This window comes from Nuphar pumila, chromosome 14, assembly GCF_984573655.1.
Source record: "Nuphar pumila chromosome 14, dmNupPumi1.hap1.1, whole genome shotgun sequence".
In the NCBI taxonomy this organism is placed as follows: Eukaryota; Viridiplantae; Streptophyta; class Magnoliopsida; order Nymphaeales; family Nymphaeaceae; genus Nuphar; species Nuphar pumila.
This window is the reverse complement of record NC_143262.1, coordinates 13,490,805-13,562,893: the sequence shown is the minus strand read 5'-3', so window position 1 is coordinate 13,562,893 and position 72,089 is coordinate 13,490,805. Positions and strand designations below refer to the sequence as shown.

Below are 72,089 nucleotides of genomic sequence, written 5' to 3'. Positions count from 1 at the left end.
GCCGCTTCTCCGCCGATGTCTTCGTCTGCAATGCCCTCATCCATATGTACTGCAGTGCTCACCAGGTCGAGGCCGGGCGACAACTGTTCGACAGAATGCCTGTCCGGGACTCCGTCTCTTGGAACACCATCATCGATGGCTTCGTCAAGAACGGCAGGATGGACGTCGCTCGCCACTTGTTCGATGCCATACCCCAGGGCAGCAGGAGGAGTCTGATCGCTTGCAACACCATGATCAACGGGTACGCCAAATCCGGGGAAATCGAGGCGGCCCGCCGATTGTTCGACGCGATGCCGGAGAGAGACTCCGTGACTTGGAACTCGATGATCGATGGGTACGCCAAGTGGGGAAGGGTCGAGCTTGCACGCCAACTGTTCGACCGGATGCCGGAAAGGGATGCGGTGTCCTGGTCTCATATGATCGGTGGGTATGCCAGGGTTGGGAGGACGGACCTCGCCCGCTGCTTGTTCGACGAAATGCCTCAGAGAGACGTGATCTCCTGGAACGTTATGATAGCCGGATACGTGGAGAACGGCTGCTGCAAGGACGCCTTGGAGGTCTTCCACGAGATGAGGTCGTCGAGCGCCGCCCCTGACCGTGCCACCTTGGCGACTGCCCTCTCTGCGGTTGCTGATTTGGGCTCCTTGGATGAAGGAAGATGGATACATGGATACATCGACAGGAACGGTCTGCCGTTGGACGGCATACTCGGCGCTGCCCTTATAGACATGTACTCCAAATGCGGAGATCTGGAGGTTGCCATCCGTGTCTTCAGGAGGGTGCAGCAGAAGAGCCTCGACCATTGGAATGCCATGATCGGGGGGCTCGCGATGCACGGCCACGCCGATGCTGCTCTTGCCCTCTTCTCGCAAATGGATAAGCTGTCGTTGGCGCCCAACGACATCACCTTCATCGCGGTTCTAAGTGCGTGCAGCCATGCGGGCCTGGTGCGCGAGGGCAGGCTGTATTTTGAGATTATGAGGACTGCCCACCGTATAACGCCCAAGGTCCAACACTACGGATGCATGGTCGACATTCTGGGGCGGGCTGGCCATTTGGAAGAGGCACTGCAACTGGTAGAGGAGATGCCGGGGGAACCGAATGACGTGGTTTGGAGGTCTCTGCTGGGAGCGTGCAGGAACCATGGGAACTTGGAAATTGGCGTGCTGGCTGCCAACAGACTCATCGAGCTGGACCCTCACGACTCTAGCTCCTACATTCTCTTGTCAAACTTGTACGCTTCCATGGGAATGTGGGATGATGCCAGCAGCATCAGGAAGATGATGAGAGCAAAGGAAATAAGGAAGGTCCCGGGTTGCAGCTCAATCGAAGTTGATGGTGGTGTTTACCATTTCTTGGTGGCTGACAAATCCCATCCGCGGTCCGATGAGATGTATCTCACGCTGGACGTTATGAGCTACAATTTGAGATCCGCGGGATACGTAGCAGATGCGACGGAGGTTATCTTTTGTACATGACCTCCCACTTGTTCAAGACCGTCATGTTTTTCACCTTTTGTTCTAATGTAATACCTCTTTGGCACTCTCGAGTGCCCCACAAGGTCTTACAATTTAAGAACTCCGTGTATCCGGACCCTCTCTTTTCCTCTTGATGTACTTTGCTTTCAGGTATTTATAAAGAAGCTTTTTGCATCCTTTTCTCTTTGCTCTCTTTGGGTCATGCACTTACTCTTGCTTTCACTCGTGCATGTGTGTTGTGTATTGCTTGTGCGTTTAAAAGGCCTGCCTTTAGTATTTGCGATTACCTGAAGTTATATTGCGGGGGACTTCACTTTTAAGCCCATGACAAGTTGGTACCAGAGCTTTGTCGACATTGGGATTGACAATGACACTGAAGAAGAATGTCATGATTCCTTGAGGCAGTATTATTTTTGCTGAAGAAGATTTCATGGCCGATGATTGAGTGCCAACCATCTCGTGTGATGTTGCCGAACTGACTGAGACAGTAGCCAACATGGAGAAGTTGGTTAATCGGACTTGTATTGCTTTTAAGGATCTCAATGCAGAGATCAAAACATTTGTAGAGGGAGTGGAAGAGTCGGTAGAAAGTCTTGCTACTAAACTTAACTACTCGATGGATGACTTTTTCACCAGATTTGATGATTTGTTGGGTCGGTTCAACATCATGGCTACTGAATTTGATGTTGTCTGACGGAAGAATGAACAGTTGGAGTGGCAGTTTAGGACTGCCCTAGCTGACGGCATTACGACATCCATAGATAGACCACGTTACAAGCTACCTGAGTCCGCAAAGTATAAAGGCATGTGGGACTCAAAGGATCTCGAGAACTTTACCTACGAGATGGACCAGTTTTTAAAAGCTGCGAGAATAGAGAAAGATGTAGATAGGCTACAGACCACAACAATATACTTTGCAAATAAAGTGACTCTTTGGTGGAGACGTTGTTTAGGTGATGTTCGACGGGGGTTGGTTGCTATAGTCTCGTGGAAGGACCTCCAAAAGAAATTGCGAGACTACTTTCTACCTAAAAATCAAGAGAAAATGACCCGCAAATGGTTGTTGGTACTGAAACAAACATGGTTAGTGTAAGACTATGTTGGGGCATTCTCTTCAATAATGTTGGAAGTCGAGAGAATGAATGATCAAGATCGACTGTTCTTTTTCACTAACGCTTTGCAAGGGTGGGCAAACACAAAACTCATTCAGCATGACCCTGCAATGCTAGCTGAGACACTTGTGGTTGCAGGAAAACTTGCCAAGCTTGACAAGAATGACACAGTATTTCAAGGCAGACAACAAGGAAATGACTACAACAATCGAAGGGACAACTGAAGGAATGACCATGGCCAGAATGCCGGTTGGGAACCTATAGAATCAGGGCCGACAAGATGGCCAAAATAATAATCAGAATTGAAATAACTTTCAGGATGACAACTATCATCATCGTGACTGTCGTATCTGCCACGGTGATCATTAGCAAGATACTTGTCCCAACAAAAATCACGGTCAAGGGAATGGAAATAACCGTGTACCCCGAGTTGCGAATGTTGTTATCAACTTGACGAGGCACCAACGGTTGGCACAATGAAGATGATGAATGCAGTGAAGGTGAGCATATGTAAAGAACTGATGTATTTAGAACTTCTGCTCAATGTAAGACCCACCAAGGCATTGGTAGACACAAGGGCCACACATAATTTCATTTCGTGTGAGAAAGAAGAATGGTTAAGATTACAGTGAGAACGGAAAGAGCGCCACATAAAAGCGGTTAATTCGGAGGCCAAGGCCATTTACGGTGTTGTTCGTGATGCACCAGTGGAGATCCACAACTAGTCGGGAAGGATCATGCTATCAGTTGCGCTTATGGATGATTTCAAAGTCATCATCGGGATGAAATTCTTGAGAAGCAACAAGGCAGTGTCGATGCCCCACCTCAACGTTGTTAGCTTTGAGAGTGAGAATCAACCCTGCATGGTTATTACGATATCAGGGAAGCCCTGCGAGCGCTTGGTGTCTGCGCTCCACTTAAAAAAAGGCATAAAAAAGCAGTGACGAAACTTTTCTTGTCACCATCCATGCTACGGGCGGGGAAAAGAAGCCACAGATGTCCTAGAGGCTTTAGCGCCAGTATTGATGGAGTTTGTTGATGTTATGCCCACCGAAATACTGAAGAAGCTACCTCTGAGACGTGAGGTGGACCATCAGATTGAACTAGTGCCGGGTGAACGACCACCCACAATGGCTCTCTATCGCGTGACAATTCCTGAGCTATAGGAATTACACAAACAATTGGATGATATGCTCAAATCAGGGATCATCCAAACATCCAAACCTCCCTTTGGAGCGCCCGTGCTATTTCAAGCGAAGCACGATGAGTCAAAGCGGTTGTGCGTCGACTATAGGGCACTGAACAAAATAACTATAAAGAACAAGTATTTGCTTCCTTTGATCGTGGATCTGTTTGATCAACTTGGAAAGACGTGTTGAGAAACTCGGTTTTGATGTCACATAATATGATACACTGTCTTATTTAATTTTGTATGATATGATAATATGTTCTCTTGAAATAATGTTATATTATGACTAAATATGTTTTGCCTTAAATCTAACGAGTATTTGATGCAAGGATATCTCACCCAATAAGGATGGAGACTTCCTGTTCAAGTACAACTATGGTGCAATCATACTCCTTGAAGAAAAAGCTTGATGAGCCATGCTTTCCTAAAGTTCAAATGAAGAAATCGGCTACCTCAAGTTGAAGATTTTTTCTTCTTTAGAGTCATATGTAACAGAACCTTCAGGAACTTGCATATTGCATATTACATACTCATTCATACATACTATATCATAAAAGTATACGATAGTTTCAAAAAGGTTCTTTTTTGAAAACCAACAATTGTACCTTCTTACAACCTTTTATGAAAAAGATATTTTGTCATATAATAATTGTACCTTCTTACAACCTTTTATGAAAAAGACATTTTGTCATTATACCTTACACTATATACAAGACAACATAAAATCGGCTACATAAGAAAAACAAATAAAATATGTTTTTGAAAAGACTTAAGTTATCTTCTTTAATGAAATGTTTCTTAATACAAGAAGAAGACAAAAACATAAATCGGCTACACAAAAGAAAAACAAATAAAATATGTTTTTAAAGGACTCTAGTTACTTTTTCTCATAACCATAGAATGTCGACTTACTTGAAGTCATCATTCTCTTTACAAAGCATTAAATGCCTTCTGTAACAAATCCCTTCTAAATATCCTTCCCAAAGAATGTCGACCTTCTTTTTGGGTCCTCATTCTCTCTGGAGACTTTAAAATACACTACATAAAGAACATACTTGACATGACTATGTACAAATAAATATCTCAAAGCACTCATAGTACTTACACTCATTTAAAGTAAAGAAGTACTAATGTACCTCAAATCATTAATTAGAATAAAGACAAAACTACAACCCAACGTTCAAATGTACTATTGTAAGAAATAGACTTTCTTACATAAAATATGTATTACCTAAAACACTACAACGACTAGTGTACCCTCTATCCTACTCTTCTGGAAAAAGGCATTCTCGATCTTCTCTAAAAGATATTTTTGAAAAGACATAACATTTCATATTTCAAAAAGTTACAATTCCAAAATGTAACGACTACTTTTTATAAGCTATATAAACACACACACATAAACTATTCAAACAAGAGGAATGAAATAGACGTGTGAGCTTACAAAGAGAAAAATATTTTATTCGTGATTTGAAAAGAGAGCCTTGAAAAAGAAAGAGAAAAAGAAAAAGAAAGAAAAGAGAAAAAGTCAAGTCCAGCTCTTTGACAAAGAGTATCTTCTGAGTGACAAACAGAACATTCTTAGAATCCTTCATTTGTGCATTCATATCATTCTGAAGGTTCTATAGGAAGTATTGTAACTCTGTTTATTCACTGTACTCCTTCTTTGTTTAAAGAAGTAGACCTCTGTGAAAGAGGGTGTTGCCCTTCTCTGTTGAGAGAAGAAGACCTCTTGGGAAGAGGGTGTGCCCCTTCTCTATTGAGAGAAGAAGACCTCTTGGGAAGAGGGTGTTGTACTATTTATCCGGTAACTCGGATGTTATAGTGGAATCTCAAGTGGTTTGCTTGGGGACTGGATGTAGGTCTGGAAATTGACCGAACCAGTATAACTTCTGTGTTTTATGTGTTATGCCTTATTGCTTAATTATTTTATTTTATCGATCATTATCATATTTCACTATTCACCCCCCTCTAGTGGAATTTCATTTGGTATCAGAGCAGGTTTGCTGGTTTCGACGTAACAAGTCTTCCAGCACAAATGGCATCTACCTCTTATGCTCGTGATATTGAAGGTCAACACGCATCTCGTCCTCCCTTCTTCAATGGCTCCAACTATGGATATTGGAAGTGCAGAATGGCTATCTTTCTCAAATCCATAGACTTTGCTGTATGGAAAATTGTTGAGCATCCATACACATCTCCATCCGCAGACTATAACTTATGGTCTGATGAAGAAAAGAAAATGGCAAACTTAAATGCAAAGGCTATGAATGCCTTATATTGTGCCATTGATCAAAATGAATTCAACAGAATATCTATATGTGAATCTGCATATGACATTTGACATTCTTTGGAGGTGATTCATGAAGGAACCAACAAAGTTAAAGAAGCCAAAATATCATCTCTTGTTAGAAAATATGAGTTGTTCAAAATGAACAAAGATGAACTCATCACAGAGATGTTTACCAGATTCACCAACATCACCAACGATCTGAAATCTCTGGGTGTAACATATTCCCAGACTGAAAAGGTGAAGAAAATCTTGAGATCTCTCACAACTGATTGGGAGAGAAAGACCACTGCTATTGAAGAAGCTCAAGATTTATCTAAGCTTACATTGGACGACTTAATAGGCAATCTTATGGCCTATGAAGTCCACATGAAAGAAAGAAGGAAAGAAGAGCAACCAGTAAAGAAAACTCTAGCTTTCCCAGCCCTATCTGAGAATGAAGACTCAGATAAAGAATCAGAAATTGCGCTACTTACCAGAAAATTTCAGCGCTTCATGAGAAGGAACCGGCTTTCAAACAAGCACAAGGAAAGAAAAGATCTTAAAGAAGATCCCATGTGCTTTCAGTGTAATAAGCCAGGGCACTTAAAACGTGACTGTCCCCTTCTCAAAAGAAAGTCCAAGACTGAGGAACCAAAGAAGAGGTTCTTCAAGAAAAAGGCTCTGCATGCTCAATGGGATGATTCAGAACCATCCACTAGTGAAGAGTCAAGTGATGATGAAACCGAAACTGCAAATATGTGCTTCATGGCAAACGAAAGTTCGGTAAGTGAAATCTCTGATTTTTCCTTTGAAGAACTTCTAGATGCTTTTCAAGAACTATTTGAAGAATCTAGAAAATTGAGTTTAAAAAATAAAGCTTTAAAATCTGAAAATTTAGAGCTTTCTCAAGAGAATGAAAAACTCAGCAGTGAAAATTCTGAGTTGAAAAAAAAAAATCTTTTGCTTATATCTGAAATTTCTTCTACTAGCTCCAAAACTAAAGATATGCAAGTAGAAGTTTCAGAGCTAAAAAGTAAAACTGAGAACCTCATGAAAACGGTTTTCAAGTTTACTAAAGGTAAAGAGAACTTGGATAAACTCTTATCCTCTCAGAAGGTCTCCTTTTACAAGAATGGGATTGGCTATTCTCATTTCAAAAAACCTTCTTGTATAAATCAAAAGACCACATTTGTGAAAAGTTCATCTGAACCAAATAAGGAGTATTATATTGATAATCTTTTTAACTCCTCTAAAGAGATAGACAAACCCAAATCCAAATGGATATGGGTTCCAAAGTCTAACAAAAAAGGACCCGATTGGGTACCAAAAAGAAGATTTACTTAATGTTTTGCAGGCTTCAAAGAAGAACAGATGGATACTAGATAGTGGATGTTCAAAGCACATGACAGGACATCCAGACCTTTTTGCTGTTCTTCATCATAAAGAAGGAGGAACCGTCACCTTTGGAGATAACAACAAAGGTTTGATAATTGGTATTGGAAATATTGGTAACATAGACAAACCTCTTATCAAAGACGTTCTCCTTGTTAAAGGCTTAAAACATAACCTACTAAGTATCAGTCAAATGTGTGACACAGGTTATAATGTTAGCTTTAATCATGATGCATGCCTCATAGCTGACACAAATGAAAACATCATCTTAAAAGGTATAAGAAAGAATAATATATACGAACTATACCTAGAAAACATCACAGAACATTGTCTTATAGCTAATAATGACACTCAACATCTATGGCACATGAGAATGGGCCATGTCAATTCAAAATACATGTCCAAACTAGCTAAAAATAAATTAGTACGTGGGTTACCCAACATATCTTTTAAAAAGGATTATTTTTGTGATGCACGTCAATTAGGAAAATTGTCAAAATCTCCTTTCAAATCAAAAAATGTCATCTCAAGTAAAAGACCTTTAGAGCTTCTCCACCTGGACCTTTTTGGTCCTTCTAGGGTAGCTAGCCTTAATCATAATAGATATGTTTTTGTCATTGTAGATGATTACTCAAGATTTACTTGGGTAATATTTTTGAAAAACAAAAGTGACACGTTTTGTCAGTTTGAAATCTTATGTAAAAAATTACAAAACGAAAAATCATGTTCTATTGTTAAAATCCGTAGTGACCATGGAGGAGAATTTGAAAATGAACTCTTTGAAAATTTTTGTAACTTGCATGGTATTTCTCATAACTTTGCCTTCCCTAGAGCTGCACCTCAAAATGGTGTAGTAGAAAGAAAGAATAGAACCCTTCAGGAATCTGCCAGGACTATGCTCCAACACAATAATCTTGTAAAATCTTTTTGGGCAGAAGCTGTTAATACTGCATGTTACATAACAAATAGAGTTCTCATTAGACCCTTATTAAATAAAACTCCCTATGAACTATTCTATGACAGAACTCCAAGAATAGACTACTTCAAAGTCTTTGGATGTAAATGCTTTATCCTAAACACAAAAGATAGCCTGGATAAGTTTGATGCTAAATCTGTTGAAGGCATATTCTTAGGATATTCAAGTCATAGTAAAGCATACAGAGTTTTCAATAAGTGTCATAATACTATTGAAGAATCTATGCATGTTAGTTTTTGTGAATCTATTGATCAATCTGTTCATATACAAACTAATGATGATGTTGAAAGTACAGATTTATTTTTAGATAACACAGTTAAATCTAATGAAGATGATCACCAAAGAACCTTTGTCGATATCAAAGATCATCCTCAAAAGCAGATTTTGGGAGAACTAACAAAGGGGGTTCAAACTAGAGCTCAGCTAGAACGGATTGCAAACATGGCATTCATTTCTCAACTTGAACCAAAGAAGATTGATGAAGCCATCATTGATGAGTTCTGGATGCTAGCCATGACTGAAGAACTGAATCAATTCCAAAGAAATGACGTTTGGGATCTTGTGCCGAGACCAAAGGATCATCCAATCATTGGGACAAGATGGATCTTCAGAAACAAGCTAGACGAAACAGGTAATGTTATAAGAAACAAGGCCAGACTAGTAGCTCAAGGATACAACCAGGAGGAAGGTATTGACTTTGATGAAACATTTGCTCCTGTTGCTCGACTTGAATCTATTAGAATGCTCTTAGCATATGCAAGCTATATGGATTTCAAATTATTTCAAATGGATGTTAAAAGTGCTTTCTTAAATGGTTTTATAAATGAAGAAGTCTATGTAAAACAACCTCCAGGATTTGAAAATGAGCAATACCCAGATCATGTTTTTAAACTCAAACGTGCTTTGTATGGTTTAAAACAAGCACCTCGTGCTTGGTACGAAAGACTTAAAACCTTTTTATTAAAAACTGGTTTTTCTGTTGGCAAAGCAGATTCTACACTATTTGTCAAAGTAGTGGATAATCATACCCTAATTGTTCAAATCTATGTCGACGACATCATCTTTGGATCCTCTAACAACACTCTCTGTGAAGATTTTTCTAAGTCCATGCAGAAGGAATTCGAAATGAGTATGATGGGAGAACTCACCTACTTTCTTGGACTGCATATTAAGCAAACCAAGGATGGAGTTTTCATCAACCAATCTAAGTATGCTCATGAACTTCTGAAGAGGTTCAACATGAACTCAACTGCTTCAAAATCCACTCCTATGAGCACTACTACTGTGTTGGACAAAGATGAAGATGGTAAGACTGTTGATACAAAGGTATACCGAGGTATGATAGGATCACTTCTTTATTTAACTGCTAGCCGTCCAGATATAATGTTTAGTGTTTGCTTGTGTGCTAGATTCCAGTCAAACCCAAAAGAATCACATCTTAAAGCTGTAAAAAGAATAATGAGATATTTAAAAGACACAGTTGATTTTGGATTATTCTATTCAAAATCCTCTACATTTGATCTAATCTCATACAGTGATGCTGACTTTGCTGGAAGTAAATCTGACAGAAAAAGCACAAGTGGAATATGTCACATGCTAGGGCACTCACTGGTATCATGGTTCAGTAAGAAACAGAATTGTGTATCATTATCAACTACTGAAGCCGAATACATTGCTGCTAGCCTAGCTTGTACTCAAGTTATCTGGATGAAACAAACATTAAAAGATCTTGGTTTAAATTTTGAAAATACAACTATTTTTTGTGATAATACAAGTGCTATAAACCTATCTAAGAATCCTATTTTACACTCACGAACTAAGCACATTCAAATAAGACACCACTTCTTAAGAGAACAAGTCTTAAACAACATAATTAAACTAGAATTCATATCCACTAATCAACAGTTAGCAGACATATTCACTAAACCATTAAGACATGAAGACTTCACACGAATTAGAAGAGAACTAGGAATATGTAAACTAAGTGACTTATAAATTAATCTTAATATAATACTTCTTATAAGTTTTGTTAAAATCTTATTTTAAAAGTCTTTTTCTTCTTATCGATTTTTGTTAGTCAAACTAGGTTTCCATATTCACGTATACTCTAAACTCTTATAAGAAACATTCTTTGTGTCTTTCAACTTGTCATCTTTCAAGTACACATCCATAATGACTCCTTGTCCTATCTCCTTTCACTCATATCCATAAGAACTAATTATATTAAAAGCTATCATGACATTGTTCACATCACTCATCTCATATCTCCTTTATTATTTGTTGTCCTTTTGTGAAAACTTCTCTTACGATAAGTTGATTCACCTTCAACATGATAACATATTATTTTATGAGAAATCTTACTTTTCAAATTTTAGTCAAAATCGAATGATTTTTTTTGGTTCTTTTTACCCTCTTCTTCTAAAGATCTAGTTGCTATGTTTTTACGTATAAATTTTACTATATCATTTGTTATATCATATAGTATGTACACTCTATTTTTATCATGTCTTCCTTTCATCCTATCGACACTTCACTAAGACATTAATGCCCTTCATGAAAAATTCAAATGATTATCCTCTCGTACCACCTTTTAAGTTATTATATTTCACATAAATTTTTACTATATCATCTATTATATCACAGCCTAAGAACAATCTATTATCATCTCTTCATGGTTTACATCTTTTACGAAAAAGTACGGTAAAATTCTCTTTTCAAAAACTTGTACTCCACTCATTAGTACGTTTTGTATCACCATTTTATCTCTCTCTCTACATTATACGAAGTTCCTTTTCATCCGTGACCATGACTCTCTCATATATTTTATATCTCTCTCCAATCGAGATTCATTAAAACCTTGTCCTTCACTCCACTTTATGTCATACAATTTCTATCCAACTTCAACTGATTGGTGTCCTTTATGACCACTCTCATTTCTTTTACATATCCGTATCACCCTCCTTTATATCTATTCACACTCCTTTTACGTATATCAAAATATACACTTCTTAAATAAGAAATTATTGCATTTCCTCATACTCTCATGTTTGTCCTATTCCAAACTCCCTCTTCACGATTTTGGAATGCTTTCACATAAAGTAAATTCTTGAAAAAAAAAATTGTTTGTTCTTATTAGGCCATTATTCACTCTCTATTCTTCATGATCTTCACGAAAAACTTTAAAAACTCTTGAATCATTCTTTCTCTTACGTTTAATATGACACTCCATACTCAATTCATGACTATTCTCACTATCCAACAAGATTGCCCATAGTAAATTTGTTACATATATAGAAAAATTATTTCGAAACTATGTCCTTCTTAATATCTATGCTAATATAATACACTCTCTTCCAAAATTGATTTGATTTGTCATTCACAAGTCTCTTATTTTACAACTCACGCATTTCCTCATTTCATATCAACAATTATTTTCTTCCTTCTATTTAATCAATTGGTTCATCTCCTACCATTCCATTCGATCTTTTCTATCCTTATACAAATTTTCTCTCGGTTCTAGCTCCTTTCTCTCCTAGTGCTTTATTTTCAAGACACTCGAAAATGGCTTCCTCTTCTACCAATGTGATCACCTCCGCCGATCTAAGGTATCCTGATTTGTTTCACACCTACACCTCACTCTGCTCTCGCCCCATTCATGAAGGAAAATTGATCAACTTTGACGACTTCATGTTCTTCGACTTAGACACCTATCTCTCCGAACTCAAACCTCTCATAGGATCTTCATCCCCAGCCGCCTATTATCCTGAACTAGTTCGACTGTTTTATACCAACTTCTCTTCTGATCATGAACAAACCTCAATCACCAGCAAAGTCCGAGGACAGCTGATGATTTTCAATGCTTCCGACCTAGGTAGAATTCTAAATCTACCTTCCACCGGTACCGACCTTAACGCCATAGTACCAATCGACCGATCGGTACTTCAAAAAATACTTCTTTGCACCAACTGCTACCAACTTCCGTGGCACATGAGGAATCTCCAACCTCAAGCTCAGCTACTTGCCCAGATTCTTCTCCACAACCTCTATCCCAAGCATCCCCGCCAGGGATTAGTTCCTCGAAAAATCTCTCTTCTTATCTACGCAATCCTTTCTTCTCTTTCGATAAATTGGTCATCCATTATTTTCGACCTTTTTATTCGTTATCAGAAATTTGAGCCTCTTCTTTTTGGGTGTTTTATAACTCCCATTCTCAAATACTTCCAAGTACCACTTCACAACGAAGTCATCCTCCGACCCTCTCACGTCCTCAATGCTACCACCTTCAATCTAAGGTCCCTGCACATGCCCGACTCTGATGAAGCAGATCCACTGTCCTCCTTCAATTACTTTTCTGCTATGATGGATATCGAGCAAACTCAAGATCGAATCCTTCGTAATCAAGCCCTGTTGCAGCAGACTCGCAAGCGGAATCGTGCCAACTGGACAACTTCACCTTCTCCACCTTCGAGATAGACTCATTTTTTATTATTATATTTGGTCTGTAATAACTTATTAAATACTTTCGGTCTGTAATAATTTTTTATTATTCTGATCCCTCCATTTTGTCCATGACAAAGGGGGAGAAAACCTGTCTCTTTAAACATTATTTCACCTTTTTTATCATATTATTATTTCTATGCATAATGTCTTTTTGACAGGGGGAGCATATTTTGTCATCATCAAAAAGGGGGAGAATGTTGAGAAACTCGGTTTTGATGTCACATAATATGATACACTGTCTTATTTAATTTTGTATGATATGATAATATGTTCTCTTGAAATAATGTTATATTATGACTAAATATGTTTTGCCTTAAATCTAACGAGTATTTGATGCAAGGATATCTCACCCAATAAGGATGGAGACTTCCTGTTCAAGTACAACTATGGTGCAATCATACTCCTTGAAGAAAAAGCTTGATGAGCCATGCTTTCCTAAAGTTCAAATGAAGAAATCGGCTACCTCAAGTTGAAGATTTTTTCTTCTTTAGAGTCATATGTAACAGAACCTTCAGGAACTTGCATATTGCATATTACATACTCATTCATACATACTATATCATAAAAGTATACGATAGTTTCAAAAAGGTTCTTTTTTGAAAACCAACAATTGTACCTTCTTACAACCTTTTATGAAAAAGATATTTTGTCATATAATAATTGTACCTTCTTACAACCTTTTATGAAAAAGACATTTTGTCATTATACCTTACACTATATACAAGACCACATAAAATCGGCTACATAAGAAAAACAAATAAAATATGTTTTTGAAAAGACTTAAGTTATCTTCTTTAATGAAATGTTTCTTAATACAAGAAGAAGACAAAAACATAAATCGGCTACACAAAAGAAAAACAAATAAAATATGTTTTTAAAGGACTCTAGTTACTTTTTCTCATAACCATAGAATGTCGACTTACTTGAAGTCATCATTCTCTTTACAAAGCATTAAATGCCTTCTGTAACAAATCCCTTCTAAATATCCTTCCCAAAGAATGTCGACCTTCTTTTTGGGTCCTCATTCTCTCTGGAGACTTTAAAATACACTACATAAAGAACATACTTGACATGACTATGTACAAATAAATATCTCAAAGCACTCATAGTACTTACACTCATTTAAAGTAAAGAAGTACTAATGTACCTCAAATCATTAATTAGAATAAAGACAAAACTACAACCCAACGTTCAAATGTACTATTGTAAGAAATAGACTTTCTTACATAAAATATGTATTACCTAAAACACTACAACGACTAGTGTACCCTCTATCCTACTCTTCTGGAAAAAGGCATTCTCGATCTTCTCTAAAAGATATTTTTGAAAAGACATAACATTTCATATTTCAAAAAGTTACAATTCCAAAATGTAACGACTACTTTTTATAAGCTATATAAACACACACACATAAACTATTCAAACAAGAGGAATGAAATAGACGTGTGAGCTTACAAAGAGAAAAATATTCTATTCGTGATTTGAAAAGAGAGCCTTGAAAAAGAAAGAGAAAAAGAAAAAGAAAGAAAAGAGAAAAAGTCAAGTCCAGCTCTTTGACAAAGAGTATCTTCTGAGTGACAAACAGAACATTCTTAGAATCCTTCATTTGTGCATTCATATCATTCTGAAGGTTCTATAGGAAGTATTGTAACTCTGTTTATTCACTGTACTCCTTCTTTGTTTAAAGAAGTAGACCTCTGTGAAAGAGGGTGTTGCCCTTCTCTGTTGAGAGAAGAAGACCTCTTGGGAAGAGGGTGTGCCCCTTCTCTGTTGAGAGAAGAAGACCTCTTGGGAAGAGGGTGTTGTACTATTTATCCGGTAACTCGGATGTTATAGTGGAATCTCAAGTGGTTTGCTTGGGGACTGGATGTAGGTCTGGAAATTGACCGAACCAGTATAACTTCTGTGTTTTATGTGTTGTGCCTTATTGCTTAATTATTTTATTTTATCGATCATTATCATATTTCACTATTCACCCCCCTCTAGTGGAATTTCAAGACGAAGGTCTTCTGTAAGTTGGATTTGAGGTCTGGCTACTGGCAGGTCAAAGGTGCGGAAGGGGATGAGCCAAAAACTACCTGTGTAATGCGGTATGGGGCATTCGACTTCCTTGTCATGCTCTTCGTTTCAACGAACGCTCGCTACCTTTTCGACCTTAATGAATAAGATCTTCTACCCGCACCTTGACAAGTTTGTCATCGTGTACCTGGATGACATAGTGGTATATAACAATTCTATCGAGCAGCATGTTCAGCACCTTTAGATTGCGTTTCAGACTCTGCAGGACCACGAGCAATATGTCAAGCGAGAAAAGTGCCTATTCGGCCAGAAGAAAGTCCACTTTCTTGGCCATATTGTGGCAGAAGGGACTCTGAAAATGGATCATAAGAAGATTGAGGCTATTCAAGCATGGGAGCCATCTTCTAAGGTTTCTAAGTTACGCTTCTTGGGGCTTACAAATTATTATTGGTGTTTCATCAAGGGATTCTCGCAGATCGCGACTGCACTCATAGATCTGCTGAAGAAAGACAAACCATGGCTATGGTCTGATGCCTGCCAAAAGACTTTTGATGGATTGAAGCACGCCCTAACAGAGGAGTCATTTCTGAAGTTGCCCGACTGTCAGTAACTGTTTGAAGTGCAGACCGACGTGTCTGACTTTGCTATCAGATGGGTGTTGCTCCAAGAAGGACATCCCATTGCATTTGAAAGTGAAAAGTTGAACGACGTTGAGCGTCGATACATTGTGCACGAGTGCAGATGTTGGCGATCGTGCACTGTCTTCGCACATGGAGACACTATCTCTTGGGGTCCTAATTCGTTGTTCGCACTAACAACTTTGCGATAAGCTACTTTCAAGCTCAGAAGAAGCTGAGTCCAAGGCAAGTGCGCTGACAAGATATCTTGGCAGAATTCGATATGGTCCTCGAGTACAAGCCAAGCATGGCCAATGTTGTTGCCGATGACTTGAGTCAAAAGGTAGAATGTGCAACTTTGCTCGCTTGGGATGACAGTGTGAGCTAGTCGATGAACGATTTTCTCAAACAGGTGTAAGAAACTTCAAAAAGTGACCCAATGACACAATAATTGATCACATTGGTGAAGGAAGGAAAGACATAGAGATTTTGGTTGGAGGACGATTTGCTCCACGCTGCGGGCGACCATCTATATATTCCGCGGCAGCATACCTTAAGGAGGCGCTTGATGCACGAGTGATACGCCCTCAATAGGATCGTGCCACTTAAGTACATGAATTATTGTGCTCGCAGGCACTTAAAAACAATACACTGCTAAGGCACACAGGTGCAGGCAAACGGGACGGTCGCAGGCGTCAACAACAACGGCATACGTCGACGGTTTAACTCACGCAGGTTTCTTCCTCTACCCGCACAAACACACTGTTTTCGTTGCGTTCGATAGAACGTTATTACAATCGAAGACTTACGCACAGGGACTCTCCCTCGGTACAATGGATCGATTCACTGTATTCTAGCAGGGGCTGTCTAGGAGGCCACATGTGTTCTTTCTTCTCCATTATGTAATAATTCCACAATGAAGAAACAACAAATCGAAAGGATCGAATTAACTAGGCCGATGCACTTAGCTTGATATAAGAATTCAGCGATCAAACTTAGCTCGATTCACTGGATGCTTTTGCAAAGTCTAGAACGGAAATCTCCATCTAGGATCCGTCCTCTTGCTTATCTTCAGTCGTCTATTCTTGTGATTGAAACGATCTTAATTGAGCTTTGCACAACAAGTATTAGGCTATTATAAATGCACTTAGCTGGAAACCGAGTATCAGTGAATAAATAAAGACACACACACACACACACACACACACACACACACACACACACACATATATATATATATATATATATATATATATATATATATATATATATATATATATAGGTTAATATTTGGTGCTATTGAAGGAACAAAACTATTGATCTGAAATCATATGTATAAGCTTTATCAACTCAATCTGACCACATAGATGTGTTCAACATAGTTTGTTTGCTAAGTATCAAACCTTGGATCATGTTGTTTTGATCTAAAAATATGATTTCTTTGAGTCATGAAATTTTACTGCATTGTGGGCTGCTAGTTTTTTATTCCCTTAAAAAACTGCTTACATGTTACAATCACACAATTCAAAACTCATTTTCTTTCAGTGTCACCAATATTGTTGATATGTTGAAAATATTGCGATATTATTGGCAATTCCAGGTCAGTCGATATATTAGAAAAAGATCGCGATATTTTCAAAATATCACCAAAAACAAAAATATCACAATATTTTATAGTGATATTTTTCGAAAAAACTCTTATTTTATATATTCTAAGCCCAATTTTTTTATTTTAAAAGCTTTTAAAAGTTATTTCCTTATTTTTTCAAGACTACCTATTATTTTTTTCTATTTCTTATTTTTTTCATATTTTTTGTATTTTTAAAACTCCCAAGATTTCACAACTTTTGAAAATCTTTCCGAGAAATATCGTCGCCGAGAAAATACCTTGAACGATATAGGTGACTATGTTTTATATTAAAAAAACTCTTGTAGATCACATCCACAAGGTCCTATCTACAAAAAAAAAATCTAAACAATATGAATAAAAGGTGATTCATACTCAATAGCTCCATGTCTTCAATAGAACTGACTATTAACCCTATATATATTGTGTGTGTGCTGTTACGAAAAGCACTTAGCATGGACTAGGTGATGGCTTTAGCCTAACCTTGACACTGGTCAACAGGAACCTGTTCCTGGCTAAACTATGAAAATGAAAATTTCTATAGAAGTTGATTATGATTTCTCTGACTTTGATCAATTTTGCATATATTCATATGACAAGTCTAACAGCTGTCACACTAATATGCAAAAGTATGCATGGTTGTGTAAAGAATAATATCAATTTTTGCCTGCAAAAGATGCCTAATGAGTAGAGGAAGAGTACTTTGGTGCCTCTATATAAGAATAAGGGTGATATACAAGATTGCACAAACTATCGTGGTATAAAACTCTTGTCATCATCAAAAGGAGACCCACACACATTTCTCATGTCCCCCTATTTTCTCTTAGGGGAAGTGATGTTGTCCACACATATCAGACCTAAATCCAGCCAAAGGTCCGAGATCGTTATTGGATCCAGATCTTTTTTGCCAGTACAGATCTGATCCGTGTGGCCTGTATGGTCCATTTGCTGCAACCTCCCTTTTGGTGGCCCAAGTAGAATGGGTAACACATGACACCTCTACTATTTCCCCCCTTGCGTGATCCAATCTTTTACGGATTCAGTTATAAAAGAACCGAACTAGATCAAACAGTTGGGGCAAACAACTGAATGTGGGTTAGAATAAATTGGATGTATGAACTATGGAGGCAAATGTACCTTGACATCTTTAGTGATGACAACTTAAAAGAAGTTGATGGCATCCTCTAGTGTCATTTAATAATAAGCATTATTACTATCAACATATAGGTTAGAATCTTAATTTGTATATGATAGATTGTAAATTTATTCATCTTACAAATTGAATGTTGAATTGTTCAATTTGCTCTATAAAATATATGGATTTGTAATCTATGCGAGAAACTTCTCTTCTTGGTTATTGTTGAATGTCAAAATGGTAGATTAAGCTTACAATAACATGTATAAGAAACATGTCGTTGCATTAGAACTATAAAGACCATGTCAGGTCACCTTGGATGTCGTTCATCCAGGAGATGAATGACAACCCAAACACCACCATTAATTGTTCTTATTTTTCAGTTGTTCATTTTTTGTGCTTTATATTCTATTCATTTAGAAGACGAATGACTCAGAAAATTTTGGTGGGACATATCTTAGAGGTAAACTATCCAACCATGGTCTTTAGGTTGTTGTTCATCACATGAATGATGGGTGAATGGCATTCCGGGGCACCTATGATGGCAATCCATCAGAGCTCGATTCCTACTAATTAAATTTGATCTTGTTGAACACATCTATGAGGTTAGATTGTTTCAAAACAACTCGCATTATGAAATTCCAACTCAATTGTCAGTAGAATCGATTGTAGCAAATATAAATCTCAATTTATTATATGTTTCAAACCAACACACACTCTCTCTCTCTCTCTCAGATAGATAGGGACTGATACTAGATGGAATTGGGTAAGGTACCACAGTAAAATCGTTTTTTGTGCAGCATTGTATACATAGCACGAAGAGAAAAGATTTTCGCTACTAGCTGCTAATCAACAATTCCTCTCTCTCTCGCTTGAAGAGATCTTCATGCACCAAGTCTAGAGAGTGAGGATGCTGCCAGAGTATCGACCAAGAACTGTAAGTCTCCCGAAGCTCGGCCTTTGTCCTCGAGAGTTCGAAAGCCTACTCATGCTCCATTTGGCACTTTCTATGATAGATCTGTCGGGGGACGACAAGACGGTTGAACAGGTGGTCGAGATTCACTAGCAGCGGGGGCTATCGACCAATCAGGCTGCTCTCCTGCTCTTCTTGGTTGCCTGTTGTCTGCGTGGGCTGTCTCCTCCGAATCAAAGAAACCTCCATGGCTTCAATAGTCTTTCTTCTTGAAGCCCTCAAGGGTGCTCAAGGATTGTTTAGGCGCAGAGAGACTATGCATTGGGGACCTACACAGATTCATTTGGGGCATCCCAATAATCGCCATGTATGAGCTACATCTCAAAAAGATGACGTAGTTCCCTAATTACTTCTACGTACATGGACCCTTCGTTGGAGGCTCGTCAGTTCGAGAATGGTGATGAGAGTGGGGGTAAACAAGCACAACAGGAAGGGATGGATGGATGGACGAACATCAAATTGTGTAGATTCCTAAGAGCTCACAAGATACTTGATCGGTTCTCTAACCATGGTGAGAAGGATGGGGACTGTGCATGTGAAAAGTGACTACGTAAATTACAAGTTCAGGGATAGTTGTAGGCGGTGCCGGAATATGCTATTCACGAACGATCTAAATCTTATTCCATGTTGTCTCGGTGGGAAACAACATGATGGACTGGGATCATTCGTTGGAAAGCGATCTTACAAATCAGCTCTCTTAACTAACATGAACCCAAAACCAGTGATGAGGGAGGGTTCGGTGCATGGCAAAAATGCCAACGACAAGGCCACTCATCAGGCTCGTAGAAAAGAGGAAAGCAAAAGCCAATGAAATATTAGGGACTCCAAGAATAGTGCAGAACGAAAGCTACCTCGTCAAAGGGGCCTCCAGCAAGTATGGTGTCAGAAGGAGCTCAATGGAAAACCAGGCCTGTCGGTGATTTCACCTTTTTTTGGCAGGGAGAGGAGGAGGAAGGAGCAGCTCTTTTTGTGTTGGGCTTGTGCATTAATGGCCAAGAGAGACGTGATTGGGGGTCGGAAAGGGTTGGGGGGCGGCGCACAAAAAACTGGAAAAATAATCATTTGGGGAGGGGGCGAATCGTGAAGTTCAAAATCGAAATGGGAAGTGAAAGGGTTGAGTTTTATGAGAGAAGAAACAAGTCAAGTTTATGAGAGAAGAAAAGGTTATGTGAATTTCCTCGCATTTCGATTTTTTCCTAGGGTTTTCTCCTTCTCCCTTACCCTGAAGTTGTTCAGGGTAACTATGTCATGATGATTAGCCTACCCAGTGCCAAGGGTGGTTAGTATTGCATGAGAGGTGATGATTGGTTGTATCCGAGAAGTTAAGTTGTGAATAACCCTATTGCACCCAAGCTCAAACCTGGTAGGGCAATTGTCGCCTTTAAGATAGTGCCTTGTTGCTTGCCTCTAAGCACTAGTCCCATGATCAAGACACCAAATTTCCAACAAAAAAAATATAAAGCGGCAACAAACTACCAATATATTTTTATCCCACCCATCTCATGTCTAACCCTGGCCACTTCAGATATAGTGACTCTCTTAATTTGCCTTTTCTGCTAAAGCACACCCATTGAACAATGTGGATCCTTGAAAGTTTTATTATTTCTCTCAAGCCAAACACACCTCTAAAGGATGAGTAACCAACATCTCCACATAAATTTTCACTTACCACCTCTGACATTTAGGGGCTCAACCATAAGTAGAACTCAAGCGATAATTCTAGGCCAAGTGAAGGTCTTCCCACACGAAAATATACAAGGACTAAAGAACAAGGCACTCCCAACAGAGGTGAAGAGTTGATTCTACTGCTGATAGGAATTGGATCTCCTTTCATTTCAAATTAGAGTCTATAAGAATTCTATCTAATAAAATCAACCATCCTGTGAAAGAAGATCTAATGGGAAACTCATGGTCTCATAATGATTTCTTCATGATCCACCAATTCATTGATGACACACATAGTGGCTTGTAGGAGGAATAAACAGAAAATTCTCCATGCCTACCAAACTTCCAAAATAACCTATCCAAATCTTGAGATGGTGATTTTAAAGCAAGGACAAACATGATATCTCATAAGAAAACTGATAAGATAGTTGAAACGGATAAGGCAATTCTTGAGATACCAATCAAGAAGAGATTTTTCTCACCAAGTAACTCCAGCATCAAACGCAAGAGAAAGTTGGACTCTTTCTATGTTAGTTGATCTCACCATTTGGATAGGCTAAAGAAGTTAATGTGAGATCAGGAAACAATTATTATTTTTTATAATTATTGCCATATATATCAAAATATGTAATGTATATCAAAATGTGTGTGTAATCATCTAAAAGGTTTTCAGATCTCAATATTGTAACCAGAACTTCTATATAATCAAATGCTCGATCCTCTCAGTGAACAAGAGTGAGTTATTGAGATTATCCACCATGCATGTTTATAGCTTTTACATGGTATCAGAGCTCTCAAGCTCAAACGAGTCTTCAATGGCCTCTTCTTTATCCCTTTCCTTCTCTATGACCTAGTGGAACACCATTGCTAGTCTCGTTTCGATAAAATGAAACCAAGACAACTATTTACTGTGAAGATCTCAACTCGAATCAGTTATGATCAGCCAAGATTTCCTCAAGTTGTCGATGACTCCTCACCTCAATCTGATCAACTCATCATTGCATCAGATGGAGGTAAAACAAAGAATCCAAATTATTCTATTTGGGTTCATTCTGACCAATTGGCTCTCAACTAGATTAAGGTGACTATTTTTGAGCCTGTTCTTGGTCAAATTATGAGAACAAGAACAACACGTAAAGCCTGACTTGTTCTGAAAAAAGCCTATGGGTCTCAATCTCCTTTGAGACTCATGATTTTAAAGAAAGACCTGACTTTCATCAAGAAGGAGAATATGGTTATACTATCATATCTAGATCGTATAAATTTTTTAGTTAACTTCCTTGCTACTGTCAACCACCCCTTAGGTGATGAGAAACTTGTACAGATAACCTTAAATAGACTCCCTCTTGAGTATGAAAGCTTTGTGACATCAATCACCATCAATTCAACACCTTACACCTTTGTTGATCTATATGATCTCCTACTTAATCAAGAAAAATGTGTGCTCTTACTTCATCCTAAGCCAACTAAAGCACACAAAACTTAGCATATTGCTTTCAACGCCTCAAAAGGTTGCGATCGTGGACATGGCTTCTACAGAGGTCATAGCAAGGGTTAAAGGAGAAACTTCCCTCAAAATCAGCCTAATATCACTCAAGTTACACAAAATCAAGAAGGATGTGGGGCAGTCACATGTCAATATTGTGAAAAATGATGCCATATTGCCAAAAATTGCCAGGATATAGCTAAAGCATTCTCCGCAATGTCTCTTCAGCAATCTACTGATGACTATTGATATCCTGACACTGGTGCTATAAATCATCTCACTGTGGATGACCAATAACTCTCCAAAAAATCTCAGTATCGAGGAGGTGAGACGGTGGGTAATAGTAAGATGCTTCCCATCTCACACAATGGTAATCTTGTTTTATCATCCAATTACTCTACCTTTGATTTGAAAAATGTTCTTCATGTTCCTGATATCATGAATAATCTTTTATCTGTGGGTCAATTCACTGAAGATAATTATTACATATTTGAATTCACGCCCTTTGAACTCCTTGTTAATGATCAACATACATGAAATATTTGTCTAAGGGGCCAAAATCCAATGTGGAACTTTACCCAATCAAAATTGACGACAATTTGAAAGTGGCAGCCTATGTAGGGAGAATGGCATCTTTTGATCTCTGGCATTAATGCCTCGAACATGCCAATGATAAGGTAGTTTCTTTTTTAAATCCCAGTCGTGTAATTTCTTTTAATAAGAACAAGAAAATAAAAGTGTGTGAAATTTGTTTCATTGGAAAGGCTCACAAACTTTCTTTTGGTCACTTTCTCTCATCCACGACATCACCTCTTAAACTTCTTCAAGCTGATGTTTGGGGACCAACTTCAATTTTTTCAAGAGAAGGGTTTTGTTAGTATCTTCTTATCGTGGATGACTTTACTCGCTTTTTGTGGCTCTTTCCAATGCTTGTTAAGTCTCAAGTGTTTGAGTATTTCAAGACTTTTAAGAATATAATTAAAAAACAATTTCAACTTTCCATTAGATCTTTTCAATCTAATAATGGTGGTGAATTTATTGGTCATGATTTTAAAAGTTTTTTACGCGAGCATGGTATTTTTCATAGATTTTCATGCTCGTATATTCTTGAACAGAATGGTCTTGTTGAGCGCAAACATAGGCATATTGTTGAATCAGGCTAAGTATGTTGCACACAACCTCTCTTGCTTATATTTTTTGGGTAGATGCTTTTCGAACCACATACATTATTAATCGTCTTTCAACCTTAGTGCTTGGTCGCAAGTCACCCTATGAGCTCCTTTTTTAAAAACCCTTTGATTACCATCATCTCTGTGCTTTTGGTGTTGGTTGTTATCCTCTTATAACCACATTTCATATCTCTAAATTTCAACCCAAAACAAAACCATGTATTTTTCTTGGTTATGCCTCTCACCATAAGTGTTATCTTTGCTTTGATCCCTCCAGCAACCACACACATATTTCTCGTCATGTCTAATTTGATGAGTCTCGATTTGGTTCTGGACACCAAAATGATCATCCTCTCACACCCAACTTGCATGGATGGGGTCTTCCTCAGCCCGTTGTCTTACCACCTCCAGACCCCCCTCACCTGAGTTCCCCTATTACTGTTGCCCCTACTTTGATCTTGCTCTACCTGATTAACCTGACCTGGGTTCACCCGGTCCAGCTGCTCCCACCTCCCCTACGGTACTCCCACTACTACTACGTCAGCCTCCAACCTACCCTCACCATCATCCTTTATTGTACAACCTTCTCTTACTATTGCCGCTCCCATTAGCCAACCTGCCGACCATGTACATCGCATGATTATCCATTCTATGAACAACTCCCTTAAACCCTGGGTATTTTACACTTCCCTCTATCCTATTCCCCTTGCTTGTTTAAACTATGTTCTACTTGTACCCAAACCGACTTCTTTTAAACAAGCAACCCTTGACCCTAAATGGCAAACGACTATGCAGGATGAGTTTCAAGTACTTCAACTCAATCATACTTGGCATATCACCCCACCTAAACCCCACTATAATGTTATTGGATCCAAATGGGTCTTTCATATCAAGAGGCATGTTGATCATTTTGTGGCTCATTACAAGGCTCGTTTGGTCGCCAAGGGTTTTCATCAGGAAGAAGGCATTTATTTTTTTGAAACATTTAGTCTCATTGTTAAACCCACCACTATTCGAGTTGTTCTTGCCCTTGCAGTTTTGTTGCACTGGCCAATTCATTAATTGGATTTTAATAATGCTTTCTTAAACAATTTACTTTCCGAGGATGTTTACATGGCCCAACCCCAAGGTTTTGAAGACTCTTGTTATCCTCATCATCTGTGCAAATTGGATCAAGCTTTGTATGGACTCAAACATGCATCACATGCTTGGTACCAACACCTCAGCTCTTACCTTCAGTCTCATGGTTTTCTCATTTTCCAATCTAATGCATCTTTGTTTATTTTTCAAGATAAAAGTCTTATTCTCTATCTATTGATTTATGTTGATGACATCATCATCATCAGGGGTTCTTCTATAGCCATTCAACAACTAATTTGGTGCTTAGGTCTTGCATTCTCAATTAAAGATCTTGGACATTTGAATTACTTTCTTGGTATTGAGGTTCACTATGACTCCTCTGGTCTTCACCTCTGTTAGCGTACATATGCTCTCAGTTTACTTCAACGAGCCTCTATGGCTGATGCAAAGCCTATCTCTACTCTATAATCCAACTTTATATTGGAGCATTGTTGATAGGCTTCAATACCTCACTATCACCCAACTAGACATTGCCTTTGTTGTCAACAAAGTTTGTCAGTTCATGCATCAACCCATGGTTTCTCATTAGTCTGCAATCAAATGTATCTTACGCTATATCAAAAATATGATACATCATAGGTTGTTTTTCACAAGGACGTCTTCTATGCAACTTAGCACTTTCTCTGATGCCGATTGGGCTGGCTACCCTGATGACTGGAAGTCTACTTAGGGTTTTTTTGTTTTTCTAGGCTCTAACTTAGTTTCTTGGTCTTCTCGCAAACAATAGACAATGGCTCGATCCAACACTGAAACTGAATATAAATCTCTTGCCTGCTCAGCATCTAATCTTCTTTGGCTCAAGTCACTTCTGACGGAACTTGGTTTCATTCCTTCTGCACCACCCACTCTTTGGTGTGATAATATTGTTGCCTTATACCTAGCTGCAAATTTGGTGTTTCATGCTAGAACCAAACATATGGAAATTGATTTTCATTTTGTTCAAGATCATGTGCAGAAAGGTCATCATCAAGTTCAGTTCATCACCTCCTCTGACCAGTTAGCTGATGGCCTCACCAAGCCCCTTCCATATGCTTGCTTTGTTTTCATTCGAGACAAGCTCAATGTAGTGGACCCCACATTGAGCTCGTAGAGGCATGATAAGGAAACCAATAAGGTAGTTGAAACTGATAAGGCAATTCTTGAGATACCAATCAAGAAGAGATCTTTCTCACTAGGTAACTCCAACGTCAAACGCAAGAGAAAGTTGGACTCTTTCCATGTTAGTTGATCTCACCATTTGGATAGGCTAAAGAAGTTAACATGAGATTAGGAAACAATTATCGTTTTTGATAATTATTGCCATGTATATCAAAATGTGTAATGTATATCAAAACGTGTGTAATCACCTAGAAAGTTTCCAGATCTCAATATTGTAACCAGAACTTCTATATAATAAAATGCTCAGTCATCTCAGCGAACAAGAGTGAGTTATCGAGATTATCCACCGTATTTATAGCTTTTACAATATCAAGCAATTCTGTCAGAGTTTCTTGTGAAGGATTTCTATGTAAGACCACTTCCCATCCATGAAAATCTGACCAGCATTGAGAAATTTTAGATTCTAAGCCTCGAGCATCTTGATAAAGGTGAGGGTGGGAGTTCATATATAATAGTAGAATCTCCTAGCCAAACATCCTTACAAAATTGTGTTTCATTTCCCCTCCCAAGTTCAACCTTAACACTAGGGGTGTCAATGGGTTGGGTTTACCCAGACCCAACCCGTACCAAACCCTATAGGGTCCGGGTATGGTGATAACTAAGAAGACCTGATTAAGACCCAGGTCCAAACCTGAATGTCTGATTAATACATGGAGCCGAGTATAGTTTGTGAAATTTCATACTAGACCCGAGCCTGACCTGAGTTCCTACTCACAAATTTTCAATGTAAAAATGATAAAAAAATATTATTTTACTCGGCGCTGATTCTTTGATTGCTCCCTGCCTTAGTGCTAGTACAACTTTAATTACTCAATAGGATGTTTAAATAAGATCAGACACATTTTTTCTTTACATCATATGTATGATAATAAGAGTATTTGCCACACTCATGGGTAAAGAGCCCCTTAGTTGGAACTAATAGAAAGTAGTTGTTTTGACTAAATCTGGCCCTATTCAACATTATCAAAATAGTAGTAATTGACCCTTGAATTGTATTTTTCTATTTTTTGAGGGTTGAAAATTTGGTACATTTTATGTCATTGATTTTTCAATCCAATCTGATATCCATGTTGAAAACACGATCCAAGGGCCAATTTCTATTAAACCAAACATGTAAATCATATTTAGAGGTTCAAATGTGAAAAAAAATTAATAGAAAATTTATAGTTTTCCCTTGGGAAGTTCCCTCACCCACGTGGCAAGCAAACATATTGCACATATTTTAAGCCAGAATTTTATCAAATGTGAAAAAGAAATTCAAATTTTCAAATAAGCGACACCCACTTAGATGATATTACAGGCACTAACAAAATGGAAGCAACCCCTCTATATCCTTTAGCTAAAGTCCATCTTAAGTCAATCATTTGGTAAAAGTCTATATGCCATGAGTTGGCCTATAAGAATAACAACAAGGTAGAAGAATACAACACACCATATATATGAACTATATTGACCTATAGCTAGTGAACCATCTTCATAGTATTGGTCATCATCATCATGAATTCATGAAGGTCAACCTGACCATCCCCATCTTTGTCTACATTCTTCACCATCCTCTTGCAGTCCTCCAAGCTGCACCTCTCCCCCAGCCTCTTAAGAACCTTGTACACCTCCTCCCCACTGATCCTCCCATTCCCATCCAAATCAAACACCTGAAATGAACTCTCTATATCACTCTCCTTCACCCCACCTCCCATCCCAACCACAGCCATGAACTCCTTGAAATCAATGAACCCATCACAGTCTGTGTCTGCAACCTGCATCATGTCCATAACATCTGCCTGCGTGTTACCCTTCCCAAAAGCCTTGAGAACATGCTCAAGCTCCTCTGTAGAGATCTTCCCATCTCTGTTTGTATCGAACCTCTCAAAGACTCGCTTCATTTCCTCAGTGTTTGGCTCAAACAAACGAGGGAGACTAGAAGAACTTGCATTCTTTTTACTTAGGGACCGTTTAGATGACTTCCATGGGAATTGCTTGGCCTTCCCACAACTAGAAAAGAAAGAGCTAGACTTTGCCATTTTCTTGTGAGAAAAAGGTGGTAATGGTGGTTGTGATAGTAAATTGCAATGCATTCTGATGAAGATTGACAACATGATTTATAGATACTTCTTATCACACTTTATTCCATAAAAAAAAGGCATAGAATGATATAAAGTCAGATTCCAAGTTGAAGTGATTGAGTGCAAGTTGGTAGATGCTTTTATAATAGCCCCAAGTTTCGAGTCAGGATCCACTCACCCCCTAAGTCATCGCTATCTTCATACCCTTATTTGAAATTTCATTGATGCAAGTTGTTTTGATCGAATTGGACTCTAGATGTGATCTACGTTGTCCATTTAGTGAAGATCAACACTTTAATCGCTGGAATCCCACTTGTTTGCAGAATTTTTTGGCAATTCAAAAATCAACTACTGAGAAAAACACAAAATTTTGTGATTTAAAAAATTATATTTTTTCATAAAAAAGTACAATGCAAGGGTTTGATTCTTATTAAATTAACCATGCTAATTCCATCTATAAGGTCTGATTTGATCAAAACAACCTTGTATCGATAAGATTAAGAGGGGTATGAAGATGGGGCGTGACATAGGGGATGAGTGGAACCAAATTATCAAGTTTCACCTGTATCTTGTGCTTCATATAAGGTTTTTATTTCTCATAGCATATTACCATAGGAAGTATAAGATGAATCCAGCTACTAAAACCAACCTTAAGCACAAAACCTTTAACCAAAAGTAACTATTCCAGCCCATGGGATTCTCATAGCATAAAGGCATAAGAATTTATTAGTGGACACAGGTACTGATAAAAGGCGTAAGAATCTATTCCTAACCAATCAAGTTGCGTAGAATACTTGCATTGTTTTATTCACAGTAGTGTTTTATGGAAGCTTCTATCTATCTTGGCATGCTTGCTTCTTGAGAAGCTGCTTTAGAAACTGTAAGCTAAAAAATTTCACGAACTCAATTCCTTTATCATGGGAAACATGTTTTCAAAGACATCAGATTTTCAATCTCAAAATTGAATTTTCACTGACAAAACAACACATTTGCGTAATTTATGGATTGTGATTCTTATAATAACACCATAATTGATTAAAAAGAACTTCTCAATTTACTTCTTAAATGGTTATTAATTAACTTCTGGCTTCCTTTACATGTACTTAAAACCCCCTCATTTTCTCACTTCCACTTCTTGATTAGGCCTGCCTCTTTGGCAACTTTGCCTTAAGTTCAGCAAATTAATTAAGCATAAAGAAAGTAACCTATTTAAGCTTGTTTAAATAAGGATAAATAAAACTGAGCTTAATTGGCATCTTTTTTACTTTTTTTTGTAAGAGTGATGCTAATTAGTGACGTCATTCTCGTGCACATAGAGATGCTCTTTTTATTGTTCATGATTCCACTTGTATAAGGGAAGAACAAATTACACGGCTACTAGTTTGTAACATCAAATTGATATATTCACCAAATCTGCCTTACTTGTCTGTCATTCCTTTTCATATTTCTGCACATACCCTACGAGCACAGAAGTGACTAATATTAGTCCTTAGAAGTTGTAAGAATTTAAGATAAAAAACAAAATATATACCTGATGATAAGTTTTCCAAGGGTGTGCCTATTAGATGCACCAATCTTTTTGAAAGAATCTCCCTTGCCCTTACTTAAGCTCCCAAAGATGGCAACAAGGCAATCTTACATAGCTTAGTTTTCATTCTTCATGATATTTAAACAAATACAAAATTCCAACGGCAGCTTAAATTGTTTACAGATGTCCTGTAGTATAATTTCTGAAAATTTTTAATTATAATACCATGAAAACTTAATAAAGACACCAACGGGGCTCCACTTGTTTGGTAGGAGCTGTTGGTGCACGTTGCCTTGTGTTGGGACGTTGCAAGTTCAAAACCCAAGATACCTTGTATAACCGGTGGGGGTCTGCCTAACCCCAGCTTGCCTATAAAAAAAAAATTGAGACAAAAATCTGCTGCTGGAAATTGAAGAAACTGAAAGTGTACATGACCTAGCAAATAGGTGCAAAAGGTGAGTCCTGAAGACGACTCCGTCCACAGTACTCATGGAGATTTACGCCACAGACACTAGGGCCACCGTCAACATGGCATCTAATTTCAGCCCGCAATGGGCCTTCTGAACCATAACAGTGGTTTCTCCTTGTTATAAAGAAAAAAAGGACATTATCCGACTTAATATGAATGAATATTTTTAACTTATCCTTGTACAAAAAGTAAGGCAGCTTAACAGATATGGTTGGTCAAAATCATGTATACTTTGAATAGAGCAAGGGCAAGCAAGTGGGCAACAGTGGCCGCAGCCCATTGGATGATTTTCCTAAGGGAGTTTCTGGATGTACTTGCTTATCCAGACAAGTGAGATAAGCTAAGATATTATATCTCTTATTGTAATAGCTTATCCTATCTGTCTAGATAAACAAATGCATCCAAGCAAAATTGTTAAATGCGATGAGGCAAGGTGTTGAGCCTGTTATGAAGTGAGGTGTAAGCCTCAAGGCGTTGAAGCGTAAGCTTCATGATCAAAATAATAAAATATATAGTATTAATAAAATAATGAAATAAGGAGTGAAACAAACCAAATATGATAGGTGAAAGATTAACAATTAACAATTAACAAATAACAAATAACAAATAACAAATAACTAACTAATAAAAGTATATTTTGGTTCCCAAAGAACAACACATGTTGGAAGCTTGCCAAGGACAATTTCCACATAGGCCATAAAAATATGGTCAAATACTGATTTTACTATGAGAATTTATCAAGATCTCATCTGCAACCAGAACTCATTAAAAAATTATCATTAAGATACGAGAAACAAAATCTGTATAAAAGTAAAGGCCATGACTGTCGTGTAACCTATCCATTTTCAAGATTAAAGCACCATCCTCAAGATCTCATGGGGTGTACTGTAAAATACAGCGAAATAGAAAACATATTTGCTTGAGAAAATGGAGAAAAGTGGAACTAGCATGCTTTTAAGTTCTCAGCAACTGATTTTAATGTAATCAGTGACATGCTGCGTACGCCTTAGAAGTGAAGTGCGCCTCGATGCGAGGCGTGCGCTTCACCCATGTGAAGCGTGCACTTCGAGCCTGCAAACGCCTCCCTACAACACCTCGGTTCCTTGAGCTTGTGCTTCGCCTCTGAGGCATACACTTCAGGTACTGAGGCGTTCGCCTCTAACAACATTGCATCCAAGTATACCATTAAGAGAACTTGTGTTATATCAATTACAAAGATCTATAAGGGGATTATTTTTTCTCTTGCAGTCTTACCAACCAGACGTACGGAGGATGCCCATAAAAAAAGACTATTATATTGCATGTTTGATTTAGTCGCCTGCGGCCATGAACAATCACAGTTGAGAAAATAGAAGCTGTGATTATTGGTCTCAAGGTTAATCTTGCATTCAACTTTCACAGGATTCAAGGCAGGAACAATCACAACTTATACTTTTCTCGTGTTTCACTAACCTTGATAAAGTGTTGTGATTGAGATTTACAATCACAGGATCTTGAGAAAATCCAAGAATCACGGAGCATTGCAAACTATGAGAAAAAACTGAACAGAGGATAACACTCTCAAGGAAAAACTCTTCTTTGGAAAAAAACGATCTTGAAATGATAAATATTGCCTATAGCCAAGAACAGAGAGAGAGAGAGAGAGAGAGAGAGAGAGAGAGAGAGAGATGCGGGCCTCCACAATGGGCAATATTAGTTCTGAAAATAGCGGTTAATTTATGTTTGAATATAAGAGAATGTTGCCTTGTTTTATTCAAGTTCTTTAGCCCTCGTTTCAAAACCGTCAAGGATTGCTTGATTGCCATTTGTGTCTTGGAAACCAGCCCCAACAGTTTGCTGCTGCAGGTGAAAAATATGCCAAAATTTTCTGACCTTATGCACAGCACGATATGTATCGGTCAGCTGGTTCTTTAATACTACATGTAATCACACACTCACTGATTCAAAAACCAATGCTACATAATGAGGTCGACCTACGGCCACCAAAGACAAATTAAAGGAAAGAAGCTCAAGCCATGCATAAATGTTCTCCCACCTAAACTTTCTAATCCGTTTTATGAATTAACACAAAGTCATGACATCTACTACAAAACAAAATGATGCTTCAAGAGATGGGAAGCATGGAATGATATGAACACTTACAGCAGTTGTGATGAAGAGGTTGTAGCATTGATTGAAGCAGCCTGGCCTGTACTTATTAATATGCCAACCTGCGTTTTCCTTCGTCCCAACAATAAAATAACCAATTAATAGGCAGCTAAATTGCCTACTCTAGAAACACCAAATGATCACTGGTAGCTTTTTTGGGATGCTGATGATTTCAATATTATTTTTCAGTATAGTTTTTCCTCTTTTGATAAGTAGTGATGTCCAATCACACTGTAAGTGAAGTTGATTGAAATAGCTGGGCAAGACTCAGGCGTCTTAGCCAATTGAGGGGCTATATTCCCATCATTAAAGAAAAAACAAAAAAAAAAGACTAATTGGATGTTAGATTTTTTTTTGTGGGGGCGGGGGGAGAGAGTTGATAGGCAAGTTGGATAATAACTACTGCAGAATTTCAAGTGGAGACCCCTCAATTATGATAGTACAACCTAACAATCCAGCTATCTCATTGAACCCTGAATTTGATGGCAGAATCGATTAGATATTGTCATTTCACACTTGTTCAGCTAGTGCGTGTCAAATATGGTTAGTGCTTAATCATCACCCAATTGTTCATAAGCAACACTGGCTAGAAAGTATCATACCTACAAATGCAAGGAGGTTGTATTTAGTGAGGGAATTAGATCCCAGTTGTAAAAGATGAAAAGAATATAATTAGAGCCATAAAGCTTCAAAATAGTTTAAAACAGTAAGAGGCTCAGTTGGTTGGCATTGATGACCTTTTCTGCCTTCCTAAAGGAGGGAATGAGTTTTATCTTCCCGCTTTGCCAAGGCATGCAGGAAAAATGACTTATGCTAAAGAGATTATGCTCATAGGAACAAGTTGTCGTATCAATAGTTTTTAAAGAACAAGAATATAGAAGATTGGGCTTTTATGCAATCTGGTTTCTTGGAAGGCAAATGTGAGTCCCATCTTCATCATAATAGTGTTTTAAATGAAGATTATTACCCTGCACTAACACATTAATATGGATAGTAATATAACAATATTGGTTTATCTCCTTATACAACAAATATGCCTTTTACTGACATACAATTTGTGTTAGTAAAGGGTTTCAGTGATGCACACAAGCATCAATAAATGTGTCACTAAATGTATCATCAGTAATGAAATCACTGACGACTTTTGTTTGTGTCAGCATTGGAGGATTTTACTGACGCATCAATGCTCCCATTACAATAGTTGATACATAACAGGATTTGTGATTTTTTTATTTAAATGTGACATATAGTGAATCATAAGCTAATATTGTGTGATATGTGTAATATGTATACAAACATTACCATGATGGTGGTGATATTGAAACGAGGTAGCGGTGTACATTTATTTTTTTCCATGGGGGTGTATATTTAGGTTGCTTCAAAAAAAAAAAAAAAATCCAAAAAAACATGTATATATATATATGTGCTTTAGTTAGACACATTTATGAGAGAGAGAGTCCTTTTCTTTTTTATACATGTCTCTTTCACGTATTTGTTTCTTTATTATTATTAGATTTAAAAGTTTTTGTGAGAAAACCAAAATAATTAACTTTATAAAGGATGGCCTAGGCTAGTGTGTATGTGTGTGGGCAAACTTGGTGAAAAGCTTCACCGAGAAATGTCGGTGAAGTTTGGTTTGATGCTATTTGCTTCCACGAAATGCCTCCCTCATACTTGGCTATCTTTTGTGGTTATCAGGTGCAATAATTGAGCCACTTTCAAATGGTGATATACTGCAAAGAATTGGTCTTGTAGAAACTTTTGACACTGCAATAACTGTAATTTTTAAATGTTAAATAAATTCATATGGATTTTTCAATGAATCTAGATATTATCGAAATAGATATTTTTAAAGAATCTGGATATTTATCCAAATTCATATTTCAGTGAAATAGTAGTAAATATTTAATTTATTCAAGGGTAAGGATATATTTAGGTAAATAACAAAAATGTATAGGGGCATAATGATAATTTACCATCCCAAGGGTATATTCTAATAAATATTTAAAATAATTAAAAACAAAAGACTACTTTTATACCCAAGTGGCAACTGGGTTACTTGGAATTAGATCAAGATTAAAATAGTAAAAATAAATAAGATTTATAAAATTAACAAAATAAATAAAAAAATTAAAAATTTCTCACCTTTTTCTATGAAACAACCAAATTTGATGATTTTTGTAAATGGTTTTACAAAACCTCATTCAAAAAACAAAGAGAACATAGTTTTTAAAGGGGGTTCTTGAGAGACTGAGCAGAGGGTGACCCTACCCTTGGGTCTATAAATAACTCTATGGGGCTCTCTCTGATGCAGAGCATCCTGAAGATTCGAGCTTTGAAGACTAATTGGATCTAAATCCAATTCCCAAGATCCAATCTAGGATGCGATCTCGGGCAGATCCAATCGTGTAGGACTATTAGGGTCCAATTAGATCTTTGCCAACCGAGACCTGTTTTGATTATTGTGCTACAATATCTGAGATATTTTACATCTTTCTCAGAGATTGTATTTTTATTATTCGATTCCATTTTGGCATGTGAGGAATCGTGTTAAATATATTTTTATTTCTAATTTTTTTAGGAGTCGGATTCTATGAATCCGGATAGTTCTGGTACCCTGTAGGATTGTTTTGTGGTGCTAGAGGGTGTATGGTGAACATGGACAGTTTTTATTTTTTGTATTTTCATTTTCTAATATGTTTTTGGTGCAGGATCTAATTCGCTGCACGATCCAGGTCTGGATCTTGATCCATCTCAGTGGAGCCCTAGTTGGCGCCACTTTGGGGTGGACCAATTTGGGCCTGGTTCAAATTCAATTTTGACTATTCCAAGTCAAAAATAGTTGTTGGCCCTTGTTAATGTTCATGGCCAAAAATAGGCTAGTCAAACTCGTTTTTGGAGCTTGGCTTGAGAAGGTCATTTGGCTCTCTAATGTGGCTCTTTTCCAAGCCCCAAGCCTTTTAATGTGTGAAGGTCAACCAAGAGGAGGGGGAGCTTCTTCATTTTCGTTTTTGGTGTTGGTTGGTGCTAGAGTGAGGAAATTTTTTGCTTGGTGACTGGTTTTGAGAAAAAAAAAACTCCTTTGGTGAAGGTGGAAGCGAAAGTCATTTTTGGTGTGAAGGTGATCTTGTTAAGATCGACCTTGGTGTGTTGACGTTTATAGTTTGTGTTGGCTATTAGTTCGAGTTGCGGTTCGAGAGGATTCTTCCTGGTGTTGCTGCTTCTCAGTGACATCCATTATCTTCGTCTTCCGGATATCATATTCTTGGGTTCTCTTGTTCTTACATCTTCGTTATTTTATCATTGGTGTTTTTTTTGTTGTTGTTTCTATCAAAGTTATGAGTGCTCTTTATCAGATGTTTGCCAAGGTTTTGGCGAATAGGCTGAAATTGGTGGCTAACTAGATTTTTTCAAACTCTCAGTTTGCCTTTATCCGTAATAAAAGGGTTCAACATCCGTTCATCATGGCGTCCGAGGTTGTTTATTCCTTACAACATAGCGGTCAACCTTACTTTGTCCTTAAATTAGACTTTCATAAAGCTTTTGACTTTGTGCATTGGCCATTCTTATTTCAAATGTTAGCAAATTTTGGTATTAGTCATCGCTTTTCTGGTTGGGTGAGGGAGCTGGTCTTAAATGCCCAGACCATGTTAAATATAAATGGTGTTAGAGGAGACCGGTTCAAGCTGGGGCGGGGTTTGCGGCAAGGGTGCCCCCTATCACCTTTGTTGTTCAATGCAGTTGCTGAGGGTCTTGTGGTCTTGCTTAAGCGGGCTGATGTATCGTGTTTCATTGATCCTTTGCAGGTTTCTGACTTCTCGGGTCATATTCTTACTTATGTTGATGATATGATCATTTTTGGTCGTGCAAATGTTCAACAGATGCTTAGGTTCAAACTTATCATTCAGTTCTTTCTCTCCCTATCTGGGCTTTCTCTAAATGAGACCAAATGCTCTATTACCATGTTCAATGTTAATGCCAATATGCTTGCAGTTGGAAAGAGAATTTTTAATTGCACTATTTCTGACTTGCCTATTATGTACCTGGGCTTGCCGTTATAAGTGAAGCACCTATATTCTGTTGTTTGGGCTTCGATGCGTCAAAAAGTGAAGCGCAAATCGCTTTCGTGGCAGTTGTCTTATCTCTCCATCGCTGACCGTCTAACCTTAGTCAGACATGTTCTTTCAACTATTTCAGAATTTTTCATGTCTATGTTTGTGATGCCTGTGGGAGTAGAGAAGCAACTGACGTGCTTGCTGGCAGGTTTTCTATGGTCTGGGTGTCAACTCAAGGGTAAGCGTCACTTGATTGGTTGACGTTCAGTGGTCTTACCTCGACGTATGGCTGGTTTAGGCATTCATGCGCCCAGACTGCGAAACATTGTTCTTGTCGCCAAGCAATGTTGGTTGGCTCACCAACCGGATAACCCTTGTGCTAGTTTGCTTCTTGCTAAATATGGGGCTCCAGCTCTTATCCCGGTTCGTCTGGGAACCCGGGGTTTTGCGCTCTTGCACTTGCGTAAATCGTGGTTGAGGGCTTTAGCCTGCTTTAGAGACCATTTTAAGGACTCCAAAAATTTTGGTCAGTGGTTGCAGCGGGCGTTGGCGCCAAGCAGAGAGTTTTTCACAAAAAAAGTCTATAGATTGTTGCTCTCGCCGGGGGCTGATTGGTTGCCTGAGGATGTGCTTTGGGCGAATGGTCCTTCTCCTTGTTCTCGAGTCCTGACTTGGTTAATTCTGCACGATAGGATCCAGACCTACAATAATTTAAAGAGGTGGGGCATTCAGCTCCCGAGTTGGTGCGTGCTTTGTCAAGCTGCAGAAGAATCTACGTTTCACTTGTTTTGGTCTTGCTCAATATTTGTGGAACTCTTTAGCATGACCTAGAGGCATCCGAAAGTGTTTGTTAAGGAGGTGTCCTTTGCGCTAGATCTGATCTTGGGGCCGGTTTGTATTAAGCGTAGCAAGAGGTGGAGGTTCATCTGGCGAACATAGTTGCTTACTTATTGGTGGTTTGTTTGGATGGCGCGAAATGATGCTCATTTTCGTCAAATTCCAGTTAACATTAATAACCTGGTGCATAAAATCTTGGTAGATGTTTATGCGATCTTGCGTATGCATCTTACTGATCTTCCGCTCCCTCCTGCTAATGCTACCTCTCTTTTGCCGCAATCTGGGCAAGCGGCTCCGGCGTGAGCCCGTTTATCTGTCTGATGTTCTTTTTTGTTGTGCTTTCTTTATTTGTTTTGGCTTTTGCTCTTGTTCAGTTCATGGGTTCAACATTTTGTTGATCTTCATGAGTGGTAATGTTGAATTACTTTCATCTCTCTCTCTCTCTCTCTCTCTCTCTCTCTCTCTCTCTCTCTCAAATACCAAGCATGTTCAGAAACAAAGCCAGCAAACTCAAACTATAGACAAATTTAAGCAAGAAAAACTTGATTTATGTCCACAGAAAAGACAGATGATGAAATATTAAGCAAGATCATTTTCACAGTCATACCTTTCAGAGAAGAAGATCAAGAAGCAAAGAAATAACAGAGCTTCGGGGATGAATATGAGATTACCAACAAAAGGAAAGGAGAATCAGTAGGAGACAATTTGGATATTTATATAGCTTACATCCTTTTTACTTGGTTTGCATCTTAATAATAAAGAAGACTGAAAAAAGAGTCCTTGTTGACCTGCTCAGCCTTCCCTATTCGAGCGGATCTCACCCTCTTCCATACAGTAGTGCCAAAAAATGGACATCTTTTTACCACGTCCATGGTGAAAATACCATCTGGTCATATTTTTTTTCTCCTTAATATATTAACTTTGTAAAATTTTCAAATTAGTACATTAATTACCAATGTCTTTAAGAGGTAGGGTAAGACTTGCAGGGAAGTAGCACAAATAATAAAATAAATAAATTTTAGAATTATTGTTTTCATGGTTCACATTTAATTTGTCTGTATGACCAATAGGGATGTCAATGAACTGGATTTTATCAGATATCTGACCAAATTTGATTATGTTTAGTTGCAGTTGGTATCCGGACGTGGATATGTTTTGAATTTTTGCTACCGAATCCGAGAAATACCCGAATTTGATGGATATATGAATCTGTTTACATGTAAAAAAGTGGATCTAGTACGAGCTTGTTGCCATCCAAATCTGATTCCAAATTCAAATACCATTAATTTATCAGCAACTTCCTATTATTAAATTTATAGAAAAATCAATAAATTTGAGTTACTACCTACTTTTCCATTTTTTTATTCTAAGTGCCATGGGCAGATTCATTGAAATGGACAGAATCATGTTAGTCTAGAATGAGCCGGTTGTGAAGCTAATCGCCCTGTATAAAACAGAGCAAGAGACTATCTTTATATCCAGAAAAAAGTTAAAAGAAAACCTAAATCACTCCACCTAAATTCACGTGGTGACAAAACAGCTTGAAACAGGAAACAAGACATAATTCTGGGCATAATTTGATAGTAGTTCTGAAATTGTAGGTGATGATATGGACCCAGCCTGACTGAATTATTTAAACTAACCCACCCAATGAATTAGTACTGAACCATAGGATTTAATGTACTTTGAAATTATGGTAAAAGTAAGAAAGAACATGTAAAAAGCAAGATAACAAAGGAAAATGACAAAAAAAGGAAACATTCTATAAAAAAGAGGTAGAAAATGCCAAGAAACTTGAACATTCGCGGACTTCTCCAATTGAATCCCTCAAAAATCAGCCTATTGCTTAATCCATATCCTTTAAACGATGACATTTAAAAAAAAATGGAATAAAACATAAAATATCATGGTATTTAAATCATAAAGTATAGGGATATATCACAATACCTAGTTTTTAGATGTTTTTTAAATATTTTACAGGCTCACCACCAAAAAACTTATTTATCGTGATAAATTGGCTATAATTAGGAGATACTATTACCATGCTTTAGGCATTGCAAGGAATGTGGGAAGAGTAGTTATGGTTATATTGTATATAACCGATCACTGGTTATATTCAATCCCCACCACACATCTCACTTGAGAGCCGCCATGCACATCTCCGTCAAATGAGATGTGCAGTGGTGATGGAATATAACGTTATAGACGAAATCAAGGTTGTTAAATGCGATGAGGCGAAGCGAGGCGTTGAGCCTGCGCTTCGTCTCTGAGGCGTACGCCTCTCACAATCAAGTCTTGCAGTTCTTGCTGTTTTGGTTAATATAAATGGATGTCTTAACACGTGGGTCCTTTGTTTAAATACCACTTTTCTGAAATCTATTGACTTAACATGTTTCAACTGTTTGGGGTGTGGCCTTTCATATAATAAAAGTTACCTGAATAATCAGATATTTACCTTTGGCGCATCACTGCAACGCCTCAGTACCTTCAGCGTGCGCTTTGCCTCTGAAGCGTACGCTTCAGGTACTGGGGCGTACGCCTCTCACAACACTGGACGAAATGACCATGGCTTGGTCATGTTGACACAACAATGATTTTTTTTTTCGACAGAGAAAGTTGGGGTTAGGTGGACCCCTACTAATACAACCATATACCATTGGGATTCGAACTTGCAGCGTCCGAATGCGAGAGCCAAAACAAGAGAAACTAAGGGAGTGGCTTATGGTGTCATTGGACTGGTGACCAACATAGGTGGATAACCTCTATCGTAGAGGGACTCTTGTAGTTACCTCAGATTTTTTTTTCTCCTTGATCTTTGATTCTATTCTTTTGATCCTCATGTAACTGATCTCCTCACCTAACTATTTCTAGAAGGGATCCCCCTACAGAAATGGAAAGCATCTCTCCATTTCCCTCATAGCTGGCTTAATCCAAGGATCGTGGCCACAACTGCATGAATGTGCCATGACCCACACTCACGCCAACATCTTCCACTTGGCCATAAGAACTGAACGTATATAATTCCAAATCATGACAACATTTTGTTTCTTAGCATGCATGGAATTCATCCAACATTTCTCCAGAATCATTTTGCATGTACAATTTTTAACTTATTATGTTGCCCACAATACTATAAAGCAATCCATTGGTTTTTCTTGCTTCAAATAAATATGAAGCAACTCACCCATGTGATATTCATGGCTACTATCACTTAGCCATATGTTTACAAGAAAACCAAACTTTGTTTCTTAATTAAGAAATAATGACTCCTCCAAACATAATTGAAATTTTCATTGTTGTTGCCATAGCATCTAACATCCCCAAAAATTATCTTGAATATCTTCATTTAAAAAAAAAATGATATAAAAACAAAAATACATCTCAAGGATTCAGGGCATATCATATATTCAGAACCCACGTTCCACCATCAAACCAACCATTTAGTTCAAACCAATGATGAAATGAATTAGTTCAAATTAGTAATAAAAATTTAATAAACTTCAAATTAAGTTCATAAAATTTTTCATTCAACTCATCCACTTAAAAAAAGACCCCATAATTCATAGATTCGTCTTCTCCAACACCAGTCTTGTCATCACGTTACTCAGTTATGTTTGAGTCTTACTACCTTGAATAAATATGAAACAACTAGCAGCAACCATGGTTCTCGTACTAAATTTTGCATAATCCAACAGTAATGACATAAATCATAAATCTAATAAACATCAATCGCAAAAAGCATTAAAGTATGTAAAACAATTAAGACGTGCTTGCAATTACATAAGATACATAAATCAATAGATAATGCATGAGGTAACTTTTATCTTTTTTAATGACACTTTTGAATGCATTAACATGATACAATCAATTTAAATTTTCTTTTGACCCACTATAGGTATTGTTTACAAGCAAAAACTAAAGTACAAGGCAATTTCAAGGATATATTTTTTACATACATAATTCTATTTTATTAACTTGGTATGCACTTGTTCCTCGGAACGACATCGAAATATAACACCTTAGGTGACCACTTCTTGGTATACCAATAACGCTTAACAGTTGAAACTCAAAACTACATCATTTTCGGGTCTCAATGGTAAAAAATATCCCCTGATACCATGGCGGAGGGTAACGAGCTCTCATATAGTGCTCTTGAAACAAAAATCACACCTTGAAGTTTAGTACCATCCTATCCAAGGATCTCACCTTTTTAGAGAACAACAAAGGAGAAAATTAATTAGCACATTGTTTGGGTATCTTTTACATCTTAAATTTTTATATGTTCTTTTCACAATGAACGGTTTTAGAACCACATCTATAGTATACACTCATGCCATATAAGCTTTATATTATGCTCAAATGTGGATATCATCTCATACATCATTTGATTGAGTTATCTCTTGACTCAGACACAATAATGTATCTATCATGTGTCAATATGTGAAAATATGTGTCATTCATCATATGTATCATAACAGAATTTAAACTTTGTATTCAATATAATTTTCATAAAAGATTGCACTAGCATACCACCTCAGTAGGTCTTGCTCAAATAGTAAAAACTACAAGTTCTACCGAATCGGTAGGGTGCGATTTTGGTATTTCAATTTCCAAACGTAAGTAGGGTCTTAAGTTTGATATTAGTTTAAGAGATTTTATAGCATATTTAGGAAGATCCTAAAGGGTTAGGAAAAACAAAACAACCTACAGAACAAGGCTGCATTACTATTTCGGGTGTGATATTGACATAGATGGCTTATGCAACTTTATGGAATGTTAGAAGTTGGTCCTATGGTAGAATATGGATCCAAGGAGTATAAATATTTAGGACAAGGTTGAGAGGATGACAAATCAATATAACCACGGCTGGCAGGCTTCAACGTTAGCTTCTACAGGTAAGGAGACACTCTATTGCATGTGAGGGATACAAGAAGAGTTTGGGTGCTTAGCAGTGGTGACTAGATCCATGGGGTTGATCCACATATGAGCTTAAAGATGGGAGAGAGAAATGCGTAAAAGGGGAGAGCAATAATAGCGAGAGACATCAAAGGGTAGGGGCACCAGAGAAAAAGGAGATAGAGAATTGTCCAGAGAGAGGGGGACGACTAGAGGGATAAAAAAAGATTGAAAAACTTCAATTTATAATTGAATGCATAAAAAGAGAATCCCAACCCTTTATTTATAGAGTGAAGGGTTAGAGTCTAATCGTAAACTAATTGTGACTTCATAAAGAATCTTACCAACAATAAGAAACTTAATAATACAAAGACTCCTAGAAACTAATTTCTACAAAGACTCATACATTAATTAAAACTCTTAAACAATTAAGAAAGATAAATAATTAAGACTCTAGATAATTAATAATTAAATAATTTTAAGAAAGATCCAAGAAGCCTCTAAAAATAAAGGACGTCTCATGATGGTCTCCTAGTTCATGCCCCTTACGTGGGTCTCGATGGGTATCCCTCTTCAGTTCTAACGTAGACATGTGTCAAGCTCTCTTTTTTTTATGATATGAGCACATGTCCATTGACTTTTTTACATAAAAAATGATACATAAGCTGCCATAACATTTTTCTAGGTCCCACCTAGGCCTGAATCACTTACTACTTGCAGAAAAAAGCGTGCAATCATCTTTTGAAATTCAAGTTATAATAAGGTAGAACGGCGCACTTTTGTTATGCAATATGATTGCACTCAAGGTCAACTAGAACATGACAATAAACATACATATCTTAGGTCAGAGGGTATTCCCTCTTGATAAAAAAAATAATCATCCAACTGATAATCATATTTTAATTTTATATGCAGCTCCTTGAATATAAACTGAATTAAAAAATTTCATATAGGCCGAACCCGATTACATATGAAAATATCTAATTGGCTAATAGGATTCAGATCCAACATTGCCTTTATTGGTTAAGTCAGACTCGGTAATGTTTTTTCTTTCTTTTTTTATCTAATTCAAGGGCAAACTCTGCATCATTCACCACACATTGACTGGCTTTCTATTGGTAAAATCGTTTAAGTCCTCCTTGTCCACTAGGGAGTACTCCAAGCTTCGGCCTCGCAGGTAAGGGACGCTACCCATGGGTTTCGAACTTATGATCTCCCATCAACTAGGTGACATTCACAACTTGCCCTACTAGATGAAGCTCAGCCCGGCTTATTTACATTCTTAGATGTGTTTTTAAAGGGATAACAAAACAACGACTCATATTGCATGATTTTTTCGTTGAACTAATTCAATCCAAAGCATTTTTTTAAGCAAATAAAAAACGATAAACACATCAACAAATTGAAAAAAAAAAGCACTTGCAACATGCTTTTTGAAAGTGATAAGGCGATTTCGAGATATAACTGGCTAGGAATCGCAGCAAAATATATGATATTTTCACAACGTTACGATATTTTTGGTATTATATAGTTTTTGAAAATATCGTGTCCTCATAAAAATATCGCCGATATTTTGCTACGGAAAGTTCAAAAGACCACTTAGGGCATCCATTTTGAATTGAATTTCGCCCTCCCTCACATTCTTCCTACCATTTCCTACAAAACCCAGAGAAACTGAAATCCCAGAAAACCCCAAAAAAAGACTCAAGGAAGAACCAAAGAAAGCCAAAGAAAATACTCAAGAAAATTCTAAAATCCAGATATCCAGCAGAGAGAGATGCAGAAAGCTTCGCTCCCTCTCTCGGCTATGGATTCCCCGAAAACCCCGAAACCATCATCACCACCATTGCCTCAGCTCCTCTCTTCACTCTCTGGCTTCTTCCAACTCTCCCTCTCCAGAGTAAGCTCTCTCTCTCTGAATTCTTCTTTTCCGAATGGTTGTTGGTGTCTAGGGTTTTCTTTGATCCCTGTTTTTCCTTTGTTTTTGGAAACACCGTAGTTTCGTGAGCAATGGATGCAATGCGGAGCCGAGGCGTGTTGCAGAATCGAAGAAGGGAAGAGGCGAATTGGAAGTTTGGTGACGAATCTGCCCGTTCGCCGGGGACTGCCGCGGCCGTTTGCCGCGCTCTCTCAGGAGCAATTCGAGCCGAAGCACGCGTTTGATATCGCTCTGAGCACCGAGGACGTCGCCAGGACCCTCGCAGGGACCGCGGTCTACACGGTGAGCAACGCCAACAATGAATTTGTCCTCATTTCGGACCCTAACGGGCAGAGATCCCTTGGGTTGATGTGTTTTAGGCAGGAGGATGCAGAATCCCTTCTTGCTCAGGTAACCCATTCCTCCAATTCCTTCCCTTTCTCGCTTTTTTCTTGTTTTCCTTTTCGCCCTCATTCTCGTCACCACGATTATGTGAGAAAGAGTACTGGTATTTGCAGGTTCAATTGCGCCAACCGGTTTTAGGGAAGGGCGCAAGGGTGGTGCCCATCACACTTGATCAGGTAGGCCATCATTTTCTTCAGATTTCTATGTAAATTTTACAAGTTTTGAATGCATATTGTTTGGTACTTGAATCAAAACATGTTGCTAACTTGCAATTGAGTTCGAAGGATTTCAACTTTAAGCTTAAATATTCTGTAGATTTGATTGTGGATGGTTGGAGCATAGGTACCAAAATAAGACCAGCGGAGTGGGATGCGGACTGCTTCCCGAATGAGTAAGAAGCAATTAGGAACTGCAGTTCTTGTTACTAAGAATCCCAACTCACCATATTCAGGAATCCTTGTTCCCGAGAGTGAAGAACCGGGACTGTAGATATAAGAATTGGGATTCTAGAAGCAAACTTTGCTTAAATTTGTTACATTTTTTATCAATAAGTAGTGTTGTCCCTAGCTTATAATGTTTTTTTAGATCTGTTAATGGACATTGTTAAATAATGTGATATTGATTGAGAAATTAAGTTATGCAATGTTGTCTGGCTGTCCTAGATTAAGTGATTAGCATGTAATAAAATCTTGGATAGAGCTAACTATCTTAGCTGAAAGAACTGGGTGAGCACATTCTTCGTGTTTCCTGGTTTGACAAGTTTTGGTGAAACATGTGATCTTGCTAGAAACTTTATTTATCTGATGTTGCTATCCTAGATTAAGTAGATAGCATGTAATGCAATCGTCGGTTATTATTTTTACTAGTATAAGCAATATAGCAGTACATTTTTGTTTTTCTTTAAAAATACTTTTCATTCTTCAAAAACAGGGGTAAAAAGGAACTTCCTCCTAAATATGAGTCTCCCATCCACATGTAGAAGCCTTGAGAGGTTTATCTTCATTTTCTTAACATACATTCTTCCTCCTCCTCCTCTTCTTCCTCTTCTTCCACATGCTTCTAGGCATATTAATTGTTTCTTGAATATGAAGACATCTTATGCTGCAACACATGATTTATTCATTGTTTAACCAACCTACTTAATGTATTTAATTATCCATCTATTTTATTTTTTTAATTATGCCATCTTAATCAATCTAAGATGCCTTTGTGCTTTGTCTTTGCAGGTCTATATGCTAAAGGTTGAAGGGATTGCATTCAGGTTTCTACCTGATCCTACACAAATAAGAAATGCTTTGGAGGTTAGTATTTGTACAGTTATTTAAAGGAGACTAATTCATCAATTTCGCATTTGCTTTCTCTTTCGTTTAATTAAATTAGGTAGTATTTCCTCTTGAAAAAAAAGGAAGATAGTTAAGCAAATTTGTGTCTTCCACCCAAAGCTTGTCATCTTTATAAACTGGGTTGAGTCTGTGGATTCTCATTCCATTTGGGGTTAAGCCTATGAAATACTGAAAACCACCCTCCAATAGAGGATTTAGTTCAAGAAAGGAGGTTATTATATTTATAGTAATAAAGTTTCTTTTTTACCTAGTGACAGATTTAGGTAAGACAAAGTATCAAAGTTTTTTCTTATTAACACTGTAAAACAAAAAAACAATGTTGAAGGCAACATATTATCATACTAAAATAATTTCTTAATGTTGGAGAATCCCCTTGCTACAAGACGAGCTTTGTATCGCTCAACACTCCCATCCTGTTTGTATTTAATCTTGTAGACCCATCGTGACCCAACAACATTCTTATCTGGAGGTTGAGGAACAACTGTCCATGTTTGACATTGGTACAAAGCTTCCATCTCTTTATTCATGGCTTGAATCCATTTTTTGGAGTTAATAGCTTGATGAAAGTGTCTAGGCTTGGTCTCTTTCTCAATCTGTGACAGAAATAACTAAAAATCCATGATGAAATTCTCATAACTAACCCACCTTTCAATAGGATGTTGAGCTCTTTCAGATCGTCTGATCGGGAGTGCTACTGTATTAGAAATTGGAGAAGTGGTGTCATTGGGCGAATGAGACGTAAGAGCTTCTTGTTCAATATCGTTCGGGGTCAAGAGAGAGTCCCTCTCTCTTCTCCTATAAACCTGCCCAACAAACTTATTAATTTCTAGAGGATTTTCTATTTCAAGTTCCTGTATTCCACTGTTTCCATCTTTACAGGATATCCCTTGAGCACAAGAGGAAGAGCACTCATTGTTTGTTTCAGAAAAAAGGTTTGCACTAAGCCATGAATCATAAAAGGGCGCATTCATATTGGTTTGGGCAGAAACATATTCTCCATCTCCAAAATCATTTTCATCAAAAACTACATTTCTAGATATCTTGATTCGCCTGCTGTCAGGATCATAACATCTGTACCCTTTGTGATGATCTGCATATCTAACAAATCTGCACTTTGATGCCTTAGCCTGAAATTTGTTTCGCAGAGAAGAGTCAATATGAACATAACACATGCAGCTAAAAATTTTTAGTTTATCATAATTAGGATGCTTCCCAAATAGGACGAAATAAGGTGATTTATTTTCTTAAAGCCTCATGGGCAGGCGATTAATAATGTGAACAACAGAGTGAAAAGCCTCTGTCCATAATCCTATGGGAACACAGACTTCCGTGCATCATGCTCATAGCACTCTCCACAATGTGACGGTGTTTCCGTTCTGCAACTCCATTCTGTTGAGGCATATGCGGGCAAGATACTCTACGATTTATTCCACTATATTGAAGGTAATTGATAAATTCCCTGGAGGAGTATTCACCCCCACCATCACATTGGAAATGTAAAATATTACAAAAAAAATGAGTTTTGATAAACGCATGAAAGCAACGGAAAATAGAAAGGACTTCCGATTTATTCTTCATGAAGTATATCCAAGTGAAACGAGAGAAATTATCGATAAAGATAAGATAATATCTACTGCCAAAATTAGAGGAGTCAGGGGCTGGTCCCCAGACATCAGAACAAACGATTTCAAAAGGCCTTGAAGCTTTCTCATTTATTGAATGAAAATGAACATGACTCTTACACAGTTGACAACTGAAACATATTTTATCATCTGATCTAGGATTCAAGCTAGATTCAGTAATAAGCCCATTAGATATCAGTCGCTCAACAAAGATTCGACCACAATGACCAAGACGTGAATGCCAAACATCAGGCTTATTACATTTATTTGAAGGTTGCAAACTAAACACATGAATACTCTTTGACGACATAGACCGAGGGGAGGACTTTAAGGTAGGTCGGACACAAGTAGAAGGATCCTCCTGGAAGACATACATATTTCTCCAGCGTTCCCCTCTAGCGAACGTCTCCTTCATTTGTAGATCCTTGACACAAACAAAAGACGAAGTAAATTCAACGGAAGAATTGGTATGATCAACAAACTTAGAAACAGAAACAATATTTTTTTTAATATCTGGGGCATGAAGAACATTGGAAAGATGAAGTGGGGATTTAGGCAAGAGAATAGAAACATTTTCAATGTGCGTGATGGGATGGTATGACCCATCTCCAGTGACGATGTTACTTTTTCCAAAATAGGGGGTTAAAGTAGAGAATTTACCCGCATTACCTGTGACATGAGTAGCTGCCCCTGAATCAATGTACCACACTTCTTTATCATCGCGCTTCAGATCAAGTTCAGACAACATGGCCAAGAGAAGCTCTTTCACATCTCCACCAAACTTTGAAGAGTTCTCCTTTTGTCTTGACGAGTTTTCACCCTTTTGGAACTTTCCTTTGTTCTGTGGATTGTGCCAACAATTGGCTTTGATATAACCTCGCTTGTTACAGAGGTAACATGTGGGTATGTTTTTCACATTATAAAGAGGTGAAGCATTCGGGGTGAGCAGTAACCCACGCTCCCCTGGAGTACCTCGTTCTCGTCCTCTGCCGCCACCAAAATTATTATCACCACGTCCCTGACCAAAAGAAACACCAGTAGCAAGAACCTGTCCACCAGTGTCATGTGACATCCCCTTCAAAGTCATCTCATATTAAAGTAGTTTTGCTTGCAAGTCCTCAAACAACGGTAAGCTGGGTAGACATAACAGTGAGGTCGAAAGAACATGAAATTCCGGCCCCAATCCATTCAAGGCTTGCCTGACTTTGTCTTTGTCTGTCACTTCATACCCTACAACGACTAGTTGATCACTGATGTTCTTAACCTTTTTCAAGTACTCCATGACATACATGGAACCCTTAGTAAGGAGTTGAAATTCACGCTGAAGGAAGAAAATTCTAGCCTCTGAAATCTGAGAATATGTCTTCACTAGCCTGTCCCATAATTCTTTTGTTGAACACTCATCTGGAATTCCCACCAATACTTCCTGAGAGATAGTGGAGATGAGAAAAGCAACTGCAGCTTGATCACGCTTCATCCAAATCTCATATTGGGGATTTGGTATTTGTTGTATAAAATCAGCCTCATTTCCATCCTTAGTTTCTTGTATGATAAATTCTTGAGGGGTTGAAATTGATCCATTTAGATGTCCAGAAAGACCTTGACTTTTAATGAATGGAAGAATTTGTCTTTTCCAGATCAAGAAATTGGAATTGGTAAGTTTTTCAGAAATGAGTTGGCCAAAAAAATTGGATGAGAGAAATGATTGAGAAGAATAATCCATGACCTAGAACAGAAAAATATTAGCGGCGTGTGCAATCAATATAGAAATTTTACAGATCACAATGCAGCAAATTTTCACAGATCACGATGTAGCAAATAAGACTCCTTTTTTTTTTAACTAGGAGAGAGTCGAGTATTCAGCGTGAATGTGAAATGTCAGATCTGATACCCAGATTATCAGATCTAATTTGATTTCATCGAAAACTATGATTCCCTTTTTTTTTTTTATAAAATCGCACACAACAATAATAAAAACAAATGAGTGATGGGTTTACAAAAACAAATAGAAAGGAGAGAATATAATCAAAGGAGAGAATATAATCGAACGACAGATCTGATGTACAGATCTGGGAAAGACTATGAAAACTCGAATAGGAATATCGTGAAACTGATTTGGAAAATTGTGAAAACTGATTTGGCGCAAATCCAATTCAGTTTTAGAGATCAACTAATTTGATGAATAAGAATATCGTGAAAACTGATTTGGCCCAAACCCAAATCAGTTTCGGTGATCAACTGATTTGATGCGAACTCAAAGCAGTTACAGATTTGACGCAAAAACAAGACAAAGAAGAATAGGAGGGGCCAGACGTTAGATCTGATATATCAGATCTAAGTGAAAAGGTTATATGAATAAGAATCTAGAAAAGAAAGGGTTCAAAGATGGATGAGTAACAATGAACAGAGGAAGACAAGGCACGACTGAGTATCGAATAAGTTGCATAAAAGAAGATTAGAAAAGGAATAAGAAAAGAGAAGAAGTAAGATCTCTTAGAGACACATCTGTATAGAAAACTTTCGGCCCTCGGATCAGACTTGCTCTGATACCATGTTAGTTTTCTTCAAAATCTATAATCAAGAAGCTGCAGAAAGGAAAGAGAAAGTGAGGCTGCAACTAGTCACGTTTTTTATAATAGAAAAAACCGTGACCTCTTCCTTTAAATATATAAAACAAAACCTAATACATGGCTTTTACAAGTAACCCTAATAAGTTACAAGTATTTACAAGTATGTCCAATATATGTTGGACATGTTACACAAAAGTAGTTTGGATCCGGATCCGGATCCAAACTTAATTACAAATACAAGTATACTATATTTGTCCTGTCTAATAAAAATCACATATGAAGCATTTATGTCTCTATGAGATACATAAGATATCATCAACTATCTCACAAGAACAATGCAAAATATTAATATCTTGTAAAACATGCCGCATGATTTATACTTTCATATTACATAAACAAAAAACAAAATAACAGTTACATAACCAAGTTTTTTAAAAGTATACCATCAATCATCATCATCATTATCTTCTTCTTCTCCTCCTTCAACATTCAAATCATCTCCAATGTACGTAGTCTCTTCGTCGTCTATGTCATGATTTCCTTCCACGTTTATCCACTGAATGTCCTCGTCATTCAAAATGTCTGCTTCTTAAACTCATGCATCCAATATATCAAAGTTTTTCATACTAATGAGATCAAATTATTATTTATGCCCTCATGATGATAGTTTTTTTATTTGCCTAAAAAGATGACATGAAAAATTAAAATTAATTGAGTTTTGTATGCATAAAAATACATTAAATAAACACATGAATATGACAAATAAACTTTATAAATTTATATAACTTTGCCTCAGCCGTAAGTTGTAGTGAATGCACACTACACGAGGTCATTGAGTCTTTTGTGCTTCAATCTATTTATTTGTTTTGTATGTATTTTCTCAAAGATGCTCAAATTTCTTTCGTATCTACCTGCACTAAATGTTTGACTTAGTAATTGCTAGCATTGTCATTTCATGACATCCAGTGAATTCTTTGACTTGCAGGGGCAACATTCTGACGTGTCCCGACTAAATGATGCTTCAACCGAGAGATACCACTCGAAAAAATAGTATGATAATAGTTGCACTCGATTTTTAATCGGTTTTCACTCATTACTCGAGTGCCCCATTGCCATGTGGGATCATTTGATGCTATCTTCCCTAAAAAAAACTCAATAAGAAGCAAAAAATATGTTTTTTTTACTTTAACCCACTTTCTTGAGTGGAAAAATGATGAAAATGCACTCTTGATGAAATCGCAAAAGCCCTCGCTTTTTGCACTAAGATCGGCCCCCAAATTGCTCTCACGCCTTCTAAGGTGTGTGGGTACCTCTCTAGTGACCTCTACACAAATGAGGGAGTAGGCCCTCAAGCGGTGTTTAAAACCCAAAAACGCGAAATTACTTTTTGACTATTTTTAAAGTGAGCCGACATTGTATCGTACGATACAGGCTCGTACCGTATGATACGTACTATAGACACTCGCATCGCGATATGAGTGTGTATCATGTCATTTTTCTAAAAAGTAATGATACATATTGTAGCGTAGCGTACGTTACACTACGATACAAACAACATTGATCTCTATAGTTTATTTAGTGGAAACCATGTATTAGATTAGTGAAACTTTATGTTAATACATATTTATAAAGGAATTTGAAAAACAAGCCGTGATAAAGTCATTGGTAGGTTCAGATTGAGTAGAAATTACTCATATCATTGAAAGCTAAATTGTCCATACCCCGCCCATAGCGTAAGCCATAAGGTGTTAGGAAGGACCAACTATTGCATGTGAGCGCTCATGCATGTGTTTGAGTGCACATGCACATGTGCATTTGTGTGTGTGCGCGTGCCCGCTGTGACACACACAAACATGTGTTGCACTCCTAGGTGGAAGTCACAATTGGAGCACAATCTCTCTGTTCGACTAGAACAGTAAGTTAGGGAACATTCAAATGGCTTGGTCAGCTTGTGCCTTGACTCTCAAAGCTTGAGGATGACTCACACAACAATTGGAAGAGTCTTGGAACCTTCACGAACATGGAAACTCCTGGGAATGGGATGGAGATTGACCCTTAGTTCTTCTCACCCAAGTGGCCCCGGAGATCAACCTTGCACCAAAGGCACAAGGGATGAACCCGATAGCCGTTGAGGAACTTGGGGTGATTGTTATAGACAATCACAAGCCATCTCCAGCTTAGGCAAGCCTGGAAAGAGTCTAAGAGGGCCTCTCCTAGTCTGTGGAAGGCTGGGGAGGCGTGAACTTGGCCGGAGTTGGTTGTGGTTTCCGAAGAAGAAAAATCGCCTAGTCGATCTTGGGACCTTGCACCCGATTGAGATGAACTGAGTTGCAGCAACTTTGGGTCGACTTTCGGGGTAAGCTCACAATTGTTGGGCCTTCTACAAAGATGGAAGAAGGTCCCTAGGGGTGGCGCAATGGCCGGAGTTGCCTTTGGTCATCAAAAGGTTCTTTGGAGGTTCGCGTGAGATGATGAAACTGAGTCCAAGGATGAGCTCGACTCACTTGCTTGGGCATATAGGAGCTTCAAAGTTCAAACTCTTTCATAACAGCTCCCACATGGTTGCTTGAGCTAGGAAGCTTCTGCAACTCTAATGGAGGTTGATAAAAAGGGAGCAAATGGAATGAGTTGAAGGATGAGTGAAGAGATCTAGGGTCGCTCCTAGCTGAAGTCCCAAATGGAACCCAATTCACAAGTGAAATTATTACTCAAGACTTTGGAATTACATGAGATACTACAATTCACATGAGATGGGGCTTTTATAGCACCCAAGAACCCATTTTCCCCTTACACCTTCATGAAATAAGGAAAAGACTCATAAACCCCTAGGTAGCTTAACCACCTTAGTCTGTGTGGCAACCTACCCAACAAACTATGCTTATGTGGCCACCTATCTCATCCGATTGTGCTTACTTGGCACAACATTTAACAAACTCATGTCCACTTGGCAAAACCACTAACAACTTCAGCTTATTTGGCACAAACCTCCCAACCGCCCTTGCTTAGCAATTCTCTAACAACTTGTGCCAAGTGACAATTCTCTAACTTCCTCTCTAACAATGTGACGACACGGATGCAGTGCATGTACACCCTAGGTCAGGTCCAACTAAGACCCAACCCAAAATCCATTTTTTTTTCCTCTCAAAACCCTCTCCCTTCCCACCCTTGGCAGCAGGAGAGAGAGAGGTACCTACCTCCTTGTCCTCCATCTTCTTCTCCTCCTCATTCTCCTTCTTCATCTTCTTCTCCTCCTCGTTCTCCTTCTTGGTACATACTCACACACACACACACAAAGAGAGAGAGAGAGAGAGAGAGAGAGAGAGAGAGAGAGAGAGAGAGAGAGAGAGAATGGGGCTGGGGTCCTCCTTTGTCTTAGTCTTCTCTTTCTCATTCTCTTTCGTGGAGAGAGAGAGAGAGAGGCGGTGGCGATGGTATCACTTTGTTAATAAAAGAGGGATGGCGGTCACGAAGTACCCCCTTCCCCTTTTATAATAAGTGGGGGTTACGTAATAGAAGGGGGATGGGGGTTATGAGCTACAGAGAGAGAGAGAGAGAGAGAGAGAGAGAGAGAGAGAGAGAGAGAGAGAGAGAGAGAGAGGCGGTGGCGATGGTATCGCTTTGTTAATAAAAGGGGGATGGAGGTCACGAAGTGCCCCCTTCCCCTTTTATAATAAAAGGGGGTTACATAATAGAAGGGGGTTATGAGCTACCCCTTCCCCTTATATAATAAAAGGGTAACTCCATCCCCCTTTTATTATAAAAAGGGGAAAAAGAGCAGTAAATATCATTTATTTTTAAAAATAAATATTATATATATATATATATTTATAGTTGTGTTCCTGTATCCACATCTTTTAGAATTGCTGTGTCGTACCCACACCCGTACCTGTGTGACATAGTTCATTATATTTGACTCTGTTGGTCTGATAACTAGAATGTCTTTTTTGAATTATTTATGTTAACTGCACTCCATTGAACACATTGTTTTTGAGAAAGCATTTTTGCATTGACAAACATGAGTTTAGGGAAGAATAACTGCATTTTCTATATAATATTAAATATTGTACACATGTTGAATTGCTTGTTTTCCTGAAAAGAGTTTCTGTATAGCTCAAAATTTTCCTGCTTTTCAGCTGAAAGCTTCGGCAGCCATGAAAGCTTTTGATGGGGTCCCTGTTTTTCAGGTATGGTTTTTGCACCGCCTATGCAAGACCCATGACGTTCAATCCATGGTTCTGTCAAAGTGGGTGTTTCCTTTTGTTTTCTCTTTTTACAGGCATTATGGGGTTTTTCTGTTCATGATTCTTATCCTATGATGTATTCCCCCACTATGGCATGCAATGTAGCAGCAGTGCATTAGTCCATTATTACTTTTCTATTATGATTCTTAGAACCATAAATAATGTGGTCCTTTACGAGTCTAGAGTATTGGACTTTGTGTGTGTGGTCTTTCTTTTGACTTGTTGAAAAAATCATCACATCCTTTATGGAAATTGGGGTCCAAAGAGAGTTCATTGACACATAAAGATGAGAATTTAGATTCACAAGCTTGAAAATTTGCCAAAGTTGCCTATTTTTTGCAGGCACTGAATGACATTCAAAATGATCCAAACATGTGTGTTTGTGTGTACACTTTGAACTGCGTGTTACTCCAACAGTTTGCAAAACAGGATGGCATCCGGTGCTTGTAACTACATTCCATAGCCTCTCTCTCTCTCACACACACACATACACACAACACAGACAACCCTCCACCATATATCTATTGGTTCTTTTTCCATAATATGTAACTTGTTTATTCAGTTCATTCATATATTTCATAATTAGTCACAGCTGTTTCTTTTGTTCATGCAGTCAGACCTTCTAGTTATAAAGAAGAAAAATAGGCGTTATTGCCCCATATACTTCCAAAAGGTTTGCTCAATCTTATTGCTCTCTCATTATGGCTGATGTGTGTTTCCTCTAATAGATATGGAAAATGAATGTGGTGAAGTTAATAAGAAAATCAATATTTTATTGCCAATGACTTGATCACTTGATCACAATGCCTGTAGGAAGATATAGAGAGTGAGCTTTTAAGGGTCTCCAAGGCATCAAGAGGTTCAAATTTATCTCAGCATATCATGGTATTATGTGACCTTATCTATTTTTAAATCATTAATTCAGTTCTAATGTGGACTGTTTGAACATTATTATACATTGTTTATCTGTCCTGCAGGTTGGCAGTTTAGAAGATGTTTTAAAAAAAATGGAGGTGAGAATCATTTCTTATAATGGTTGTGCCACTTCTGTAATCCAGTTGTCAAAATTTGGTTTTTTCGATAGTACCAAAATTGTTCACCACATTTTAAGGTGTTCTGGAGTGCATGCCATCATCCTTGGGCAGAAAATTAACAAATATAGAAGTTTAAACATATTTAGGTCATGTTTGAATGCATTTTTATTCCTTATGGGAAATAGATAAAAATGTTATGTATAAATTTTATAAGGAATTAATATAAATAAAACAAGCTGTTTGGGCATTGCACATTTTTTTTTTCAACAACAGTCTTAGAATCCCTTCAATCCCCTGCATCCCTGGTGATGCCCCTCATTGGACTCGGTGGTAGTGGAGGAGGGACAAAGGCAGTTTGCATCACCATCAATCTGAGCAGTGACAGCGTGTGAAACAGTCTGTCCAGAACTACCTCTTCTTTGGGAAGGGGGAACAGTGATCCTCTTCACATCCAACTGTCAAGTGTCCTCTGCTGCAACACAATAACTCATCCATTTTTCACAGCCTCTTTCCTGGTAATATTATTCATGGAGAAGGTTAGAAGTGAGGGATACGAGAAAGAAGATTACCTTGAAGAGAAAGAGGGTCTAAGGGCAACGGGTCGGGAAGCCCATGGACTGGGCTTGGGTCGGAATGTTTACCCAGAGCTGGGCCATCTGGATTCAGTCAATTTGCATTGCCCACCCCTAGGGTTAAGGTGTGGGGGTATCCGAGCCAAGAATGCTCCTGAAGATCTAGAGTTTCATCTGGTGCTGGCAAGGATACCACTCTGATGAGTTTGGGAGAGACGGAAGGCCCATGGAAAAATAAATAATAGTAAAAGAAGAAATCATTCTTCCCTGTTTTTAAAAGGGGGCTGTGTTTTCTTATTCTAACAAAATTTATAATGAACAAATAAAAATTATGTATCCAATCGACCTAGAAATTGTTAAAACAAGCATAAATTAAATCACTTATTTATGAATACATCCAATGCTACCTTAATGTTAGAAATATCAAGAAAAAGTGCAAAAATACAGAAAATGCATGTTTAAATATTGTCTGTAGATACATGTGTGTCTGCGTTGCAAACATGCATGCATGTGTATTCTAAAACAAAACAGATATGTGTTGGAGAAACAGAGGTATAGTAATCTGGAATCATGATTTTCACATCGAACATGTTCTGAAGGATGGTAATAGTGTATACCCAAAAGGACAGCAAGGTCTTGGAGTTTTGTAGTTTTTTATGCAGGTTTCCATGAAATTTAGGGTATGTTTGCAATGCCCTGTAATTTATAGATTTTCTCAAGATCCTGTGATTGAAAATCACAATCACAGCACTTTCTCAAGGTTAGTGAAACATGAGAAACGTACAAGTTGTGATTGTGATTGCCAGCTGTGATTGTTTTTGCCTTGAATCTTGTGAAAGTTGGTCACAAGATTGACGTTGTGACCAACAATCACAGCTTCTCCTTTCTCAGGTTTCCTGTAAATGCACAAAGAAATGGTCACTTCTTTCCTTTGTTAAGAGACACAAATACAATAAGACATGGGTATGAAGTGGCCAGATACAATGAGGCTTAAAATACTAGGCTGGCTATCATATAAATGGGTACAACATGTTTCTACATTGAACTCCAAAGAGAAAGGGTGTCAAATTAGTAGTGAATATATGAGACTGAAGTTCAAATAAATTATTAGTACTTTGTTCAAAAGGAAACCTTAAAGATTGGAAATAATATTTGAACGTCAAAGGAACTGAAAACTGAGTGCCTAGAAGTGTTTCTAAGTGTTGGATACGGATAGATGAAGTGTCCCACTCAACATAACTCCTTTTGCATGGTTTGTTGTCACCATTTCCTTAATCAAAGCCACAAAAACCCTTAAAGTAGCAACCTGTTGGGGCAACTCTCCAAGCATGTTCTCAAGTTCAGATATCAAATAATTTGTTGCTTCATATATATATATATATATATAGGGTAATACATCTGTGCTAAATGAAACATGCTAAATGGGTTTGTCAGGTGTTTTTTTGTTTTATTTTTAAATTCTGACCATACAGATGTGATCTATCTTCTTGATTTTATTGGGATCAGCTCTTGAAGTGTTTGATTCCAACACATGGGTGGGTTTTTATAAGGTTCGAAAACTCAATGGTCCAAAATCTTTGTAAATTTTCGAGGCTCCAAATAACATTTTTTTCATCGAAAACACATGATCCAGGTGTGGATTCCTAGTAAATCAACCATGCCCAACACATTTATGGGATCAGAACCGCGAAAAAGACACCAGAAGAGCAGAAAAACCCATTTATCATGTTTCATTTAGCACGGATGTATTACCCTATATATATATAGGTTCCTGACAGTGCTGATTTTTTATGTTTGAAACTATGTTTTACAAATCTGACCCCATAGATGTCTTCAGCATGATCCTTTGCTAGGAATCAACTGTTGGATCATGTCTTTTCAATGAAAAGAATATGCTTTGATGACTTTAAATTTATAAAAATTTTGAACTGTTAATTTTTGAAACCTTATAAAAACATGCCTACATGTCATAATAGGATGATCCAAAAGCTCATTCCCTACTAAACAGACTATGTAGATCACATCTATAAGGTTAGATTCCCTCAAAAATAAAAAATTTGAAAAATTAAGACTGTTCGCTGTAATGAAATGGTGGTCTTCAACAAATGCACGAATAACTCACAAACAAGTGTCTATTGGAGACACTACAAGCATGACCCTTGAAAGGGTATAAAAGGAAGAACACTTGAAAAATAAATAATACTTTATTCATGAACAAAATGCTTAAGAAGCATCGTAATTTACATTGAAGGGGTTCACCCCTATATATACAAAAAAGTGGAAGAAAGAGGAGAGCTCATTTTGAGCTCTCCAAAATAGACGTTGGAAGTCCAACGTCTCTTAATATAGCTGTTGGACTACAGTCCAACAACATTTATTATTATAGCTGTTGGACTATAGTCCAACAACATTTATTATAGCTGTTGGACTACAGTCCAACAGCTATTTGCACAGTCAAGTTCCAACAGGAACTTGACTGGATCAAATATCTAGTTTCTGTTGAACTAGATGCTAAAAAGGAAAATAAAGAAAAATAGAAAAAGAAAATATAATAATATTAAATAATATATATATATATATATTACAGTTTACATTTTAACACTCCCCCTCAAACTTACGGGACAATGAGCGAAAGTTTGTCTAAGAGGAAGTGAAATCTGGGAGCAGCGAGAGGCTTGGTGAAGAAGTCTGCTAATTGATATTCTGATGTAACATATGGCAGATCAATGGTTCCATGTAAGTATTCCTCTATGACATAGTGACAGTCCATCTCAATGTGTTTAGTGCGCTCATGGAATGTCCGGTTGCTTGCAATGTAGATCGCACTTTTGTTGTCACAGCACATCTTTGAAGCTTGCGTTGCTTTAGCTCCCATATCCGATAACAATCGTCTGAGCCAAACAACCTCCATAGTGGTGGTTGCCATGGCTTTGTATTCAACTTCGGTGGAGGAAAGAGAGACTTTCTGCTGCTTCTTGCACCTCCACGAAATTAAGGTTTCACCTATGAACACACAAAAACCAGTAGTTGAGTGTCTATTATTGGGATCACCTCCCCAGTCAGTATCAGTATATGCAATTAAATTTAATGAAGATGAAGCAGACAAGAAGAGTCCTCGTGAAAGAGAGGATTTTAAGTATCTAATAATACGCAAAATTGCTCCCATGTGCACGGAGGTGGGAGCATGCTGAAACTGACTGGCTATATGAACCACATGAGTTATATCTGGCCTAGTAATGGAAAGATAAGAAAGAGCTCCAACAAGCTGTCTATAAGGAGTAGGATCATCAAGAAGTTCACCATCATCAATTTTCATTTTAACATTGACAACTTCTGGAGTGTCTACTTTCTTATCATCTGTAATTCCAGACCTGGAAAAGATATCAAGAGCAAATTTAGATTGAGATATTAAATACCCCCGAGGGGAATAAGCAACTTCAATGCCTAAAAAATATCTTAATAAACCTAAGTCAGTCATTTCAAAGTGAGTTTTAAGAAGAGATTTGATATTTGCAACTCCCTGTTTGTCGCCTCCGGTGATGATCATATCGTCCACATAGAGAAGAAGAATAATGATGCCTGCATCAGATTTCTTAACAAACAAAGCAGTGTCAGTTAAACAAGGTTGAAAACCAATATCAAGCATTACATGACGAAATCGGTCATACCAGGCTTTTGGAGCCTGTTTAAGGCCATAAAGAGCTTTTTCTAGACGAAGAGCTTTACCCTTAGGGAAACTAATACCAGGTGGGGCTTCCATGTATACTTCTTCAACGAGATTCCCATTCAGAAAAACATTTTTGACATCTAATTGAAAGATAGGCCATGTTCTAATGGAGGCCAAGGCTATTAAAGTTCTAACAGTGGTCATACGGGCCACAGGAGCAAATGTTTCTTCATAATCGATTCCATACTCTTGGGCATATCCTTTTGCTACTAAACGGGCCTTATATCTTTCCAGGGTCCCATCACTTTTGGTTTTGACTTTGTATACCCACCTACAACCTATAGGTTTCTTACCCGGAGGGATATTTTGTATCGTCCAAGTATTGGCCTTTTCTAATGCATCCAATTCTATTTTCATGGCTTCTATCCATTCTATATGATTTTTGGCTTGAGAATAAGATGATGGTTCAACATATGATTGTATTAATGTAATGGCGGCCCTATACGTGGGTGAAAAAGATTCATAAGACACAAATTTTTCTAGAGGTTTAGAGATTCTAGACGTTCTTCTAGGTGAGACTTCAGAGTATTTTTGTAATGCACATGGAAAATTTTGCTCTCTACGTCTTGAATATTGTAGACTAACATCCCTATGGATTTGCTCTTCATTATCATCATTTTCAACAACAATAGGACTTTGATCATTGTCAAGGTCACATCCAACATCACATTCATTGGATTTTGAAGTTGGATCAATTGAAAACGAGTATTCAGTGACATCCTTGGATTTTTTAAATTCAAAGAAGCTTTCTTTTTCCAAAAAAGATACATTTCTTGACACATATATTTTGTCATTTTGAAAATCGAAACACCTGTAGCCTTTTTGATTATCAGCATATCCTAAAAAGGCACATGGGATTGCTCGAGGAGAGAGTTTGTCATTTCTGTTGGTGAAAACAAAACATTTGCATCCAAAGACTCTTAATCTAGAATAATCTGGAGTTAAATTAACAAACTTTTATATTGGAGTTGTATTCTTTAATGAGGAAGATGGCATCCTATTAATGAGGTAGGTGGCAGTTAGGACCGCTTCAGCCCAAAAACTTTTTGGAACTTGATTTGCAATTAGCAATGTCCTAGTAGTTTCCATAATGTGCCGATGTTTGCGTTCGGCTAGGCCATTTTGTTGTGGAGTGTGTGGGCATGATCTTTGATGTGTAATACCATGTAAATTGAGATAGTCTTTGAATTCGTTGGACATAAATTCTCCCCCTGAATCAGTGCGAAAAACAGAAATATCATTTTGAAACTTATTTTTAACCATTTTATGAAATATTTGGAAGTTAGCAAAGACATCAAATTTATGTTTAAGAAAATAAATCCAAGTATGTCTAGAAAAGTCATCAACAAAAATGACATAATATGTATAACCACCTTTGGAAATAACTAGTGCGGGACCCCAAACATCCGAATGTAGTAACTCAAGTGGTCATGAGGAAACAAAAGTTCTACTAAGAAATGGTAACCTTTTCATTTTGCGAAGAATGCAGCCTTTACAAGAAAAAATTTCAGAATTACAAAATTTTTCCAAACTTGGAAAATATTGAATTTTAGACATATGAGAATGGCCAAGCCTTTTGTGCCATAAATCCAATTCTAATTTCTGAATATTATAACAAAATGCATTCTTGGGTAATTCCAAAAAGTCCATGTAATAAAGTCCTCCTTCTCTATGGCCTTCCTCAATCAGCTTCCCTGATTGGCGATCCTGTACCCAACAACCATGAGAAGAGAAGGAGATATTACATCCATAATCAGATATTTGCGAGACAGATAAGAGATTCAAATTAAGTTTAGGGATATATCTAACTTCTGGGATAAAAAATCTTTTGGATTTTTGAAGATTTTTAAAACATCAAATTCCTTTTACTTCAAGAGATGTGCCATCGGTTGTAAAAACCTTTGACACACTTGAGTTATTTTTAAGACATTCGGATAGATTATTAACATTTGGGGTCATATGAAAAGAAGCACCAGAATCTAAAAGCCAAGGAAAGTTACCTGGACCGGAGAAAGATGCAACTGCCGCTCCAGTTGAGGCTTCGGTTGAGGAGGATACCCCTTTGAGAAGAGGTTGAAGGATTTCCATCAGTTGAGCCATAGACACAGGTGCATCTTGATCTTTTGACTCGGATTCAACAGATGCAACTCTTTTTTCTTCTCTTCTTTTTAACTTTGGACATTGAGGCCTATAATGCCCCGGTTCATGACAATGATGACAAATAACTTTTCTTTTATCAAAGTCGCTGTTTTGCCTTCCAAAATGAGGCGGCTTGTAAGTACGAGTATGATTCCCCGGTCTAGATACAGCTAAAACGGAGTCATCATCAACTTTTGGAGTACTTTTTCTAAGTCTATTTTCCTCCATAGTGAGCTCTTCTATAGTATCAACAATAGAAGGAATTTTTCCACGATGTAAAAGGGCCGATTTGCTGGATTCAAACTCCGGCCTTAGACCATTCACAAATTGATAGAAATGTTCCATATCGAGTTGCTTTTGGCGAAGCTCGATGTCTTCGGCACAATGCCATTTGGGCTCAAGAAGAGCCAACTCTTCCCAAAGTTCGGACAACTCATTATAATATTCTCGAATAGTTTTATCTTTTTGAGTCATTGTCCGAACTTTATCTTGTAAATTGCATACATGTGCAATATCTTTAAGGGAATACATGTTTTTGAGGTATTCCCAAGCCTTATCGGCATGCTCAAACTTAGCTAGACTAGAGCATTTTTTAATGTCTATGCTATTGATGAGCCATGACATAATTTTTGCATGCCCTATCCTCCATTCTTTCCATTTCTTTTCATAAGTGGCTAACGCCTTACTCTTCTCTTCTTCCGTTAGAGGAACCTCTTTATCACCCTCTTTCTTGGTAAGAGATAGTTTAGGTTCCAAATCGGAACCATCCACTATACCCCATAAACCTTTTCCCCAAATGTGGTGCTTCATAATCGAAGCCCACATTACATAGTTAGTATCATTTAGCTTCATAGGAATGATGGTGATCTTATCATTGTCATCCATCTTTTACAAGGGTAAGAGAGGAATAAATAGGAGGAGAGAGAGAGAAAAATAAAAAGAAAAGAAAAAGAGTAGACAAAGGAATAAGAGAGGATACAAAACCAATTTTTTTTGTAGCACAAGTTCGCCTTTCTTCAAACAAATCTTCTTGAGCCAAGAACAAGGTGATGAAACACCTTTTGTAAATGTGGCACGGAAATCGAGGCGGAAGCACTTCAAGATCTAAGGATTTCGTAGCTTTGATACCATGTAATGAAATGGTGGTCTTCAACAAATGCACAAATAACTCACAAACAAGTGTCTATTGGAGACACTACAAGCATGACCCTTGAAAGGGTATAAAGGGAAGAACACTTGAAAAATAAATAATACTTTATTCATGAACAAAATGCTTAAGAAGCATGGTTATTTACATTGAAGGGGTTCACCCCTATATATACAAAAAAATGGGAGAGAGAGGAGAGCTCATTTTGAGCTCTCCAAAAAGAGACGTTGGATTCCAACGTCTCTTAATATAGCTGTTGGACTACAGTCCAACAACATTTATTATTATAGCTGTTGGACTATAGTCCAACAACATTTATTATAGCTGTTGGACTACAGTCCAACAGCTACTTGCACAGTCAAGTTCCAACAGGAACTTGACTGGATCAAAATATCTAGTTTCTATTGAACTAGATGCTAAAAAAGAAAATAAAAAAATAGAAAAAGAAAATAATAAAAGAAAATATAATAATATTAAATAATATATATATATATATATATATATATATATATATTGCAGTTTACATTTTAACAGCCAAAAGGAGAGAGAAAAGTAGGGCACGTAATGTCTGTGTCCCTCTTCAATTATGTATATATAGGATCTTACACCTCTAAACAAAATACATGAAAACATTACAAGATTTACAAGTATGCCACTGCCCAAGTATGGGGGAGCATACGTACGGATATGGATCCCATATTGGATCCATATCCAAGACAAATACAATTCTAACAGATGAGCCATCCAATAATTTTGGAATGGCTCATCCTTTACTCTTTCCATTTTTTCTCATAATCGAAAACGGCTTTACACATTTCTTCACCTTGAAGAGCAACCTCCCTCCTGTTCTCAATTTTCGTAAAAATGAGTTTGGGCTCTTTTTCGGTACCATCCACCAAACCCCATAGCCCCTTTTCCCATATCTTGTGTTTTATTATAGATGCCCACATCACATAGTTGGTATCGTTTAGGCGTACGGGAATGGAGATTATAACTTTTATCTCATTCTAGATTACTTTACAATGCGAAGAGAAAGGGTAGAGAAAAAATAACGAGAAGGGAGAAAGATAGAGACACAAGACTTGTTTGAGAAATGGCACGTTTCTCGATGCAACAATCCTTGATTTGTTGTATCCGCTAATCCCACGATCATCCTCTTGATAGCGTCACGATCTTTCTTTTAGAAAAATGCGTTTAGATCACCAAGGCTTTGATACCATGAAATGAAGTGGATTGAATCCGATACACATGCAAGAGCACACTTTAAATCAAGTAGAATACTTGATTGAATCAACGAAACCACCCACACAAGGGTCATAACAAATTGTTATTGCATAAAAGGCACTCAAAAGAGTAGTAAAGAATACATGGCCCATTGGGGCTATTTATAATACACTGGGGGAATAAGGGGATGAACATGTGACTTGATTTCTTCTCTTCTTCCGTTAGAGGAACCTCTTTATCACCCTATTTCTTGGTAAGAGATAGTTTAGGTTCCAAATCGGAACCATCCACTATACCCCATAAACCTTTTCCCCAAATGTGGTGCTTCATAATCGAAGCCTACATTACATAGTTAGTATCATTTAGCTTCATAGGAATGATGGTGATCTTATCATTGTCATCCATCTTTTACAAGGGTAAGAGATGAATAAATAGGAGGAGAGAGAGAAAAATAAAAAGAAAAGAAAAGGAGTAGACAAAGGAATAAGAGAGGATACAAAACCATTTTTTTTTGAAGCACAAGTTCGCCTTTCTTCAAACAAATCTTCTTGAGCCAAGAACAAGGTGATGAAACACCTTTTGTAAATGTGGCACGGAAATCGAGGCGGAAGCACTTCAAGATCTAAGGATTTCGTAGCTCTGATACCATGTAATGAAATGGTGGTCTTCAACAAATGCACGAATAACTCACAAACAAGTGTCTATTGGAGACACTACAAGCATGACCCTTGAAAGGGTATAAAAAGAAGAACACTTGAAAAATAAATAATACTTTATTCATGAACAAAATGCTTAAGAAGCATCGTAATTTACATTGAAGGGGTTCACCCCTATATATACAAAAAAGTGGAAGAGAGAGGAGAGCTCATTTTGAGCTCTCCAAAAGAGACGTTGGAAGTCCAACGTCTCTTAATATAGCTGTTGGACTACAGTCCAACAACATTTATTATAGCTGTTGGACTACAGTCCAACAACTATTTGCACAGTCAAGTTCCAACAGGAACTTGACTGGATCAAATATCTAGTTTCTATTGAACTAGATGCTAAAAAGGAAAATAAAGAAAAATAGAAAAAGAAAATAATTAAAGAAAATATAATAATATTAAATAATATATATATATATATATTACAGTTTACATTTTAACAACCCTCATAGTGTTAGGAGGAACCAACCATAGATTCCTTCAAAAATAAAAAATTTGAAAAATTAAGACTGTTCGCACCCTCATACTGTTGGGAGGAACCAACCACTCTCTCTCTCTCTCTCTCTCTCTATATATATATATATATATATATCATAGTCACAAATATCGGTATTGGCTATATCTCGGCAAGGCTATTTCTCACGATATTATAGGTTTGGTGATAAATCTCGAAAAAAACTTGGGGCTTAAAAAAATAAAAACTATATATAAACAACAAAATTAAGTAAGAAAATATAATGTTTAGATAATAAAATACGTATATGATGAAAAAATAAGTAAAAATGCAAAATGAATAAAAACAATAACAATAATTGATAATATCATGATATTCTCGTGATAATATGGCGTTATTTTGAAAATATTGCCGATATATATATATATATATATATATATATATATATATATATATATATATATCCGACCAAAGAAATGTACAAATCATCCAAACCATTTTCGAAAATCAATTTTAGAAGTGTTTTTTGGCAACTTTGCAATCTCCATGGTAAAAAACCTAAGAATAGGCTCTTGTAGCAATTTTTTTGATGTGTGCATAGGATTTTATAATGTGCTTAAAATCTAAACGGTTTGAAATTTTTGATGCTTTATAGATCATAAAAATCCAATCTATACATCAAAATAATATGTAATAAGTGCCTGTTCTTAGGTTTTTTATTATGAAGATCACATCCATATAGTCGGATTTGCCAAAAAATGCTTTTATACATGATTTTTTTTATATTTACACGAAGAAACTGCCCCCAGGATCGGAGACCTAGTCACGCTGGCTCTACCTGCTGTACTTATGGTTGCTGTCCTGGCAGCGTAAAACCCCGTGGGCTTACCCCTTGCCCCCAAGGAGTCGCCATGCTTTGGCTTGTGCAAGGGGTGACGCCCATGGGATTTGAACATAGACGCTTGCCTAGCGGCCTAGGCTCCATCCCACTACGCCAAACCCCTTTGGGGATTTTAAATATGATTTTTAAAGTGGTTTGGATGGTTTGTACCTTCCTTTAGTTGAGTGGTCCCCTTTATATATATTTATATTTGCTACAATCATTTATATGTATAATCCAGTTGGGATCTCATGATACAAGTCGTTTTGACTCGATCTAATTCATAGGTATGTTTGAATTGATCCTTGTATTGGGTTTAATTAGGTTTTTATAAATCTATAATTTTTGAACCAATTTTCCGATAACGGTTGGGTTACATCAAGGATCTGCTTTAAGCCCTTTCCTATTTGCGATAGTGATGGATGAGCTTACGAGATCAATTCAAGAAAATGTACCGTGGTGTATGTTGTTTGCTGATGATATTGTTTTGATTGATGAGTCTAGAGCTGGGGTTAATGCTAAGTTAGAATTATGGAGACAGACATTGGAAGCTAGAGGTTTTAAGTTGAGTAAGAGTAAGACTGAATATATGGAATGTCAGTTTAGTAAGCAACGAAGTAGTGATGGGAGTGTAGTGAAGCTTGGTGAGCAAGATATACCGGTGAATGATTATTTCAAATATTTGGGATCCATCATTCAAAAGTATGGAGAAATTGATGGAGATGTAAATCATAGGATAAAGGTTGGGTGGATGAAATGGAAAAGTGTTACTGGAGTGCTGTGCGATCGTAGAATGCCATTGCGGTTGAAGGGAAAGTTTTATAGGACGACTATTAGACCCGCTTTACTATATGGTACGGAATGTTGGGCTGCCAAGAGACATCATATTCAAAAAATGAGTGTAGCTGAGATGCAGATGCTTAGATGGATGTGTGGAAATACAATAAAAGATAAGATTCGGAACGAAGAGATACGTAAGAAGGTAGGTGTTGCACCCATTGAAAATAAGATGCGAGAGAATCGTTTACTGTGGTTTGGACATATTCGGCGAAGGCCTAATGATGCTCCAGTTAGAAGGTTGGAGAAATGGGAAAATATATTAGTTAAAAGAGGTCGGGGTAGGCCTAGGAAGACTTGGATGGAGATGATAGGAAAGGATATGAATGCTTTGAACCTCACCGAGGACATGATGTTGGATAGAAATGATTGGAGGAAAAGGATTCATGTGGAAGACCCAAAATGAATTTCTTTTTTGGTTCATATCGCTGACCCCAATTGTTTTGGGATGAAGGCGTAGTTGTTGTTGTTGTTGTTGTTGTTGTGGCTGTCGATTTTAGATCACCAGAAAAGCCCGCTCACACATTGGAATTTGGCAACCCAAATGTCGATCCTTACAAACAGACCATGTAGATCATATCTACAAGATTAGATTTACCCAAAAATAAAAACTTCAAAGAAGAAAAGTATTTTCTGAGTCGTTTGTATATATATTATAACAAACCTTTTCCATATATATATATATATATAGATAGATAGATAGATATCATATTCACATATATCAATGATATTATCAAAATATCACGATATTATCATTGTATTTTCAGCAAACACTATTATAGGTAAAATATCATGATATTTTGAAAATATCACTAATTTGATAATATCGTGATATTATGGGTTCCTCCAACTGTCCATGGTGTGGACAATGCTGATTTTAATGTTCTAAGTCATGTTATGCAAATCAGACTTCATAGATGTGTTCAGCATGTTTTATTTGCTACGAATAAGGTGTTGGATCATGTTTTTCTAATAAAAAGAATACAACTTTATGAGCTTTGAACTTTATAAAAAATTTGGGTTGATTTTTGAAACCTGATAAAAACCTGCTCACATGTCATAATCGGATGATTCAAAAGTTTATTCCTGCTAAATAAACCATTTAGATCACATCTGCAAGGTCAGATTAAAGAACAAAAAAAGAACCAAAAGATAAAAAAATTAGAAAATCAAAACCATCCATGTCCTCCTACATGGGTAAGAGGAACCAACTCTCTCTCTCTCTCTCTCTCTATATATATATATATAGATAGATAGATAGATATATATGGTTAACATTTTGTAATTGCACCATTACATACAAATGCCTCTAGGTCTCTATGGTGCAGGTTGTTTTGATCCGAACCAACCTCAATAAAATGACTACAAGACATTTTTGAAAATGCATGGTTACTTTTTTTTGACATTATAGGTCTTTTGAAGTAGGAGTAAAATGAAAAGTCAAACATCTTTTCCAAAAAAGTAACTTTATAAATCTATCAAAGTTACCTTTTTGACCTCAAAAAGTAACTATGCATTCTAAAAGATGTCATTATTTTAAGGGTATTTTAGTTATTTTAATAAGGTTGAATCCATCTAATGTTGAATACAATTAGTTTAATGTTATGTCACATAGGTGCGGGTGCGGATGCGTGTGTGGGTACGGGTGAGGATGCAGCGATGTGGAACTTTAAAAAAACTTGGGTGCAGGGGTGCAGGGAGGGTATATATATATAATTTTAACCAGTTTTAAGTTAACACTACACGTATGTGTATGCATTTATGTATTTATATATATAATATAGACAAAAATGAACTTGATTAGGGTTACCTGAATATACTTTTGGATAGAAATGGACCTCATTGTGGTTAACTTCACCTAACACAAAGGAAGTTGTCTCCAAGTGTTGCACCCGCTTGGGTGCGGGTGCGACGCTAGTGCAGTGCCTTATTAGAAGAGCCCGTGTTACATAGGTTTAATGTTAGATTAACTATATATATTGTAATATATCCATGCTAAATGGGCACACTGCTAAATGAAACATGCTATTAGATTTTTTTTTTTTCTAAATTCTCACTGCACTAGGTGATCTATATGCTTGTTTTTATAGGAATCAATTCTTGGAGAATTTAATTCTGATGCATGGACAGGTTGATAAAGTTTAAAAAATCAACGGCCTACAATTTTCATAAAATTTTGAGACTCCAAATACCATTTTTTTCATCCAAAATGCATGATCCAAGTGTTGATTTCCAGTAAATCAATGAACACATCTATGGGGTTGGAATTGCAAAAAAAGAACACTGAAAATCTAATAGCATGTTTCATTTAGCACCATGCCCATTTAGCATGGATTATTATTATATATATATATATATATAGGGTTAAGCAAATGGGGTGAAACCCCCTTGTTTTTTTTTTTCTCACATATAACACCATAGCTGTGATCTACAAGTTTTGTTTAGTGGGAACTGGCTTTTGGATCGCCAGAATTTGACCTGTATATAGGTTTTTCCGGCGATCCAAAAATGAATGGCTATGAAGGCATCATTTTTTCCCAACTAATAAAAACATGTTTTTCATCGAAAGACATGATCCAAGAGTCAATTCCTGCTAAATCGAGCATTCTGAACACATCCTTGATGTTAGACTGTGTCAAAACACCTCGCTTCGTGAGATTCAAACTAGATTGTAGGTCAAAATAGTAGAAATTGATTCTTGGAACCTATTTTTTTGTCATAAAAAATATGATTTTATGCAGGTTGAAAATTTAGTACATTTTAGGCCGTTGATTTGTCAACCCCTGCAAAATCATACATGCACGCTAGAATAACATGATCCGAGCACCAATTTTTACTAATGTAAACATGTAGATCACATCTGGAGGGTCAGATGTGCAGGAAACATAAAAAAATTAAAAATATTGCAGTTTTTTACTAGGGGGTTCCCTTCTCTTTTCCTTTTTTTTAGTGTAGCAAGTGAACTAAGCAGGTTGTCTGTCGGCTGGTTTTTGTGATGAATTGGCTTGAAAGACCTACTGTAGGATGCTCAAAGGCATGGGCGAGGCATGAAGCTATATTCTGAGGCTATAGGTCTTTGTCAACTAGACCTGCAGATTAGCATTTTCATTTTGTTTTGTTTTTTTGGCACAAGCTATTTCTTTTTTAAACTCAAAGATCACACTATTTTTTCAGGGAAATATGTGTTAGGCATCTTGAATTCTTTTTGCAACGTGGTTTTGTGATTACAAGCTGTTAACTGGTCTATTTCCTCTGCAGATTAATAGTAAGAAATCTGGCTGGGAAGATCTGATCTTCATTCCCCCTGGTAAAAGCTACTCCCAGCATATAAAAGTAGAAGCTTGATGTGATTGTTGCTGAACTGTGATCTTGGATCTGGTTAACAGTAGAGGATAAAAATGAGATGGGAGTTTTTTGGTGTTTTCCAAGCAGGAGGTTCTCTTTTTTTTTTTCTCTTTTATGACCGAATATAAAGCAAACAAGGAGATCATTGTAGCGCTGTACAAGAGGGAGAAGAAACTAGTGGTTGGCATCATGAAGGAATGAGTTTCCTGACACGAAAGTTGTTAAGCGACAGGTACTGTATAAAGGCTCATAGAAGATGGTAGATGTCAGCATCAAAAGATTAGAAGTAATGCCAGATCTTTTTCTTCAAGGTCAAGAATGCATACATGTACAGAGAAGCCTTATCATGCTTACAGGATGATAATATAACTCCTTCCTTTTTGGGCCTCTTTATTACAGTTATCCATTTTACATGTTAACCATGGCAATTTCTTCAAAATATCCATAAAATATCCAGGTGATGGATATTTCTATGATTTTTCAGGATTTATTCGCATCTGTCTCTACTGCCACTTATTTCATACAAGAAAATTATCTGTTGCTTATCCACATCTGGAAAGCCACTTTTATTTGGATTAGTCTTCTGCCTTTGCAATAGTTTCTGTTTTTTCTCATTTTTTCTTTTGTGGAGTATTCTGAACTTTTTGACAGTAATTAGCTCTCTTTTAATTTTCCATGCCTCTAGCAAGCGCATCAGCGCAAGCCATAATTGTGGCAATAGATGCCACTGATATCACAATTCAGTGTCTAAATTGGTTATAATTTATTATGCCAAGAATGCTATGTAATCTTTCTTTATTAACAATTAATGTAGATCTACATCACAATCTGGTGGGGAGAAATAAGCAGCTTCTTGGTTACAGTACAATTAGAATGGCTGACTAAGGGCAAGTTTGATAACCAAGGTTGTTTTAATGCCAAGGATTTCTTGTCTATCAGACTGGCATGTGATGAGAGTTGAAAAAATGAGATGAATTAAAGAGTGAAACAAGTCCATTTGCCATCTTAGCCAAGTCAAAGAGTAGGAGATAGATATGAAGCAGGAGTCGTGGCACCAGTTATTTGGTAACTATGAGGTAATGACTGACATAGCTAGTTATGGTGTTGTGAAGTTTGGCATGGAATGAATGTGCCAGGTTCCAATAAATTGGTGACATGGGAAGGGTGGCTGCCTTAGTCTTGAGAGGCTTTACATATACATTTGTAAGCTGAGCTAACTCTTCATTACATTTTATCTTTGTTATATCATGTGTTTACTCAAAAAGTTCATGTGTGCTCTTTTAGTCTGTTTGGTGGATTCCCAGGTTCCTCAGATTGATAGGCCAGTCCATTGTCAGATGCTTGGCCCATGGCTCCGCCCATTAAGTTACAGGCCAGTCTTAAGCCTGGTTCAGGCCAGATGGAGGTCAAAAATCTTGGCGCATACCTGGCCGGGCCAGACCAGCCTATGGGCCACCCAACTTGCTGCCCACCCTTAATTTTTATCAGTCACAAATATCGGTATCTGCTATTTCTTGCGATATTATGGTTTGGTGATAAATCTCAAAAAAATCTTGGGAAAATATTGGAGCATAAAAAATAAAAATTATATATAATAACAAAAATAAGTAAAAAAATATCATGTTTAGATAATATATATATATATATATATATATACTAAAATAAATAAATAAAAAATACAAAATAAAGAAGAAAAACACCTTTAGGATGTAGAAAATAAGTAAGAACAGTAACAATAGTTGATAATATTGCGATATTATCAAATTAGTGATATTTTCAAAATATCACTATATTTTGCCTATAATATCGTTTGATGAATATAATGTGATAATATTGTGATATTTTCAAAATATTGCTGATATCTGTGACTGATTTTTTTAATGAAAGAGGGAAAAGCTAGAGTCTACACCAGCAAGCGTGAAACTTTTCCCTTCTTTTACATTTGCAGTTTTTTTCACCAATGGTGGAAAAACTCTGATCTTCTCTATCATAGCGTGGTATTTTCTTGTGAAAAAGCTCTGAA

The 72,089-nt window shown here is 37.3% G+C and overlaps 3 protein-coding genes across 4 annotated transcripts in view; 2 read left to right on the top strand and 1 right to left on the bottom strand.

Annotated features, from left to right (window-relative positions):
• The window catches only part of LOC149816434 (pentatricopeptide repeat-containing protein At2g45350, chloroplastic-like), a 2,632-nt gene extending 969 nt beyond the window's left edge, over positions 1 to 1,663 (top strand). The window contains exon 1 of the mRNA XM_089988001.1: positions 1 to 1,663. This exon is cut by the window's left edge and continues 969 nt beyond it. Within this exon, the coding sequence (XP_089844127.1) occupies positions 1 to 1,478 (1,478 nt within the window). The 3' untranslated portion in view covers positions 1,479 to 1,663.
• A 25,476-nt stretch (positions 1,664 to 27,139) lies between these two features.
• LOC149816433 (calmodulin-like protein 30) lies at positions 27,140 to 27,975 on the bottom strand. The gene has a single exon (XM_089987444.1). It carries the CDS (start codon positions 27,927 to 27,929, stop codon positions 27,369 to 27,371), a length of 561 nt encoding a protein of 186 aa, XP_089843570.1. The 5' UTR covers positions 27,930 to 27,975; the 3' UTR covers positions 27,140 to 27,368.
• A 15,643-nt stretch (positions 27,976 to 43,618) lies between these two features.
• Positions 43,619 to 71,255, top strand: LOC149816432 (protein TIC 22, chloroplastic-like). 2 transcript variants are annotated; one of them, XR_016427699.1, is made up of 10 exons: positions 43,619 to 43,804; positions 43,904 to 44,233; positions 44,341 to 44,403; positions 45,454 to 45,528; positions 53,896 to 53,946; positions 54,617 to 54,676; positions 54,817 to 54,888; positions 54,981 to 55,016; positions 69,980 to 70,298; positions 70,881 to 71,255. XR_016427699.1 is itself a non-coding variant. In XM_089987784.1 (9 exons), the coding sequence occupies exons 1-9, from the start codon at positions 43,682 to 43,684 to the stop codon at positions 70,064 to 70,066; spliced, it is 897 nt and encodes a 298-aa protein (XP_089843910.1). In that variant the 5' UTR covers positions 43,619 to 43,681; the 3' UTR covers positions 70,067 to 70,629. The 2 variants fall into 2 exon arrangements, 1 of the variants encoding a protein (XP_089843910.1); XM_089987784.1 differs by lacking the exon at positions 70,881 to 71,255 and having other exon boundaries at positions 69,980 to 70,629.
• The last annotated feature ends 834 nt before the right edge of the window (positions 71,256 to 72,089 follow it).

What these genes read in the sequence shown, in the direction of transcription:
- LOC149816433 (XM_089987444.1), bottom strand. Translation starts at nt 27,929, where the DNA reads ATGGCAAAGTCTAGCTCTTTCTTTTCTAGTTGTGGGAAGGCCAAGCAA.
- LOC149816432 (XM_089987784.1), top strand. Translation starts at nt 43,682, where the DNA reads ATGCAGAAAGCTTCGCTCCCTCTCTCGGCTATGGATTCCCCGAAAACC. An exon ending in TCCAACTCTCCCTCTCCAGA is followed by an intron (nt 43,805 to 43,903) that starts GTAAGCTCTCTC and finishes GAAACACCGTAG; the next exon opens with TTTCGTGAGCAATGGATGCA. An exon ending in TGCCCATCACACTTGATCAG is followed by an intron (nt 44,404 to 45,453) that starts GTAGGCCATCAT and finishes TTGTCTTTGCAG; the next exon opens with GTCTATATGCTAAAGGTTGA.